Source organism: Scomber scombrus, chromosome 17, assembly GCF_963691925.1.
Source record: "Scomber scombrus chromosome 17, fScoSco1.1, whole genome shotgun sequence".
NCBI classification, from domain to species: Eukaryota; Metazoa; Chordata; class Actinopteri; order Scombriformes; family Scombridae; genus Scomber; species Scomber scombrus.
The window spans coordinates 12,874,717-12,925,519 of NC_084986.1; the positions used below are offsets into that span (position 1 = coordinate 12,874,717).

At 39.8% G+C, this 50,803-nt stretch overlaps 1 protein-coding gene across 3 annotated transcripts; it reads left to right on the forward strand.

Annotated features, from left to right (window-relative positions):
• The first annotated feature begins 23,996 nt into the window (after nucleotides 1-23,996).
• Nucleotides 23,997-39,621, forward strand: vegfab (vascular endothelial growth factor Ab). Of its 3 annotated transcripts, XM_062436779.1 has the most exons (8): nucleotides 23,997-24,641; nucleotides 26,697-26,739; nucleotides 27,670-27,866; nucleotides 28,544-28,620; nucleotides 31,619-31,651; nucleotides 33,714-33,788; nucleotides 35,368-35,511; nucleotides 37,153-39,621. In XM_062436779.1, exons 1-8 carry the CDS (start codon nucleotides 24,588-24,590, stop codon nucleotides 37,172-37,174), a joined length of 645 nt encoding a protein of 214 aa, XP_062292763.1. In that variant the 5' UTR covers nucleotides 23,997-24,587; the 3' UTR covers nucleotides 37,175-39,621. The 3 variants fall into 3 exon arrangements, with proteins under 3 accessions (XP_062292763.1, XP_062292765.1, XP_062292764.1); XM_062436781.1 differs by lacking the exon at nucleotides 33,714-33,788; XM_062436780.1 differs by lacking the exon at nucleotides 37,153-39,621 and having other exon boundaries at nucleotides 33,714-35,505.
• The last annotated feature ends 11,182 nt before the right edge of the window (nucleotides 39,622-50,803 follow it).

Genomic DNA, 50,803 nt, shown 5'->3' on the forward strand with positions numbered 1-50,803 from the left:
CACATGCCCACAAACACTCATCCATTGTAGTCTTGTAGTCTTGTAGTCTTGTAGTCTTTGTAGCGGGTTAGTTGCTAAGGTTGTTTCTGGGGTCGCTCATAGTGTCCACTCTCGTATTTCAGATCAGATTCCAGCTCTAACATGTGTTGATGTATTTGAGAGGTTTACATTTTGAGTACAGAACAAGAAAAACAAACTAAATCCTACCATAGGATCAACAAATGTTCGTTTACATAGCCTTGAGAACTGCTGCAAGAGGGCCAATAAGAACAGAGTGTGGTCATCGGGAGGGGGGCTTAAAGAGACAGGAGATGAAACAGCCTGTTTCAGACAGAGGCTGAATGCATAAAGGTCCAGTATAAGATAAATAAGGAGTTCTTTGAACTGTAAATCATGTAAAGAGCCCCAGAATCTAAATATAGACCTAGAAATGTGCATGTTATGTCCTTTTTAAGATGAGAAGCAGACAAAATGCAGAGAGAGAGAGAGAGAGAGAGAGAGAGAGAGAGAGAGAGAGAGAGCTTCATCCACTTTGCTCAGCTTTGATCTCCTTAATGGGGTGCTGGCTTTGCTCCAGGTGGGATGTGTCACCAGGGGCAACAGGACAAGAGGAGGCTGATAAGGCAGGCCAGCTCCGGGCTTTGGGGCTGCTCAGACAAAACACACTCCACACTGGCCTCCTTACTGTACAGCTCTTATTGTGTATGTGTGTGTGTTTGTGTGTGACTGGAGAAGCTAGAAAAAACGCCAGTTTGAATTAAGGGAAATAGTTTTGTTCTCTGGAAATGCAACAAATCAAAGAGGCAGGTTGAATAATTCCAGGCGTTGGACTAAAATGGCCTTTAAGACTATGAGAAGCACGGTAAACCTGAGGTTTATGCAGCATTATCTTATTTAAGAGATCTAGCAAACAATGGCAAACCAGTGGTTGGTCACTGATCGAGCAGCAGATTACCAAGGGTTTTATTCTCTTTAATTTTACACTTGAACTCTCTTAACTCTCTCCTATAGACCCTCCCTCACCCCTTCTCTTTTTATCCATCTCTTCTTTTCTCTCTCTTCCAGCACCTCTTTGAACTCCCCTGCCTATTTCCTGACCTCTCCCTCATATGTCTGTCTTTTTTTCCTGCGGTCACTCCCTCCATCTCTCTAAGGAGTCTGGGCTTTCTTTGATATTCTGCAGGATTAGCTCCGAGCTGTCTGTCTGGGTGTTTGGGTGTGTCTGATAGAGGGGCTTTCCACTGAATCCCGTCACTGCCCATTACCTGAACCCGCACACACACACACACACACACACACACACACACACACACACACACACACACACACACACACACACACACACACACACACACACACACACAAACACACACACAAACACACACACATTCACATCTCATCGAATCACAAAGTGATTTTGTGCACATGGACTGCAGTATAGTCATCACTTTCCTACACCTCTCTGAAGGGAAGATTAGCAGACAAAGAGCATTTTTAGTTTTTCACATCAGTTATGAGACAATATTATTAGGTTCTGTCTTAGTCGAATAGTTCTGAGATATTAAGTGCCAGATTTGTAACAATCCCCCTGACTTTTGTTAGTTTTATTTACATTCTGTTTTAAAAAATAGTTAATCGCAAAGGATTCTTTTTTTAACATGATGACCACAAAAACAATAATTCAAAGAGTATAATGATCTAGATTAATAAATTATAATGATAACAGATTGACCCCTTATAAATACACCTTCACAGATTGTTACACCTCATTTAGCCATACTGTATGCTCATCAACAGCTTTATAACAAGTAAGAAGACAAAGAGTCATGTGGCAGCTACCACGGCTTGAAACTGAAATCCCATAGATGTGCTGGTGGTCATTTTGGAAATTATTTCTCCATTAATAAGATCTCTCCCTGGCTATAGGTCTTGCACTAAATTGGTGACAGTATTTTGGTAATTTCAGTGTTACTTGATTACGGTATTTTCCCAGTCAGCACAATTTAGTTTAAGCAGCAACTTTCAGCTCAAGAGTGCAATGCTCAGTGTTCCCGGTAATCTAGTGTTCTCTTCAAAATGAGATCATGGGATGTGAAAGGCAATAACCCACACTCCTCATTTGGAAGGGCCTGGCTCCAAACTGCTGACCGTAAGCAACAACTCTGGGCTACACATCAGCTCCAATGCAGGCCAATGGGTGACGTCACACACCTTGCTATATTCATCTTTTTATACAGACTTTGGTCTGTAGGCTGTAATGCTGCTATGGAGTAAATTTCCGACATGTAGTGGTGGGAGGTTTTCATGCTCAAAATGGCAGTCGCTGTATCCAAAATCACACACTATATATACATATTGATTATGTGTACTATCATTTAACATAGTTTTGTGTGAATAAACAATAAGTATGTATCTTTTCAGGTGCACTGAGCTGTAATGATCACATTACATTCTGAGAGCCTTTTTGACTGTTGGAGACATGTAACCATGGTAACCAGTGCCAACCATAAAGTCTTAACTGATTTTAAAAATACATTATACCTTGTGAAACCTTAAATTTACACTTTAATCATTTTTGATGTCATGCCAGACCTGCCCTGGTCATTGTCCACCACTTTCTGTTATGTTGTTGCTGTCACTAATCCATTGCATTGTGGTGTATTTATTGTATGCCAGTGTAATGTCCAGTGCTTGCATAGTGTAATATTTCCCTGTAAATAGTAAACAATTCACATACTTTAGGTTTCATACTAAGGTTTTGGACATTTCAGACTAAACTATAAGCATATTAAAATAGCATTTTAGTATGGAATTTCGGATGCAGCCAGTATAAACCTGCTGATGTTTGGTTATATTTAGCTTTTTAGCATGGTAGCATTTGCCGACGTGCAAATTAGCCTCCATCAAATGGAGATGATTTACTCTGGACCAAAGTGATGGACAGTCCTACAAACCAATCCTAAAAGTTTACCAGTGTCATCATTATTGCATTAATCATCATCATCCTCCCCACAGCTATGAATGCCTCTTCTATCATTTTATCAACTGTAGATCACCCTCACCACCACTAAAATGTTATTCTGTGCTCGGCAAAATATTATTTTGTTTTTCATAAAGATTCCTCAGAACACAGAATAATAACAGCCCTGTTACAGAGAAGGGTTAATGGACCGCATGTTAAAGCTCATGGGAAACGTATCGCCAGCACGCCAGGAGGCTTTCCTCACATTGATGGAGAGGGGGATGAGAAGAGGAGGGGTAAAGGGGTAGAGTAAGGTTCACTGGTTCCCAAACTCCTGCAGAGCTTCAGTAGCCTTCACTGCCACCCTGAAACTCCTCTCACCCCTCCTGTCTCCCCTTTTTCTTCCCCTTCACTGCCCTCTCAAGCTTTTTGCCTTTCTTTTGTCTGTCCCCCACTAAACGCTCTCACCTACTGGCCACAGCCTTTAACACCTCCTCCAGGCCTCTCCTAGCCTTCTTCTCATCTCTGTAGAAACTTCCCTCCCTCCTCCCTTCCCTCAAGTCTTTCCCATTTCACATTTGTCGTAAGATAACATAGCAGAGACATTACATTAGATCCAAGACCATGCCTCCTGACTGAAAGTCAATATTGACTTTCTACAAAACTACAGCCAGAGAGAGAGAGATGTCATTGTCTCAAAGGGCTTTCTGCTTGATTTTTCGATTGGTTGCCCCTCGCCTTAACATTGCTGGCATCTGCACAAAGTCAACACTGTTAAAGATTTTCCTTCTGTCAGAATATTTTTTTTGCCATTTGTTTACATTCAGAAAAAAACTGATCTGACAACTAGATCATCCATTACATGAACCATGAAGCCTAAACATAAAGGCGTACAAGTTCAGAGACCTCCCATTAGTCTGGAGAACATCTGAGGATGAATGAGTCAGGTTGCAGGTTCTTTGCTTCTCAACCAGCACGTCATGAAGCTTTACTGAGATGTCTTCTTATCTTATGAAATATTTAAATATCTAACTACATATGGCACAGATTGCAAACTGATTGATGGGTAATGTAAACTAGAAACAGGACAGTAACAAACAGCAAGAGAAGGGGAGCTAAGGTCTGAGAAAGAGAACTAATCAAACTGAGAAATCTGTCTCCTAAGGCCTGCTGCGCCTTGTGAATGTACAAATCACATGCACAAATACACACACAGACACACAGACACACACACACACACACACACACACACACACACACACACACACACACACACACACACGGGCCTAATGCTCTTGATGTTCTCAAGCCTATCATCTGTCTACAACGTATACGAGTTTTGGCATGCAGCCTTCCTCTGGGTGACAAAAAGCGCAGTCTTTGGAGTGTCAACAACTATTCCTCACATCCCTACCTGGCCCCAGCAGACCTGTTTAGAAGTGCAGGCAAGCAAAACCACACATACATGCGCACACAAACACACCTTTGTAGGTTTTCCCCGACTGTTCTTTTCATTCACATCTTCCTCCTTTTACTCTTATATTTTAATGTTATTCCTCTGTCATGATTAGTCAGACATTTCTCTGTAAAAAACATTCAAATCCTCCTTCGAATATAATTCACAGTGACTGCAAGATGTTAGTAATCAAATTGTCATGTGTACTTGTCCATAGAAAAATATGCATAGCAGATGCTTTATTTCTTTCACTGTCTTCTTATTCTCCAATTCCCACAATGTACAAATTTTACATAAAATATATTGACTCATGAATTAAACTTTGAAAAATTATTTGTGCTGATTATTTCTCTTTGTCCCTAAACCCTGGTTTAAAAGGAAATGCTTGTCCTGACTTATGTCTCTCAGGCAGTGCAGCTGCAAATGCAGTGTGTGTGGTGAACAAATTTAGTTGTTGATTATAGCATAGCATTTTTATTGAGCAATGACACGCCGAATAGGAATTTTAACATTTTTTTGTTATTACACCACATGATGCAGCTATTGTGAGTTTCAAAGGTTGCTATTTTAGCAAAATAAGCAATCGGGTACATTTTTGGTTGCTATCAGCAGCTATTTGCTGTTTTTTTTTTCTTCTTGTGGATAACATTGATTATCTCTCTGTGGTGGTTATAGTTTATGTAGCATTTTACAAGAAACCAAACTTAAACACTGCCTGGCATTTCACACACACTCGCATAGTTAAGCTTAAACGGGTCAAAAAGAGAGGAACTTCTGTGGTTTACCTCAGACGTCTACCATGATGGTATGAAATGACGTGTTTTTCTAAGCGTGTGTGTGCTGTTGGTGGTGGAGTTAACTGAACTACCTCAGGAGAAGAAAAACAGGCATCCATCAAGCTGCCTGGGATGCCTGTAGGTTTGGGTACTTCCTAGACCAATGGTGGTTTGCTGGAATATTTGAGGTCTGAGGTTAAGGTGACCGCTGTTTCCTTCCACATTGTTTACCTGCCCAAAAGATGTTTTCTTTCCCAAACAGGAAGATCTAATCATGGCAATAAGTGGAGCATTTTTTTAAGTATCGTTGGTGGAAATAGTCAAGCCAGAGGATGTTTTGTTGACACGGATGCTTCTTCGATAAAAGAGAGAGAGGGGATATCAGTTGGAATCAAGGTCAGATGATGTTGTTTGACCCTGGCTTTTAATTAAAAAACATTTCAAACCTAAAACATATGCGTTCTACCTTTGTTTGACACTTGCTTTGTTCATGAGCCACCTTTTTGATTAGTGAGCACTGACATCTTAATGGTCAGTGTTTTGGTTGATGCTGTTCACTGAAGGGATCCCTTCCTTACTTCAGCAGAGGTCCCCCAGAGGTCAGAGTAGTGTGGGGTCAGAAAGTGGTCCTTTCTCCTGCTGTGTCCTCAGCCATGTGTAGAATGTGGGTCATCTTCAAAGAAGCTCAAGTATTAGCCTTCGACATGAAACACTAGCAACTTCCATGGTAGGGTGAACTCAAAACTTCAATTGGAAAAGTAACGTGGGAAGCTGGGACTGAAAACAGTCAGTGGTTTATCACGACAACTTCTAAATGCAAGCATATTCTCTTAAAACCAGTCAGAAGCAGGATTTTATGTGAAGTAGACAGTGACTATGAATTCTGTGCATGTTTTTTTTCCCATTTAACCATAATTCAGTACCTCTTTTCTGCCTGGGAATCAACTAAAAAACATTGATTCTTGCCTGTAAGTACTTTACTGTACATTTTCCCATCATCTAAACGTATGAATGCATTTAATAGAGCAGTTAAATAACATTTTCATTGCCCTGTAGCACATGATGGCCATATGTGTGGGAAGTTGCAGGTGTTTAGAATCACTTCCCAGTCCAAATCTTATACATGCATTTTTACCCTAAAAATGGAGGATGGTGCTGTAAGTTTGCTTACAAACACTATTACTTATTGCTTATGGGAGTTCTTTCAAAATGTTGTTGGACTTCTGCCATTATTAGCTACAGTGACTTTTTCTCTATTTTGACTATGTGATTTAGTGTCAACACCAGGTGCAGCCAGAAAATGATTGTTGTTGCAATTCTTACTGCTTGTGAGGGAATGCTGATTATGAACTGTTAGCAGTAATGGGTGGATGTGTGAGCTGAATTACAGCAAAATTACATCATACATGCAGTTTTGGGTAAGTCGATTATTAGTTGGCAAGTGACCCATTACATATTACTCACTGAAAGCTACTATTGATTATCAACATTACTTTCTGTTACTCAGCCTAGTTAAATAATGTCTTTAAACAACTATCTTTATTTAACTTGTTGAAATAAAAACGGGCTTTTGATGGAGCAGTCAGCCTATGGTCTTGTCCTCAATATAGGTGCAGGAGTCACACACCCTCCTACTCCAAGCAAAGCCCTCCTTATTCCCGAATGCTCAAACTTAGCTATCAGCTAAAAAGACACAACATGTAAATAAGATAGCTTTTGGAGTGACTAGAAATGTGTATTCCTCCTCTTTCTCCAAGCGTAGGAGGGCCAAGCTTGCATATCTCAGACCGTTCGTCTATTTGCCTACTTGCAAACAAACTGATCCCCAAAATGTTGAAGTAATGTAGCGTTGTTGGGATTAGAAACTGTAATGTAATTACTGAATTTCGATAATTTTTTCATGTGTTACTGCCAAACACCAAAAAATGGGCAGACAGGCAACAATTCCTAGTTTCTCTGTTTCTGAAGTGATGTCATGCATAATCATATCCTTTAATAAAACCACAGTTTGGGTCATACATTTCTCACTGTCTCTGCATGGATGCTTTTGGCACGGACGCTTCTTTACTCTTTACTAGAGCTTGTCAAAGTTGTCAGTTAAGAAAGAGAAAAAGGTGTTTACATCAGCTTGCAAACCTTAATTCCTCAAGTTATCTTTCAACATGTGAGATTGAAACACTGACTGTTACATACATGTTAAAAAAAAAAAAAAAAGCTTTCCCCTCTTTCCAGTTCTGTAATAAGAGTGGGACCAACTCCAATGCATTCACTTGTTTCTGCTGCTGTATATGACATCGTGTTATAACACAGGCTCTGTTAGCATCCCTTCCAAACTGTCTCCCCGACGCTGCAGATAGCTGTTCACATGGCCTCCTGAGGTTTATAGTGTGTAGCGTTCAATCGTTAAGTCTGTGAGCAGACCACACAGGGCCAGTGAGGGTGTCTGTGTCCTCATTAAAACTCTGCCTGGGCAAACCAGAGTCTGCCAATATACACAGCAGATAAGACAGTTAGCAGTGCGCTCAGATTTATAGCCACCGCCTCTGGGAGTGAGAGGACGAGGGGTGAGAGAGAACATTAGTTCATATATTATTTAATGTCTGGCAACCAGATGAACAGACTGAGAACAATTGTGATTTAAAGGGGATAGAGAGAAATAATTGGTGTGTAGACAAAGGGGAAGGAGGAGGACATTGAGAAAAGGAAATTTTGTTGATAGGCAGCACTGATAAATACTGACGCGCCTGATGATTTGTTACGCAGAACCATCTGTGAAGTTGTCCTTGGAAACTGTTTGGAAAAGGGCAGGCACTTGGCAAGTGATTGGTTGAACAATACATCTAATACCGTCTATCACTGTCTCACCTTGTGAGGCAGCTGGTTACACAAGTGCATAACTTGAAGTCTGACAAGATGTATTCACGGTTATCATGTGACGTTGTGATCTTGCAAATCCAGCTGCTTTGCAAGGAAGACACTGATACTGGTTGGTGAAAGAGAGAGTGAAAACTAGAGGCGAAAGGGAGGCTGGTAAAGAAGATGGATAGGGTGTAGGAGGTGTAGATTGAAAAGTTAGGACTGTATAATATTTTTTATTCAAGGAGATGTTATATCTTAAAAATGTCATATTATTGTGTTGCTACTGTTGAAAAATGCATGGCAGTAGAGTTTCCACATCGTCAATCAGTTGAACACAACACCAGAGCAACTAAAAATGCACTTGGGAATCCACAGCTTTCTGAAATACGACAACTCTCAGTCACAAGCAAACTGCAGTTTTACTCCGACTGTCAAAGTTTCTTGTCAACACCAGAAATCAACCTCCCCATAACCCCAACTTGATCTCTCACCTTGTTCACATAAATAACCCTCCCTCAAGAGCAGAGGTCAACTTCATCTGATCCACTCCACTTTCACTCTCTCTCTCTCGTTTCTCTCCCTTTGATTTACATCTACACAATTAAAACCCGAGCGTCCTGTTCTGGAAAAACACAGCGTCTTAATTTCTTTGAGTAAATTTTAAGTGGCGTGGGCTCGTTTGGCGTGTTCAGTGTCAGGTTTTGCAGACTCCCCAGTGTGCAGGCCCACCTAGTGTGACACTGCACCTCGTAAAGAAATCACACAGGAGTTTTGGGAAGGGCTTTTCTCCCCAAGTGAGTGTTGGGTTTCACTACCAGTCTGTGGATTCAGTCATAGTGAAACTAGCAGTGCTAACAAAGACAATTTAGCCATCTGAAAGGATACATACACACACACACACACACACACACACACACACACACACACACACACACACACACACACACACCAACACGGCACGGTTCTTGTGCTTCTAATAACATATGTATATTCTCTCTCCCATTTTGTTTTCTTTATATTAACATCTGCCCCCATCAAACTGTTTGAGGGATTGGTTGTTTTCACAATTGAGTTTCATTGTGATCATGAAATTTTTCAACCTTTTCTTGGATTTTAAATATAATCTTCTTGGAACTCTTTCAGCCTATTATATGGACTAGGGTCATATTTGGATTGATCTTTTACTTAACAATATGTACACAAATATATTGACACACATTTGTTTACACTCAGGTTGTCCCAGGATACTTTTCTGCAAAAATTTACTGCCTCTGGTGAAAAATACAAATGTAAGAAGTATTTCAAGAACTTTGCCAACCTCTGAGTGGAGACACCGAAAGACATAGGTGGTGTTTCATTTTGTCAGGTTGAATGAATGTTCTAGCAATGCAAAATGTACTTTTTTTCCACCAGTAGTAAACTGACTCACATGTTTCTCCTTTATCAAAAGGTTGGAAAAACAAGTGAGCAATATTTCTCCCGATGTGTCCTGTCCTCAGGGCACCAGTACCTGTGAGTACTCAATGTTTCTTCAGTTTCCTCTCTCAGCAGGTATCTGCTCCACCAAAGTGGCCTTGAGCAATGCCTTCCAGCTCCAGCGTCACTTTTCAGTAGGTGATCCTGACCTCTGGCCTGATGAAGGCCACAGGCCAAAACATATTGACTTCCATAATAAAGATGTTCTCTACAATGCTGTTTCTGACATGTTTTGCCTTATCTCCCTTTTTTCCAAAACCTTGCAAGTAGGTCAGTACATTTAGCATGATTGCTATTAATTTAACAATTAACTTATCAGATTTTAATAAGGCAAGTCTTAACATGCAGCATGTTGCTGACTGGACCAACATGGAACAGATTTCAACTTATACCAGGGGCACAAATGTTGGTAAAACATGGAATATTAGTTTAGTTCAGTTTAGTTTAGTTTAGTTAAGTTTAGTTTAGTTTAGTTTATTTTGGTCATTGAATACTCAAATACACATGTAAATAAAAAAAGTAAATAATCATGTGTCCTTGTTTTCTTAATTTCCCTTAGAAACAGTGTCAAACAAAAAAAAAGGGTGAAAAAGCAGAAAAAGCAATATTAGCCTGTAAACAAGACAGCACAGCTAAGACCAAACTATACCTGAGTATATTTATAGAGTTTATTATATACATGTGTTGTAATGTTCATACATTGTTAAAATAGTGAGGGTATCTAGGTGGCACAGGTGGAACAGGGGTGAAAATCAATCCCTGATATACCACATGGAATGGCCTATTCTGGAGAGACAGTTCACTTATTGTTTTAATACCTGCATTTTTTGAGTTATATATTAGCTTGTTGTGTTACATACCATACCTGCCATGCTTTAAGGAGACAAAAGGAGGAGCCTCAAACCACTTCCTGTATTCATACACTGGGTGAAATAATCAGTGATGTCACTGGGTTAGCCCAAGTACAATGGAAATAGTAAATAGTTAAATGCTTCATTTAGTCTTTATATGAATTCTTCTTAAGTTGGCTTATAAAAGACTATGAGGTATTAGACACTGACATAATATGTCAATGTCCTATACCTCATATTATGACATCGTCATACACCAGTTGTTGGTATAATGGAAGGGACACCTGCAAGGAATATGGTTCTGCCTAAATAGATTGAATGGCCTATTTAAGTCAAGTCAAGTCAAGTCAAACTTTATTTATAAAGCACATTTAAAAACAACCTCAGTTGAACCAAATTGCTGTACAGTTATTAAAATACAATATAATCAGACACAAATATAATAATAAATAAAACAGTAAAGGAATAATAAGAGCTCAATTTAAAAAAGAGTAAAAGTAAAGATAAAAATACAATAAAATAAAATAAGAGCCAAGGATTCTCGCCTAGCTGTGGCTGAACACCAAGGAGAAAAGATGGGTTTTCAGCAGTGTTTTAAAGTGCTCAACAGACTGTGCAGCTCTGACCTGGATAGGTAGGCTGTTCCACAGCTTTGGGGCCGCCACTGAGAAGGCTCTGTCCCCACGGGTACAGAGTCTGGACCGAGGTACTGCCAGGAGCAGCTGGTTTGCCGACCTAAGTGCTCTGGACGTACTGTGAGGCTGTACAAGCTCTGCTAAATAAGATGGTGCCAGACCATTTAAACACTTAAAAACAATTAATAAAACCTTGAACTGGATCCTAAAATTAACAGGCAACCAGTGCAAAGATGCAAGGACGGGACTGATATGATCACGCCGTTTCTTTCCAGTCAGCAGGCGGGCAGCTGCATTCTGGACAACCTGTAACCGACGCAGTGCTGACTGGTCGAGACCAACAAGTAAAGAGTTACAGTAGTCTAGGCGTGATGTAATAAAGGTGTGGATAACTTTCTCAAGATCCTTTCTAGGGAGATAAGCCTTTACTTTAGCTACTAGTCTTAGCTGGAAGAAGCTCGTTTTAACAATAGAGCTTATCTGTTTATCGAACCTAAAGTCACTGTCCAAGATAACACCAAGGTTCCTTGCAAAAGGGTGACAGTGAGACTTCAGGGTGCCAATGGCGCTGTCATAACCATCTAGGAGATTTTGTTGGCCGAATAAAATAATCTCAGTTTTATTTTTGTTCATGGAGAGAAAGTTCACTTCCATCCAAGATCTAATGTCATTGAGGCAGTCTAATAAGACCTGGACAGAGGCTTGCTCATTTGTTTTTAAGGGTATATAGATTTGTACATCGTCAGCAAAGCAATGAAATGAGACATTGTGCTTTCTGAATATGGATCCCAATGGCAACATATATATTGAAAAGAGGAGGGGGCCCAAAATAGAGCCCTGAGGCACCCCACAGCTCAGCGGCGAAGTGGCCGAGGAATACTGGCCCAGCTGGACAGAGAAGCTCCTGTCTGAGAGATATGACTGAAACCACTTAAGAACGGTACCCTTAATGCCCACACAGGTGTTTAAGCGAGACAGGAGGATGTTGTGATCCACTGTGTCAAAGGCAGCTGTCAGATCCAGAAGGACCAGGACAGCAGATTTACCAGAGTCAACTGTTAAAAGAAGGTCATTTAAAATTCTTAAAAGTGCTGTTTCAGTGCTATGGCGTGACTTAAAACCAGACTGGAACTTCTCTGAAATGCCATTTAGATCAATAAAAGACTGCAGTTGTTCATTAACCACCTTCTCCAAGACCTTAGAAAGAAAAGGAAGCTTGGAGATAGGCCTAAAGTTGGATAAAACTGTGGGGTCAAGATTATGTTTTTTGATGAGGGGCTGGACCACAGCATGTTTAAAGGCAGCTGGGACACATCCAGACATCAAAGATGAATTTATCAGATCCATAACACAGGGCCCAATAATATGGAAAACGTCCTTAAAAAGACGGGGTGGGATGCTGTCAAGAGGACAGTGAGAAGGCCTGAGGTGCTGGACAATATCAGTTAAAGCTGAAAGAGACACTTGCTCAAATGTGTCAAAAACATCAGGGCAAATGGGAGAGAAGGCAGGATCCAATGCAGACGGCAAAAGAGAGGACCTAATATCTGAGATCTTGTCAATGAAAAACCTTAGGAAATCTTCACACAGCTTAAGTGAAGGAACAACACCATTGTGGTTACAGGGGTTTAAAAGAGTATTTAAGGTGTTGAAAAGGAACTGAGGTTTATGGCTATTAGCAGACACAAGATTGGATAAGAACAGACTCTTGGCAGTTTTAACAGCTTTCTGATACTGCAATAGACTGTTTTTTAAAATGTCCAAAGAAACGTGTAGATGATCTTTCTTCCACTTCCTCTCGGCGCGTCTACATAAACGTCTTAAAGTGCGAGTGGTGTCATTAAGCCATGGCTCTGTTACTGGCTTGGGGCGTTTACACCTAAAAGGCGCCACCAAATCCAATATGTCAATGCAAGTACAATTAAAAGTGTCTAAAAGTTCATCAGGAGTAAGAGTACCATACTGATCCTCAGTATGTAGCACAGAATGATTAAAAGCTTCAGAAAAATCAGAAGCAGTCGAAGGGTTAATTGTGCGCACACGGCGGTTCGTGGCGCACCGTTTCACATGGGAGAGAGGCAGTGTAATATTAAATAAAACAGCGAAGTGATCGGACATAAGTGAGTCACAAATCTCACTGACATTTAACTGTAGACCAAAAGATAATATAAGGTCCAGTGTGTGACCTTTCTCATGTGTCGGATCAGACACAGACTGAGTAAGGTTAAAAGAGTCAATGAGATTCAGAAAGTCTTTCACCAAGGGACGGGATTCGCAGCAGACATGGATATTAAAGTCCCCAACAATTAAAAACCGATCATAGTTCACTGACACTCCTGCCACAAAGTCTGTGAAGACTTATTGAACTGAGGCGGACGATAGACTACAGCGCACAGGACGGGTGTAGTAAAGTCTACAATGAATGTCTGCAGCTCAAAGCTGGAGAAAGAGATCGACGGTGACAATCGACACTGAAAACTGGATTTAAATACAGATGCTACCCCTCCACCTCGGCCGGTGGTTCGGGGGGAGTTAAAAAAGAGACAGTTAGGGGGGAGCAGCTCGGAGAACTGAATAGACTCACCAACTTGAATCCACGTCTCTGTCAAAAACATGAAATCCAACTCACGTGAAGTGAAGAAGTTATTCAAGACAAAAGTCTTGTTTGCTAGCGATCTAGCATTTAAGAGAGCCAGGCTAAGAGTAATCTCCTCGCGGGCCTGGGTGAGAACGCGGCGCAGAGGCCGAAGATTCCTAAGATCCACACCGCCGCTGCGGGCCCGACATCTGGGAGGGGGGACCTCCGTCGGCAGGTGAAGGCATCCAGCGGCTTGGCGGGAAGGAACAACAGGCTGGATCCAACGAAGACACGAGGGCCGCACATGAGATCCTCTGACAAGAAGGCGAGGATCGGTCCAACAGGTGGATCGTCTGAGGATCTTGAGTTTCACCAAGACACCTGCCCTCTTTCCGCGTCTTCTGGAGCGCTTCCTCCGTAGGATGACAGCCGGTGAGTGCAGCAGGTAAGCTGGCACAGACGCCAGTGGAGGAGGAAGACCCGAGGTTTGATCACCTAAATCAAAGTTTGGCAGTGTTTTTTGACATGCTCTAATGTCAAGAAGTGCTTGGCGATCATACACAAACAGAGCAAAGGAATCTTGGCAGAGATCACAAAGTAATACAACAGCAAATATCAAACACAGCAGAGCTGGCAGACGGCAGGCCGCACATGCTGGCGCCATCTTGCAACCTTTAAATTTAAAGGGAGCATTGTTGGTTTGAGCGAGAGAGCGGAAAGGAAAGAGTTTGTGAATCTGTGGGTACATAATCTTGCTTAAATTTGAGTTTTCCTGAGTTAAGCCTGTTAAGATAAGTGTGATATTGTATTTTCATTTCATTCTTTTAAGAAGCTAGTTTTTGGTTTCACTGGTCAGAATAAATCACCTTTTTTAGTAATTGAATAAGCCTCTGAGTCTGCCCCTTATCATCTTCCTTTACGTTCTGACTAAGCGTCTTCAGAAGATGACTTTTCCAGTCACCCTATGAACACAAAATAGTGTTTGTTTGTTGGTGGGAAGCCAGTGAGGGATCATCAAATACAAGCAACTTGAGGGAGCACAATAATTTATCAGGTGGCCAAAATACTAATAATAAGTGATTGAAACTCAATTGCTCTATTTTACCAGAAATGACCACTGTTAGGATGGACGCCTGTTTTAATTTTCAGGTTGAAATAGATGTTTCAGACTTTCATCCTGATTAAAAGGTGACAAGAATAATCTTAACGTGGTGGAGGGGTTTGTGTGTCTCAGTGACCCAGGGAGCTGTGTTGTCGGGGGTAATAGCCGCGGGTAGGGTATCCCAAGGCAAGGCAACCGTCTGGCGGATTTTTCAAAAAGGGGACTGGAGGGTGTGTTCCAACTATTGGGAGATCACACTACTCCCGGGAAAAGCCTATGCCAGGGTGCTGGAAAGAGGCTCTGGCTGATTGTCAAACCGCTGGTTCAGGAGGAGCAATGCGGATTCCATCCTGGCCATGGAACAGTGGACCAGCTCTTCCCCCTTGCAAAGATACTGGAGGGGTCATGGGAATCTGCACATCCAGTCTACATGTGTTTTGTGGACTTGGAGAATTGAGAACTGTTTTCGCATTCTCGGCAAGTAAGTCAGACCAGTTCACGGTAGGTGTTGGGGGCCACCAGGGCTGCCCCTTGTGTCCGAACTTGTTTGTGATTATCATGGACAAGATCTCAAGGCACAGCTGGGGGGAGGAGAGTGTCTAGTTGGGGACCTTAGAATTGCTTCTCTGCTTTTTGCAGATGATGTGGTTCTGTTAGCCTCAACACATCAGGACCTCCTCAGGGTTGGGAGGGAGTTGCTGCCCCATGTGGAGGAGTTTAAGTATCTCGGGGTCTTATTCACGAATGAAGATAAGATGGAGAACGACAGGCGGATCGGTGCAGCATCAGCAGTAATGCAGGTGTTGCACCGGACTGTTTTGGTGAGGAAGGAGCTGATCCTGAAGGTGAAGCTCTCAATTTACCGGTTGATCTGCATCCCAACCCTGACCTATGGTCAAGAGCTTTGGGTAGTGACCAAAAGAATGAGATCATGGATACAAGCGGCTGAAATGAGTTTCCTCCAGAGAGTGTCTGGGCTTAGCCTTAGAGATAGGGTCAGGAGGAAGGGAGGCTAGGAGTAGAGCCGCTGCTCCTCTGCATTGATAGGAGCCAGCTGAGGTGTTTTGAGCATTTAGTCAGGATGCCTCCTGGACGCCTCCCTTTAGAGGTGTTCAGGCACATCCGACTGGGAGGAGACCCTGGGGTAGACCCAGAATACGCTGGGGAGATTATATATCTCTTATGGCCTGGGAACGTCTCAGGATCCCCCAGGAGGAGCTGACGAGGGTTACTTGGGAAAAGGATGTCTGGGTTCCACAGCTTAGCCTAATGCCATCGCGACCCGGCCCCAGATAAGTGGCAGATAATGGATGGATGGATGGACAAAAATTGTGTAATTCTCTTCCAGGATTTGGGCTTTATAGCTCAAACTATTTCCAGAAATTAGACAGTAAATTATCTTTACTACTCAATCATCTCTGGGGAAATCAGTACATTTTGGTGAATGAAATCACTTTTTAATTAGATTACAGAACACAGTCCTGTTCAAGTGCCTTGAGTATATTTATTACGTAGTAGAAGGCAAAGATTCCCAGGGATCAACTCAATGATTTTGAACAATGAAAGGGACTTTTCATAACCTCAAAGCTGTGGTTGCACCATAAAGTGAATGTTGAACTAGAAATGCTTCCATTTTCCCAACTTCATCATTTTCTCATCAGTGACCCACCTACTGGGTGGGTCCATTATTCCCTTAGGGGTCACAAGGTCAGACATGTCATCCATGAAAAGTGCGGGCTCCTGGAGAAGTGTGTGGGTGTTGATGGAAAAGTCTGATTAGAGATGGAGATAAATGTAGAAATGAAATCATTTTCACAACCCATTAAGAGTAGATGACTCTTAACTCTTGAACTGTGGTAATTTATTCTGAGTAGGAAAGAAAAATAGGAAAGAAAAAAAAACATTTGAATGATTCCCAGGTTACATATAGCCATGAAAGTAACTCTTTGTCAAAGGCTTATTGTTTAGGGCAGTGTGTGTGTGTGTGTGTGTGTGTGTGTGTGTGTGTGTGTGTGTGTGTGTGTGTGTGTGTGTGTGTGTGTGTGTGTGTGTGTGTGTGTCCTCCCATGATCACAAAGCCACCACACCAGTGAGTGTTAGTACCTGCCCCAATCAATCAGCTTGAATGTCACTTCACACCACTAAAAAGACTCACACAGTCATTACTTGCACTTTTACACTTATAAATACATGAAAGACGACCTGCCTCTTTTACCTCGTGGGTTAATTTCCATTCTTTTCATCATCAGGAATTCCACCTCATAACACACACCTATTGAAATTGCAGCAGAATACAGTGTAAACATGTTTCAACAACATACACAGCTTTACACCTCACAGAAATTCCACATCAATCCCACAATTGGTTAACAATCAAAGTCTTTTAAAGAGCTTTAGGTGGGGCATCATAACACTGAAGTTTACAGAGCCAGTTTATGATTTAAGACGTTTATGATGCAATTCTCGACCGTGTTGCATTTTATGGGTAAGGCCCTTTTGATGTCAAGGGAGTAAATACTTGCTGAATGAGTTCATCGAGGGCATGCCTTACAGTTTTTCTCCATGTGGTTTCAGCAACAGTCCAATATCATTTTAGGTATCATTACATGCTGAGTGGAAAATACCATTTGAATAAAATGCACATTTTCAGACCCAGCTCATAGCAAAAATGTGCTAAAGAACATGGCTCATGTTCAACTCATTTTGTAAATGAATCATTATATGTGAGACAAAATGAAGGGCTAGTGTGTTCATTTTTATCGGTGGTAACAATGATAAATTTACTTTTTCTATACAGCCATTACAGCAGTTCTGTGAGGCTGCACCAAAGAAAAGCAGTGCTTTGAGCTAATACTAATTTAAGTATAATAAACAGTATAGAAAGATGGATGCGACAAAGTGTAATGTCAACCACTGGTTAGCATTGGGGCAATTTTGAAGCCCAGAATTAAAGCCTATGGTCAGTGCCATCTTTTCTGTTTGGAGCCAGGACCTTCCAAAGCTTTTTGAATGGGAGTCATTTGGAGTTTCTAGTGGCCATCTGTGGCATTGCACCTTAAAGTTCTTCTGCTTACGGAACACGTTGAAGAGTAGCGAAAGGAAGCATCCTGCAGCGAGTTGCCATTCAATCTCTATGTAAACCTGCGGCAAAGTGCGGCCAAAAAAAAGTTGAGAATAGTTTAACATTTTGTGGCAAAGTGCAGCGAAAGATAACCTGCAGTCAATCAATATAGAGAGTGGTCTGATGTATCGACCTATGTTTCAAATAATTTCTTCCCACCCGAAACACATAGAAGCTAAACTTATTGTTGCTGTTTCTACACATCCCATACTGTACGACAACACATTGTACAACTATAGTTATGAGATCACCAAAGTCATAAGGATTCATCTTCTGGGCACTGTAGACAGCTGTACAAAATTTCAAGTTAATCCATTCAATATCTGTTGAGATATTTTGGTTTGAACCAAAGTGGTGGACTGGCCGACCAACTGACATTGCCATGCCTAAAGCCTTGGAGTAAGCACAGCTATAGAATCAAAAGCAACCTTTGTCAACAGTTTTCATTGGTGACCATTTATTTAAGGGAACTTAGATCAATTTAGAGTTTTAAACCAGCCTATGTGTATTTAGGTATACTCAGCTGGATTTATCTCAGCTTCACAATGCACCAATTAACCTGGGGTCATAGTGTTTGTTCCACTGTTTGCGAGGAGAAGTGCATCCTAATGAGGTAAGTGCTTGTGTGTTTGTGTTTGTAAAGATGCCTGTGTGGTCACCAACAGACCAGGACGGGAGAGTTGTGACAGGCACACAATGGAACGTACACACAGATAAGACAGATTGTGTGTGTGCGTAAGGAAAGTGACTTTAACTGAGAGTTCCCAAACACACCTGGGAGATGTTCTCACAAGAGATAAAAGCTATAAAAAACAACTTCAGCAAATACCATTCATTAAATGGATTGACATTTAGGATTGGATAAGGTTTGGTTTAGTCTTTCGGATGGAGAATTGTACTTCTGTGGGTACTATTTAGACAGAGGGAGTCAAACTCTTGGATGCAATTTGAAGATATGTTAAACAGTGAGATTAGCCTGGCTTAGCTCAACAAACAGAGACCAGGATTTGCTTCCTGTGTCTTACCAACAGTCAACATTGGTTTTCTTTATCCATGGCAGCAAATTTCCCCTAACTTTAAAGCTGCATTAATTAATATTTTTATGTTAACAATGGGGGGGTTGCTTGTAGGGATGATTTCACTCAACTGATCCATTCATAACAATGGAGTGTTTTATTGTCTTCAGCATATTGTTTTGGTTTTACAGCTAGAAACTCTGTTTTTATCAGTCTCACTGCTTTCATCAACTTCATTTCTAGCCGCAGCAGGCAGCTTTTTTCTACAAAAAAGCTCTGATAAGCAAACCGTAAAATACCTGCTCACCATCAAATAGCAGACAAACAAAGTTAGCAACTAGCTGGAAACATTGTGGAGGATTTAGCAGCTTAATAATCAGATAGTTCCTTCATGAGCAGGTGGAGACCATGCAGAGCTAAACAGAATTTGAATATTGTGTTTGTATATTCCAGGTTGGCCAAAAGTTATATTAACATTACAAAGTGATTATGTGTCACTTTCTTTAGCAGGCCAAGAAATAAATGCAGGTTTAACCCAGTATTTTTGTTGCCCAAACTTACAAAATATAACAAAAACATCATCCATTGGGCCATTAGATCAGAAAAAAACATTCTGACAAATTAACTTTATCATTTGAGTAGGAAACACTGTGCTACTATGCATTTTGGGAGAAATTTAAATATAACCGATCCTTAACATGAGTGACTGAGCTAGGATAAGCTAATTTCAATACACAGCATTAAACTGCAAACAGAGCATCAACATCAGCATCATCAGCATTGAAGCACATAAGTCATAGAGCCTTTAAGGTTTAAGCAGATCCGGATGCCTTTTGACATATGAAGACTGACCTTAGCCCATACTATGATGGTCCTCTACTCTTTAGCTCCACTGATGTAAGACAATTGGTAACAAAGCTGATGCACTGAAGTCCAGTTTGTGTAAATGCCTTTAAGGAGGCTCCCATATTTGTCTGTTTCTGCTGTGCAACTTCCTGAACGCTATGAGTCCCAACATATTGGAATATGATCAATGTTGACAGGACTAGCCTTTGGTCGGGTTAAAGTACTGTATATTTTCCTCTCTGTCTCTTTCCTTTAATTTTTCTTCTTTGCTGACCAAACAGGCTTATGAACTCTTTGAACTGTTTGACTGAGAGTACACAAAAACCAACTCACTTACCGGAACTTGCCCGAAGGAGATAAACTTAAGAGAGGAGATGAAGAAAAGTGATGAAGGGGTGGACTATACCGCTCTCTAAAGTAAAGGAACAATACGCAAGAGAAGAACAGGGGAAGCCATTTTTCTTGCTTGTTAAAGCACTTGAACTTTAGCTCTTACTTCTTCTAAAAGCTTCTACTTATCTACTCATCCTAATAAGAGAGCAGGATGGAGGAGGAGGCAGGAAGGGTAATGGAGGTCGGTTGGACGTACGCTGCCTCTGTGCGGCACACTCCTCACAGCTGGTCAAGGTCGACGGTCGCAACACTGATTGGCTGGTGATTTATACCGCTGCTATCAGGAGTGAGTCAAGTCATCTGTGCCGCATCACATCCAAACAGCCATCAGACATTTTCTGTGAGGAATGGAATGACATTTGGCAAGTGGTAACTAAAACAGAAAGAGTTGGTTTTTGTCCCTGGGATTTGATAAGACACAGACTCTCTTTTTTCTTTTGTACGAGATATAAGAAGTAGATTCTCGTGGGGGATGAGTACAACACTTCCGAGCATGTTCATTGTCAAATGAATCACCCATATCCTCATTCCTGACAGTTGTAGTAGATATGTTTTCTTTTGTTTTAAAACCCCAATCTCAAAGACAACACATTTGTACGTACATGATGACCGAACTTGTTCAGGCCAAAAACAACCTGCCTCACACACCTGAGTTTACCCATACACACACACACACACACACACACACACACACACACACACATACACACACACACACACACACACACACACACACATACACAGACATATACACCTCATTAATTTCTCGGGCATGCACCTATGTTTAAATGTGCACACACACGTATGCAGCTCAGTCACATGGTGTTCAACAGTGAATGTTATCAGAACACATTATCAGGGCATGCCGTGAAGGTTAATTCCTGTATAATTTATATAAGATTGGTGAAGAGGTTTACTCTGATAACCCGGTCAGAAGCACCTTGCTGTGCATGTCACTCCTTTCCACAGACTTACCAGCAGCGGCTGGTGCTCTCACGTACGCACAGAGAGGGTGAAGACACACTTCTTACAAGAAGGGAGTGTACAAGGCGGAAAGGAGGAGAGAGTATGAGAGGAAGAATGTGTAATTTGGTGCCAGGTGATAAAAGAGTGTGGCAGTCAGCCAATGGGCTTTTGGTAATAGAATGCCTCTGTTACATTACACATTTAAACAATGTGACTTTCATCCTCACACACAGACCCACACACTTGTGTTTCTGTAGAGGAAAGTCATTCACTGATCTCAATTAAACTGGTGTGCAAAAAAAAAATAAAGAAAAAATGTGATTACTAAGAAGTTGTATTTATAATGGAAAAATGATGGATTGGGAGTAACATTTGCTTATATGCACATGGCCAAATATTAGCTGTGGGGCCCCTAAGATTAAGATCCTAAAGCTAGATTTTGACACAATGGGCCCTACAAATTACCAAAAACAAGTGACATGAAGTGAATCTCGGGTCCAAAAGAATTTGTCTGGTTAGTTATCCAGCTCATACACCTCTATCCATTTCCTGCTTTCATTGATTACAAGACTGTGTCCAGAAATCAGTGCAGAGGAGGACCAGCACAGGCAAGAATCGTTCTGATAAAACGGTACCACAGTGACGTTTACAAATGTAAATGTGCAGATCGATGCAGAGGAGGCTGTTTATTGTACTTTTAGGAAAGGGGCATTTCATTAAAAGTGTGTGTTTATGTATGTGTGTGTAAGTAGTCAGCACAATCAGAGATACACACACACATGCACTGTATCTACTGTAACTGTGCCCACACACACATACACACTGAGTCAGCAGAAACAGGAGCTTGGTGACACCGCTAATGAACCCGAGTGTTATTCTTCAATTAAACTATGGATGGGTATCGAGCCAAGGAACTCCTCTCAGGGCTGCTCGAGTTACACCACAGCCCGATCCCTCTCTTCCTAAACGCTCCCTTTCTCCTTATTTATCACTCGCTCGGCCTCTCTGCTTTTTTGCTCCATCATGCCTCAATTCTCTCCACTGTAAAGTCTCATTGTCTCTCTCGCTGCCGCTTCTTTTTTTCTCCGTCCTTCCTTCATTCCATATACCCAGTGAGGTATGAGTTGTTGCAGGCAAACCTGAGATGTCAGACACATAGCTGCCAACAAATGTCATTACATACTTATCAGCTCTTTCTACTTCCTCTGTGTCTATCAATCTGTCAATGTGCTGGATGTAAACACATTAGTTGTCCTGCAGTGGCTTCCTGGCGTCAACAGAGGGCGTCACCACTATATGGAGATTTTACCAGCACAAATAAATGTCTCTACTCTATATTACAGACATAGCAATAGAACATTTGAAGAAGCAGGTTGTTAAAAAAATCCATTCAAATTAGATGTTTTTTTCAATATAATATACATTACTTATTTTGAATTTTATATCAGGGATCAGTAAAGTTCCATCATGTAAGATGCAGGTCTCACACAGATTTGACGTATGTGCCTTTAATCTTTATTCAGGTTTTCATTCAGTTTTTATTGTATTTAAGTCTGATGACAAAAGGAAACATTTAAACTAATTTAAGTGAATATCAGTTTCCACTTCAGAATATGTTTAATTATCATGTTGGAAATCATTTAATTGAAAAATGACTTTAGGCAACTAAGCAACAAAAGCAGCACAATAAAATATGTTGTTTTTTTCTCTCATTAACACAAAAGGTTCAAGTACATTTTCCCAAGTACTATACATAAGTGCAATTTTCAGATATTTGTACATTCATTTTTATGCAACTTTTAAACCATTATCAAACAATCAAGCAATTCAAATGTGTTCCACCTCAACCAGCAACAACATAAAAGTGTTTACAAGTACAACAATAATGATAATAATAATAATAATAATATAACACTGACGGGCCATTCTGCAAAATAAACAGGTCACTTTTGATACTTGAAGTACATATATATATATATATACTTCTCTTATTTTACTTAAAATGCTGGACTGTAGATGTAGTCTTGTAGCGCCCTTATAACCATCATTGTCATCATTATCATTATCATCACCATCATCAGTCGCTTCCTTCATTTATTAACATTTCCCATCACGACATCTTATCTTCTCTGACTCCTCTTTCTTTTCCTGCATTTCCTCTTCTTCCTCTCCGTGCTGTGTCATCTCAGCTCTTACTCGAAGGGGGGGAAAAGAGGCCGGTCAGGTGGCTTCTTCCGAGTCGGAATGACACAAAAAAATCCATTCTCCGACATTGTGGTCAGGCAAGTCGTCACGACGCGCATACTCCGACTTTCCAATGATTATTTGTGCGTCAGCTGGCGCTCGGTGACCGGCACCATGCGGCGACAGCCTGCTGAGGAAACGTTGCACTGCGCACGCACACGCACGCAGAGCTATAGGCTACGTGTCCAGACACACAGCTCTCCCTACTTCGGCAAGTTGGGTTTCTTCTGTCATGGAAACGCAGCATAGTTTGAGCTCAACCCCGAGTAGCCACGAGACTGGAAAGTATTTGCCCTAATATGACCAGGGCATCTGGAAGTGTGGCGCTCACCTTGTCTTAGCCTGAATAAGTCTCACCTTTTTTTTGGATAAATTTAATATTGCTTCAAATCACCCTGTTCCAGATCATATTGTCTATAAAATGTGTCCTATAAAATGTATTTATTAGTCATTTCCCCTGGAAGAATGAATGTGTAAGTGGCCCCATTATATTCATCTTTAGCTTTTTGTACGCAGTAGATGCAGAAACTAAGGGAAATAATTAAAAGCAGAAACTGACAGATATCCCAACGATATCAGGATACTTTTTAAAAAAGACTTCAGGAGAGCGCGCAGTGCTGTCAGCCCATAGAGGACACACCTACCGTCTTCTAATAATCCACCAATCATTTCCAAGTTATCGCCACCCCATAGCCACAGTATTGAGAGACGGAGACAGAGGTGGACGCGTTGTCTTTACGGAGAGAGCTGGCCTGCTTAGTGCGCACTGACAGTGCAAACGGAATGAAAAGCCAGAGCAAATAAAGCAGCAAGTTTTGTGGGACGAGAATCTCTCTGCCCGGTTTTCTTTTTCACTGAGCGTCATCCTGGTGCACGGGTTCAGGTTGCACATAGGAGTAGGCTACAAGTTTCCAATGGACAGATACTTGGAGACGGATGGCGCAACAAGCATGGGATTATTTTTGTAATGTGGATTGCTATTCCTTTGCAAGAAAATAAAGGTCCGCTGCGGAACAATGTGAGACGTTATGCGTCTTGGATTCTCGTGTTTCTGGATATCTTGAAAATCATTGGCAACAGTTGAGAAGGAAGAAGTTATGAGCAAAGGATCGTATGCTCCGACACTGGGACCAACATGGATTTGCCGTTAAAACCCCCTGCCCCTTATTTAGAGAATTTTTAGCCGGTCCACTTGTGTTATTGTTGTTGTACTTGTTGTTGTAAACTTCATGCTTGTGGACAAATCGCCACACTGGGCTCTTGGATTTTGAAACGTCGCCTGCCATTGGATTGGATTTCCAACACCATGAACTTTATTGACAGTTTGACACTATTATTTCTGACGCTGTCAGCTGTCAAGGTGAGTCGAGTCATCCAGAGAGCAAACTGCACTAAAAAGAACAAAAACATTGATGACCTCAATATGCGAAATGTAGCCACTGGTCATTAATGTGTAGCTCGTCCTTGCCTTCCCTCTGGGTAGGTCATTGCTCGTGTTTAAACAAGCCGAAATATTTAGTGGCTTGGAGAGATTCAAACAGCCATTACGCAAGGCTGACACTATATAAACCGAACCCACGCTCTCGTGGGTGGTGCGTTTTCGTGTAACAAATGTGGCATATGTGATGATTTTTAAAGTTTGTTGTGAAGTTTGACGCTGGGTGATTTCAGGCCTACTCTAAAACCACCCTGGAGATATTATTACGCTTTAAAGGCGCAGTGGCTCCATTCTGAATTAGGACATGTGAGCAGGTTCACTCCTGGCGCTTAGACTGGTCTCATATTTTTCCCACTTCAATAAGAAGAAGCACTGGCTTTTCACGCTGAAATTTAACATTCAGTTTCGGAATAAAACCAACAGTGCTTCATAAAGGAATAAAGATGACTCAGAATTTTAATGGCCGTTTGAGAGCGCGCTGTAAATCGCTTTCCATATAATCATTAATCAAGCGTTGTGAGTCCAGGAAGGCTTGAGCAAAGGTTTCAAGGTGAAAAAAATACAGCACTAGTACACAAACCACTTTAGTAGGAGGCTGCATATTTTCCAGCAACATGATTGGACTTTGAAGGATTACTTCTAATAGGAGTTTGCCGCCTAAAGGGAAGAGGACATATGTTAGGGTACACACTAGTTATTTTTTCGAGCATCTTTTCTTTAACCAGATGAGATATATCCCCCCGAGAATCTAGTAAAGTGTTTATTTAACTAACTACTGACAGCCTAATCCAACCAATCAACACCGTATACTATCCGGATGCCCCCTAACTGCTCATTATCAGTCATCACTCGGTTTAAAGGCCAGTGTTCGCAGCTTGACACCCAACCATTAATAATACAGTATATAGTGTTTTGGGGGCTGGGGTCTCTCAGCCCACAACGTCGGACCCTCTCACGCCACCAAAAAGGGGTGGAGACAGCTGCGCTCACTGTCTCTTTTTTTCTCTCTACATTTCATTAAGGAGTGGAATACGCGTTCCTGGAAACGCCACTGAAAAGCCGGTGCCACAGGAATGGGTCTCATGCAATATTGGCGAGATATTGCGCTACATGTGAGGGAAAAGAGAGGGAGTGAGAGAGAGAGAGGCGCGCGTGTATGTGTGAGACAGTGAGAGAAAGTTGTGCGTAATGCGCGCGCGCGCACTGATGGAAAGTTGCCAAAAGTTCTTTGTGGTCCGACTGGTGCGGTGACAACTACCCCCTGTGAGGGAAAGTAACAGGCTGAAATTCTTGCCAGTTTTAATGGCAACAGTTATTAATCCGCGTTGCCTGGAGGCGAGAGAATAAATGTTTGGTGAAACTGAAACAAAACCAACCAGCTCATTTACACGTTTATTTCCAGGTCATTACATTTAAGCTGATGTTGTCAGCTTTTTATGCTTGGCACATTGTACCTCTGCTCATATATATATAACCATAAACGTATTCACCACATAGTCTTCCTTATTATACAAGGAATACATGAGAATTACAGTTCCTTTAATATGAGTATATACAGTACAAGTCAAAAGTTTTGACACATGTTGAGAAGGTATTTCAAACCGTTTGACTGGTACTGTAAGTGTCTCTAAACGTTAAAACATACTGTATATTTCTAGCTTTTGTTTCAAAATATGACATTCATGAACATAGTCAAGAAATTATGTAGTATAGGAAAGATCATACTCTTGAAAACTATTTAACTTTTTAAAAGCCTGTAGAAGTTCTACACATTTAACTCTCATTGCCCTCATACACTGTGTATAGGCCAGTCCTAGATAAGATACATAGTGTGGTATTCATATTCTGGCAGTGGTCAACAGAAATGTCAAAATGTAAATATATATTTTTTGCGCAACTATGGATAAGTAGAGGGCACGTTTTCTGAGCTGTTGCTCAATCTACTGTAACTAACAAGTTTGTTTTTACTCCTTGCAGAGTGCCCACATACCGAAGGACGCAGAAAGAGGTCCACATGACGGTAGGTGTCCCACAGGGCACCGTGGGAATACAATCTGCCCTGGGCTCCCTGGCTGGCAGAAAGCCAAACAAAAACTGCTGGTTTGAGGTTCACCTTGATGATATGGGGGAAATTATCGCCTCCTGGTGGACATTTTTGTAGTTTATCCCCCCCTGCCCCTCTTGCCAGACTCCTTTCTAGTAAATGAGTGCAGTTTCACCCCTAAATTGAGACTATTGGATGCCTTCATTCTGTACAGCATTCCTTCTTGTTTGAGGTTAAGCTGGGGAAATGTTATGGTGGCCAGACTCATTTATAGAAAGGAATTTCACCCTCTTGGCCCACAATTTCATTTTGCACAATCCCACTGTTGCCCAATCTAATTTGGACAATCAGAAGCTGAACTTTATGATATTGTTCAGGCCCAGTATATTTGGTTTGGCCTCCCAGAGGGCTTTCAGGCAGGGGTTGTTTTAGGCCCACTACTGCTCTGAGTGATAGTTTGGAGGTGTTGTCTGTCTATGTCCTAATATATTTCTCAAGAACAGAACTCCTGCAAAGACTAAGTGAGGGGGGCAAGTAGACTGAAGGTGAAAAAACAGCCCTCGGGCTATTATTTTATAGCTGTAGGTGAGCTGAATCACAATGGGGCAGGAGCAGAGTTTGATATTGCAGGTATTAAATTTAAATTATGAGAGAATACAAAGGCAGAAGACGCAGAAAATACGCTTACAAACTGCATTTCAATGGAAAAATTGAAAGTATAATGTGTGTGTGCATGTATGTATCCACTCTTCTCCTGTGATCATGTCAGCGTCATGTCTCCTTTTAGGTGTGTGTTATTGTTACAGCAGCACAGTAGTACTTAAGAGTCAAACCTCACAGACAGCGGTTTAGTCTGGAGCTCTGCTGCCATTTTATAACCTGATCCTCTGTGAATGTGTCTCTCAGTGATCCCTTTAATGGAGGTGTACAACAAGAGTTTGTGTAAGCCTCGGGAGCTGCTGGTGGAGATTCTGCAGGAGTATCCGGAGGAGGTGGAGCACATTTTCATACCGTCCTGCGTGGTGTTGACGCGCTGCGCCGGCTGCTGCAATGATGAGATTATGCAGTGCACGCCGACATCGAGCTATAACATTACTATGGAGGTAAGCAGTGTCTTTTTTTATTGTTTTATTTCTTAAATACTGTGGGTGTTTTGTGCAGTGGTGTTCAGAGGGGTGAGGGAGAACAACTTTTTAAAATGTTATCCAACTGGGATGCACAAATGTCACAACAGAGGAACGCTTTGGCTGGTTAACTGCACTTCTGGCTCACCTAAGTGTCCCTCTGGTCAGTGCAAGTGCCGTTTTTGGCCCAAAATGAACCCTATCCTTGCATACATTCATTTTCCCTCTTTCCCATTAGTGAGTATGTGCACACTTCTGGATCAGCATTTTTGAGCAGTCTGAATCACTGAGAGGTGGAAAAAAAGGTGGAAAAATCAAAGAGGAAACCTGCTTCATACTGACCTGTCTGCTCTTGATTTAAATAAACATTTCTAGTGAGGAGTGAAGATCTTTTTGAACATCCCATCGCCTCTTCCTGGTTGCTGTCCCTGATTATACTCAGACATTAAGCCCTGCTTTTCAGCTGTTGAAAGTTAGCCATTGCATTCTGTACAAGTTGAGACTTTAAGATGGTAATCCTTTCACCCCAAAACTCATCATCCTCTCGTATTAATATGAAAAACAGAATCTTGCATCAGAGTTTTCTGTCAGCTTTTGCTTATTTTACTTCAATATTTCATTCAATTCTCTGACAACCTCTCTCCTTTTTTTTGCAGATTAAAAGAATAAAACCCCAAAGGCAACAAAATGATATTTTCATGAGTTTTACAGAGCACAGTGCATGTGAGTGTAGGTAAGAAACCCTGAACACACACTCAAACACACACACTCATACACAAAGCACTGAAATGCTAACCACTGAGACAAGAGGTCAACAAACACGTAATATAAAGTTAGTGTTTTCAGTTTGCCTCTGACACATTTAACAGATTCATATCAGGTTGATTCATACTGTATCTTATCTTTGTTTCTATTACTTCAGTGATCTTAAAAAGACTTGAGCAGGCTGAAGCAGATCCCAGCCCCCGTTCTCCATATTGTTTTAGCTTATCCTCATTTCATCACATTGCTCAAGTAAAGGAGATACATTTGTGCGAGTGCCTAATCTTTTGTTTTCCCTCTGTGGCATGTAGAGGTCATTCTTGGAACCACATAGGTGTGATAGCTTTAGTTATTGATCTCCGAGATAAGCAGTGTGTGTCCTTTCTGTACCCTCTAGTCACAGTAAGATGACTTACTCTAATTAGGCCTGAGGCGGAGTGACTTCAGATTTATACATGTTTTTACTGTCTCTGTTTTTGTCATGTTGATAGGTAGTGTTAAATCCTGTAAATAAAAAAAATCAGAGATAAGTGTCATGTTGCTGGCATTTGAGCTTGACTGGCATAACAGAAAAAGATATTATACAAATATTATCTTCTACAAATGAATCCATCCCTGTCTGGGGTAATCATCTGTTATTTTAAAGTCACCTTTCCATTTCTCCCTATGGGCATTGTTTTCGTCATCTTTTGTCAAATCATGGTGACTGGGCTTTGAGCTGTGCATCATGAAATAGCAAACTGTGACACAGCAACACAATGAGGACAGGCCTCATCCTCCTACGCTTCTGGAAAATCTAACAAGCAAATAAACATTGTAGACAGGATTGTTGGCAGAGCATTGAGCAATGTTGTCATTTTTAGTCTGTTTTCTGAGCTACTGGATGTAATGTTAGAAACCCAAGTCTGTCTCTAGCACCACTGGCTTGAAAGAAATGTCAATTTGAATTTATTTCTGTGCTGCTTTCTGCTGATGTATATGTGATGAGTCACTCTAAAACTATTTATTGTATAGGTAGCCATCAAGTTTTACGATACCTTTAAAGTCAAAGACACTGTGGTCAATCTATTTAGTGTTGTTCTAAATTTGTGATTTTACTATACTGCACAGATTGAATATAACAGGACATATAACCAGTGGTGGAAAGTAAACTGTACTTAAGTAAAATTTTGATATATGCTACTTAACAGTTCTACTCACCAAGATAATGCAAATATTATACTTTTCTCTCCAATCCATTATATTATTATTTTTGGATTTTTCATATTAAATATATGATTACTATCAGTTAAACTACTCAACAGTATTTAAATGAGTAAAAATTAGTTCCACCTCACCCATCGACAAAATTGAAATACATTCTTACTTTAAATAATTCAGGCAGCTGTAATCAATAATTTCATATTAACAATGGATGTCATGACTACTTGTTTGTAAAAAGTGGTCACTTGGAATCAACCTACAGAGGTGTCTTTCAGCTTATTGTTTTGGTTTTCTGGGTCACAATTTTACCATTTTGTTTCAGTCTCACAGCACTGAAAAACAACTATATTCTACCTACCCAGAACTGAACAAAGTATGCAACTAGCTGCTGAACAGTTAGATGAGTGGAGCATTTAGCCAATAAAGAGCCTGAGATTTTTTCTTATGAGTTTGGCAGAGACCAAAAACTAAAATGAGATTGAATATTGGGCTTAAAGTCCCACCTCTTCTGATGTGCAGAGTTTGACACTAGAAGGCTGGTTTAGCAATCATCTGCTGAAAGTGGAAAGTTTCTCTGAGCTCTCCGAAAATCTGAGTTTAAGGCCACCAAGGAGGATTTGTTACATCACAACTAGCCAATCGTGGTCCGTTGTGCAGCTTACACAATTGTGATTTGGAAACTTGAAGTCTCCAGTAGAGTAGGGCACATCTTGTGTCCATTAGCTAAAATGTTGAAATGAAAAATATTTGCATATTCATCAATCTGGATTTTTGAATGAGGGAGAAGGAGTAAATGTTTTTTTTTTTAAGGATTTTGACATGGTAATGGATTTTTTTTGGTGTGTGCATTAAAAAGGAATATTACACACAAATTATTATTCAAAGCAGAATATTTTCAGGAGTGGATCTTTAAATTCATCAATTAGCAGGGAGCAAAAATGAATGCTAATATCTTCTAACAAGTTTGAAATATTAGAACTTAATACAATGATAATTTGTCGATGTTGTGGTCACTTGTGTTCACTTGTGCCCCCCAAAAAAGTAAGAGGACAAAAAAATATTTTGTTGATTTTATACTTTAAATGCAGTTGTTTTTCTTCTAATTGTTTGTACATAAGTAAATTATTTGAATACATCTTGCACCCCTACATATAACTGAGTAGATTTCAGTGCAGTTGATATAAAAAAAGTACACACATACACATATGCATTTACATGCCTTATTCAGCATACTGATGTAGAGTTAGGGTACCGATCTGTCAGATGGAAACTTGGCTGGTTGTCCATGACCTTTTTGAATGAAACACTGTTTCCTAACACTTTTGGCTAACTGTTGGCTCTGGAGTGTGCCAGCACATTTGTTGCTTCACACTCCGTTATCGGCAAGAGTTGTCACTTGGAAGAGAAGTGAAACAAATCTGACAACCTGCTATTGTAGTGGTGTTTGAATGTGTGTGTTTCCATCAATGAACACACCCATTTGAATGTCTGTCCAAGAGTACATGTCGTGAGTGAACGCTAAATGATTTCCCAAGAAGTCTGGTTCATTTAGTGAGCCAGGCATTTGAAAGTGAAAGGCAAATCCATCACAGTTTCTGGTAAAAGATGATGATGTAACATGATTTGAAGAGATTGATGCAAGCCACCCATGCTGATAATGAGCCTCTGGGTCCCTTTGTTGTCACTGATCTTGATATATATCTGTTTACCAGAAAACAACAGCATGCTGTGATCTAATATCATGTTGTTTTGTTCCTGCCTTTCAGGTTAAAGAAAGAAGTGAAAGAACAGAGAGAAAAGTGAGTACAGGGGGGAACAATGGGGACTTGAGATTTGATCTTTTTCCTGTTTTTTCCTTCAAACAAACACTCACTCTCTGTCGTTGGCAACTCTCAGCCTTTCTTATCCCATATGCTCTTACTTGCTTAACTTTAACCTCCCTTTAATTCCATCTATCCAGCTTTCCATTTTCTTTCACTGTAATACACTATGGGGATACACAAAACACCTCACACAATGATAATATTTCATTAAAACAAGCTGACTTGCAGCTCTCAGGTGATAAACACGGGGAATACCAGCATAATCCATGCAGGTGAATGAGTGACATTTGATGAGTTCATTGCCCTCTCCGTACCTGTCCTTTACACCTTCCCTCCCTCCTCTATCTCATCTTTACATTCCTCTCTTCTCATCTTTACTGTTTACATCCCAATTGACGTATGTTTCTCCTGTTCCTGGCTGCTCTGATATAGATAAGTGTTTCTGAAGACCTGTTAAACTTTTGTGTTTATGGTCCTTGCTCAATTTTTCTTCCCTTTCCGTGCAACAGAAGTCAGTGTACTAAGGGTCATTAAAACTCTTTAATCCTCCTTCTTCGAACAGTCGTTAATATCTTTCTATTGCAGGGTGGTTGTTGGTTGTATTTTGGTTTTATGTCAGGTCAAATGTCGTAGAGATAACAGTTGATTTTGAGACCTCCTCTTTGACCTTGTCTTAACTGTTTACGAGTCTGACTTTGTTGGCACGCTGTTATAAAGTGATGGTCTTAGGGTCATTCAACTCCTTCTTCTGATGCTTTCATACTTTAGTGTTAGTTTTAGCGTTGGCCCCCTGCTACTGAGAGGTCTACTAGCATGACTCAGCCTCCTGTGGTTGTGAAACTAGTTAACTTTGGTCGTCCAGACTGAATACGGACATGATTTCGTAACGGTTAAAAGAGGAAATTTTTGAATTGACAACACATCAGCTTCAGCCTGTTCCATGGATATTTGGTCATCATATTTGTCATCTAATGTGGGCTGGCTCTGAGCAAATGATATGTTGTGCAAATATAATTATTACTAAGCTTTATTCAGCTTTTTAAGTCCCCTCCATTAAAAAAATGCATTTTGCTTATTAATACTTTCCTTGAATGTTTGACCTGCAGAAGTAGACTTTGACACTAGAAGGCTGTTTTCACATGGGTTTGCTTAAGTCTCTCTGTGCTCACCGTAAATCTGAATGAAAGGCATCTACCAACAAGCATATCTTGTGACCTTAGCTAAAAAGCTTCTGCAAGCTAAATCAGCACAGCTTGCTTTTGATGGGTATTAATACGTGTTTAAATCAGGGCTTGCACCTGTGAAGCACCAGGTGTATGCTTTATAAGCCCTGTATGCTTTTATAAGCTGGTTTTCATTGTGCTGTGGTCTGAAACAAATTGAATCAGCCCTCAAGAGTTGACCCAGATAGGCTGAAAGATGTAGTTTTGGTGAAGTCCAAGTTTATTGTGCTCAATTCATCTGGGAAATTTTAGTACAGCCGGTCGAGCCAAACCTCAAACTACACACTCTGCCGTCATTGTGCTGTTTTACAAAAAAAAGGATTATCTTTCTAGCCCAAGTTGGACAATAAAGTGATTTTCTCATAGTACATTTGATATTCATCATATTCACAAACTTTAGGACACATTTCAGATTGTTTCAGCTTGTAAAAATGTAATTTTTTCTAGTTATTTTTCAACACATGGTTGCATTTTTTTCTTGCACTCTTGATGTTTTTAGGACCTGGTCCACATTAAACATATCACAGACACTCATGTGAACACTGCCTGATACCTTTCTTATATTATGATATTATGTTATCATCCAAACAAGTAAATCGGTAACAAAAATCAAGTTAAATAATAACCTGTTATGAATGAATTATTTGTATAATTGATTCACACAAATTTAAAAAAAAAATTCTATTAATCACTGTTGGTTTTAGCAACCATCAGTTTAAGCTTTCTGTATAAACATCAATTTACACAGCAGTCTATTCACTCTCTCTTCAGTCACTCAGGTATCTCTCTGCGTTGTTGTCCTCTTTCTCTTCCAGAAAACCCCGGAAAGGCAAGGGCAAAGGCCAAAAGAGAAAACGAAAGAAAAACCGTGACAAAACAATTCACGATGCGTATGTCAGCTCCGCCTTCTCCACCTACCTACACCTGAGTGTTGCACTTCTCATAATTAAGCTCATTTGGGAGGAGCTCATTTGCCCCTTTTAATTTGCACCATTTAATTTGCCCACGTCAACTAGCATGTTGCTACTGTTGCTCTTGTCCTAACATTGTCTCGCCCACTCATGTTCTACATCATCAGATTGCTACATGTGTGCTAACGTGTTTTGCTAGTGTAGCTTCAGCAAAACTTTACATAACAGCGGTAACCAGGGAAGTGCGGCAGGCTTGCTCACCATAACCCATTGCCCTCAAAATCCCATTTAATCTCCTCCCAACCTTACCAGCTTCGTGTTCACAAGACTTTCACTCCCTATGACTGAGACTGGAACCATGGTTGGGATGAGGTCCAGCTGTGTATCATGAAAAACAGTAGAAACACGAGGTACAAGGTGCTCCTAACATTTTGTCAGATAGTCGGCTTCATGACTGATAAAGGACATGTTTAAAGAAGATGGAATAAACAGATCTTAGATCAGCTGTTAACTGTAACTTGAACCATCTACTGAAACAGATCCACCAGCATGGCTTTACAGAGCGGCTTGTACTGTTCTAGTATCTGTGCTGGGATCACCAGGGTTGTAATCATGGTCCTCTGTTCAGTGTTGAGTCTGTGCTGCTTTGCTGTGTCTCGTACCCGTCTCCTCCTCTGTTCCTTTCATCTTTCCAAACAGGTTTTACCAAGCCATGCATAATGCTGGTCCTTTTTATGTAACGTGTGGATATGAGTTATGGCTATCTATTGGTTTGTTGTTGTTTTTTTTCTCTTTTTTTGCTGTAGGGGCGATTTGTAAACCAGTAAATTGTTTTACAAGTACTGTTTGTGTCTTTGCATGCTTTTGTCTCTGAAACAATGCAAAAGCACCCATATTATATTCAAAAACCATGAAAAAGTGATCTCATGTTCCTTCAGTGGTCTTACTATGAATTAATACATGTCTGTTCATTTGTAATTTGTATATTAGGGTATCAATGGAGTATCTGAGCCTTCATCTGTCCATTTCAGCCTCTGTTATCTACATCTTCTGAATCTAATGTCTCTCTGTGGGAAAAGTAGTCTTCAGTTTTCATTCAATAAAATGAAACCTTTCTTAACGGAACTCCAAGCAGGCCCTTGAGTCTTCTTTATCAAGAGCTGATCACTTGTAAGAGTGAGAAGTGTGCTATCGTTCACCTGCGGTTCAAAGCCGTGTTGTTTTGTGTTGCATGAACTGGTCCAGAGCTTTGCTTTTCGCATGTCTAACACATACAAGGCATTTGTGAGCAGTCCAATCAACGAGGGCGGTTTGGGGGGCGTGAGGACGGGTAATTTTACTGCTTGAATATTTGCCTGCTCTGTGGGAACCTGTTTGCAATACTACCCAACTGTCACATGCAGTGCAACTTGTCGGGCTGTGCCTTGGAAGAGCAAAGTGGAGCATATGAAAGACTTGACTTGAGGGTGACAATTTTTATGGATGGTAACACTACACTGTTATAATCAACATCTTTCCCTCTTCCTCTCCATCTCTGTCTGTGTCTTTTTCTGTCCAGTGTCTGTGAGCCATGTTGTGATCACTGCTCAGATAGGAGAAAGCGTTTGTTCGTGCAGGACCCTGTGACCTGTCGGTGCTCCTGCAAACACTCAACAGAATACTGTAAAGATCGCCAACTAGAGCTCAATGAGAGGACCTGCAAGTAAGTGTTGGTTTAGAGAGCAAGCAGGTTTCTTTATTGAGTATTACACATTAATTATCTATAGTCAGATGTGTATTTTCTTCTGTATCAGCGTTTCTAAACTACTGGTACTGCAAAATTCAAATAAATTAGATATTTGAGCAATAAGTTGAATAAACAATGTCAATTATAATAGTAAATATAATGACTCCCTTTTATCAGTATTTCATGAATGGCTTGACAATGTCAAAATAATTAAATATTGCAAATAATATTGCACAACTTCAAGGCTTCATTGGGCTGTAATTTTAAAGGGGACATTTCATGCACATTTTGAGGTCTATATTTTTATTCTGGAATTCTGACCATAAACTGTATATAAGAAATGGACATAACATCAGTGACGTCACCCATTGGTTTGTGGACTGCTGCTTGGAAGCCAATAGTTTCGGATCTGGGAAGCGCCATCTTGATCATTTCCGGTGCATGCCAGGAAAAATAAAAACACGGATTCTACTTATATGGGCATCAGGAGGAGCAATAGGACGGAGCGGGGGAGGTTGCGAGGGCTGCATCTACCACAGTCTACACCGGCAACCTGGTGATGCTAACCAAGTTAGCTGTTACGACTAACTATAACCACAAAACTCCGGAGAAAACTGTTGGTGTGAAACAAGTTCACGGCTATTTCCTGCAGTCAATCTGTCCGCGCTCCTGAACCTGTAAATCAATCAACCTGTCAATCACGACGTAGCCACACCCCAATACATACCCTGTTTTATTGTCAAATATAAAATCAAGGAGGCCAAAATTTCACAAATGAACGTCATACTGCATTGAAGAAGGCTTTAAACTAGCGATTGAGACCATAAACACATTTTGAAAACGTTTACTGAGGTTAGAAATCAAGTGAGAAATTGGTGAATTCTCCATTGACTTGTTTAGAGACGGAAGTCCTTTTGACACCAAAACGGTCGCCCCCTGGTGGCCTTTTGATAGAATGCAGTTTTAAGTTACTTCTGCGTTTGCCTCATTTCAGAGGACCGGAACTCCCCGCCCAATTATGACACTGGCTCTTTATGCAGCCCCTAGGTTCAACCTCTGTCTGAAACAGGCTGTTTTAGCTCCCGTCTCTTTAAGCCCCCCCCCCACCCACTCTTCTAATTGGTTACCTCCCAGGAAGTCTGCTCCTCGGCAGACTTCCAGGTACCACAGGCTACGTAAACGAAGAATAATTGTAGGATTTCACATCTTTTTCTCATTCCTTACTCAAAAATGGAATTCTCAAATACACCTGTACATGTTCGAGCCTGAATCTGAATCGAAATATGTGAGCGGACAATGTGAACAACCTTAGCAACAAAGGCTATGTTCACATGCATGAATAATCTGTCATCATAACCAGGAGGTAGTGGAAGTGTTAATGTTGCAAAATGAAGCGTTCAGGGCATGATTAAACCCTGGCTTTTGACTTACTTTATATTGCCGGAGTCATCGACACGTACCGACTCATTCAGGGGAGTTAGCTAGCCAGCGAGGCGCAATTATTTGTCATCTATGTGATGCTGTGACGTCAGCTGTCTGTGTGTTTAAGTGTGTGTTCATGTCTGGGCAAAATAGCAAAGCTAATAACTCTCTTTTTTTTCTTTTCTTCTTGTTCAGATGTGACAAGCCAAGAAGATGAGAGAGGTGGTAGCACCAGATGTACAAGATGAAGGAATATTCTAGAGATATTTCATAGCACAGCACTTTGACCTTTAAACCGTAAGCTCTTTTCTGTGGAAAGCATTCCCCTTGGACTGACTGACAGAACAAAAAGAAAAACTGAACTGTTTCCTCCCACTGTATATCTGTGTGTATATATACCATGATATAAAAAAAACTACAGAATTGTTATGCTGCTACAAATCAAAACACTAAACCCATCATTTGATGAAAAAGCAAAATAGTCGCCATGTGGTTTTGTATTCTAACAGGCTTGCAATATAGGTGTAGTTGTGTTGTCAATTCATTGTATGCAATTACTTCACTGGATATGAATCTACTGTGGTTTTGTGTCAGTCATAAAGTACAAAACCTCTTGATCTAAGATACAGTGCATCTGGAAAGTATTCACACCCCTTCACTTTCCCCACATTTTGTTATGTTACAGCCTTATTCCAAAATTGATTAAATTCCTTTTTTTTCTCATCAATGCCCCATAATGACAAAGCAAAAAAAGTTTTTTTTTAGAAATTCTTGCAAATGTATTAAAAATAAAAACTGCAATATCGGCAGACGTGGGGATGTTTTTCAGCGGCAGGAACTGGGAGACTAGTCAGAATCGAGGGAAAGATGAACGGAGCAAAGTACAGAGAGATACTTGATGAAAACCTGCTCCAGAGCCCTCAGGACCTCAGACTGGGGCGAAGGTTTACCTTCCAACAGGACAACGACCCTAATCACACAGCCAAGACAACGAAGGAGTGGCTTCGGGACAAGTCTGTGAATGTCCTTGAGTGGCCCAGCCAGAGTCTAGACTTGAACCTGATTGAACATCTCTGGAAAGACCTGAAAATAGCTGTGCAGCGATGCTCCCCACCTAACCTGACAGAGTTTGAGAGGATCTGCAGAGAAGAATGGGAGAAATACCCCAAAAACAGGTGTGCCAAGCTTGTAGCTTCATACCCAAGAAGACGTGAGGCTGTAATTGCTGCCAAGGGTGCCTCAACAAAGTACTGACTAAAAGGTGTGAATACTTAAGTACATGCGATATTTCAGTTTTTTAATTCTTAATAAATTTGCAAAAATTTCAGGGAAAAAACGTTCTCTTTGTCATTATGGCGTATTGTGTGTAGATTGATGAGGGGAAAAAAGGAATTCAATCCATTTTGGAATAAGGCTGTAACATAACAAAATGTGGGGAAAGTGAAGGGGTGTGAATACTTTCCGGATGCACTGTATATTTAACTGCTAAAACAGTGGGTGGGGCTGAAGAGGACACGGGAGAGCTCTCCTTTCAAAAAAGGTGGATGACTTTTACTTTTGGACTATAGCAGCTGGAGAACCGATGGAAATCTCGAATCTGTGTCTTCAAGAAATTGCTACTTTTCCTCCAAGGACATGGACAATGCTTTCACAATTGTGATCAGCTTGCAGGAGAAGATACATTACAGTGCCATATACTTTTAAAGGGATACTGGTCATCAATGGTAGCATCTAATGTTTTGCTATGTCCTACATGAAAACCACTGAAAACATCCTATACTGTAGTTTGATTCCATTTGAAAAACTGTGCCTCACTACATGTACTGAGAAATCTTTCGAGTGCTTTTTAAATTATTTTTTGTTTCCTTTTTCAGGAGAGAATATTCAAAGTAGTTTGGTTAGTTGTTAAAGTCAATACAGAATCTATTGATTGCATATCTTCTTCTCTGAACTTGTACATACTTAATATACCTTTATGCCATAGTCCATCCTAGATAATTTATAATGTTATAGAGTATTTTTCAGTATTCAGTCTTCTTCCCATATTTAATTTGGTCTATTTATATATGCAGTGTTATGTACCTGTGGCTGTCCTATCTCTCCCCCATGTGTAACGTCACTGATGGCTACTCTCAGCATGGAGACTCTGTGCTTTTTCAAGAAACAAAAAACAACAAAAAAATCAAAAATGATTTGTTAACATTCCCTAAAATGGATCATGTGTACTGATGACAACTCCTCCGGATTTTTCAACCCCACTTATGTACCAGTGTGGGTGCTGTGTAGAACTTTAACTTGTGTATCTGTGTGTTTGTGTTTGTGTATGTGTGTGTGTATGAGTGTGTGTTCACATGCATTTTGCCGATGTGCGCATCTGTCTGTAGGTTAGTTAATAAGTTGTATTTAAGTGAGTAGTGGATCAGTATTGTCGGTCCTGCAAAATGCAAATACAAAATGAACTACTGCTAGCAGCTGAGCGTACACTACAACACCATCACAATTTTAAATTTGGATAACAATCTGCATAATTTCTGCCATCAGTCTTAGAGCCTTCATTATTAGTTCTCTGTCTCTTCTTCACTATTACCATGTTTTTTTGTCTATGTAAAACAGTAAAGCATATTTATTTTCAAATTATATTGTTTTTATATAAAATAAGGAAAAGGTTGCTGTGTTGTGAATGCTGTGTTTTAAGAGATTTAATTAGGCACGTGAGCTTTCGATGTTTGTGTTCAGCAAGTTGATACTCGCACATCTAAACCCTGAAGAATGCAATCAGAAAGACAACTGAACTGAGAAATAAGAAATTCTTGAAAGACAGACAGATATTCAGCCTTACGAATAAAATGGCACTTTGAAGCAGTGTGCAGTAATTTCATCTGTTAAATCTAACTGTAGACAACCATTTAGGGATGCTGGATGAAATAACACAACATTTTGTGAGAATGGTTGGGATCACTAATAAATGTGAAGAACATTTCTCCAGTGCAAAAAAATGGCGAATGTATCATGTGAAACACTCAACAGGTTAGGAAGAAATTCGGCTTTTTCCTCAATAGATTGATAAGATAGATAGAAAGAAATAAGGTATATCAGGTTTTAGATACACACACAATACTTGTATATCAATTGGATCAGCACATAAGACTTGACAGTAAGAAAAAGACTAGCCGTATCCTTTAAAGATTGGGCAAAACTGTAAGGAGGAGTGCTCTACCCAGAATCGTGGTAGGATACATAAGAACACAGAACTGTATCACTGAAAACTATATATAATGCAGTCAAATCCAGATAATTGGTCAGTGAAATACATGCAAACACACATTCCAAGCACATTCATTTGTAACCTGAACAGGCTTATTCTAATGTCAACCTCACAATTGTCGAGATGGAGCATTGCTGTGACGACTTTCCAGAACTATAGCTACTGTAAAATTCTCCCTCATAGTTTTGCATACCACTGTACAGTGTCTTCCATCTAACTCGCTTGAAAGTAATCAGTGTATCACTCTAACCAGCCTTCCCGGATCGTATTTCATTGTCTTACAGGTACCGGAAATAACACAGAATTCTTCCAACTATGTAAATGCATTTGTTAAAAATTAAACAAACCCTGACAATAACCAATACTTCCAGAACAAGGGTTAAATCTCCCGTGTATATAAAATCATCATCGAGTCATTTTGCAGTTGACCAGCTTGACTAACTCTGTGTGATTCGAATGACGCTACTTGCATCAAGAAAAGACGCATCTTGCCTCTCGTCAAGACGAATGGAGTGAAAATTCTTGGTTGATTGCAGCGTTAAGCTACAACCTCTGCTTCCACCTCAAGAACTTTTTCAGGAGCTAGGATTGCATAAATAATCACCTGAAATCAGAGTCTCAGGAACATGTTTTCAATTTAATTACAATCAGTGTAACTCCTCCAGTCGTTCCTTCCTTGGCAAATAATTTTTTGGGCATGCAGGGGGCATTTTCAGACTTTGTGCATGTATTTTACAAACTTTTGACCAAGCTCGCTGATATCTGTAATCTCCCAATGAAAACAGACTTTTCCATCGCCTTTCCCAGATTATCATGTCACCCCCCCCCCCCCCCCCCCACCCTCCACTCCTCCACCCCCCCCCCCCCCCCCCCCCCCCCACCCCCACCTTAATACACCAGGGAGGACAAAGAGTAGTTTTTGCTTCGAGGGAGCATGGGATTAGTGATTTGTTCATTGACACTTTAGCAGTAGCTGAGCTCTAGGCCCCTGGACCAAATCTAACCCCTATGAATGTAGATTAAGTTGAGGTTTTTGGATCTTTGGCCATGTTTGTTTTGAAACTCGCTCAGTCTTAGCCCCATTGCTTGCTGCTTCCTGCGGATTAGCTCCTGCATGGCACTAATGCGGTCGTGCAAAAGCTCTGCTCTCCCTGACTCATGCTCTTTATGTGCATACCTAAATATAAAGCACACCATATTATCCCTGTAAATTGTGGGGCCCCTTCCATTGGCCAAAACACTCCAAAGAATGTCATAAACCGTAATCTGTGATTTACCAGGAACCCAGAACCAAGGAAGCTAGCTAGCTGCCATTGGTTTAATTGCACTGGTTGATTGTCAGTCTGGGCTGTTTATTTAATAGGATATTTTAATGACAAAGCAAAGAGGAGGAGGAATTATTGTAAGTCTAATTATATATGGCCCAATAAACACTGAGTAGAGAGAGAAAATCTTTCATATCAGCAATATCGATTCAACAGTGGCTGTTGCTTTTCCAATATAAAGAGGTCTTATCTTTCCTACTCCCATTTGGACGTTAGACAGTTTCTTGTCACATGTGACAGTTGTTAAAAAGGTTAATAAATAAGGTGATTCAGTATTTATCAGTACATGTGTTCTTACCTGGCAAAGGTTCAAATGAAAATGTTGAATGTAATCTGCAGTCATACCAAATGTGGTTTACTGATAATGCAACTTTGCTTTCTTGAAATTTGACCAGTCACTGCTAAGTAAGAGTGCCAACACAAGTTAAAAACCACTTGAGTTGTTTTTGATCTTGTTATAATGTCAACACAGCAAACATGTTTTTGTCTTGAAGGAAAATGTATGACCTTATTAGATTTGGTCATATTTTATCTATAGATTAGCATAATATTTCACTCAGCAGCTGTTACTACAAAAAAATAATCATTGTGCTGGGAATGGCTACTAAGACACAACTTCTTTTTTCAATATAAAGTATAGCTTAGCTTTATTTAGACTATCATGTCTGCTGATTCGAGGTCTCAAGTTGCACTAGCTATGTACCATCTCAAGTCAAGAACACAGTGTAGTGCAAGTCAGAGTAAGTAGGTTATCGGGCCAATTTAGAAAGCTGAACCTGGAGGAAGTTCAGCAGTTTATCATTTATTTTTGGTGAAAACCCTTAAACATTCACCTTGAACATGACCTCCAGATACTGTAGATGGTTACTGTAGGACACTTCAAAAGTTGCCTGAACTCTACTGGAGGAACAACATTCTTACAAAAGATATTCCCTTATTTGGTGTTTTGATAGTGGTGGTGAAGAGCACTGCCCAACATGTCAGCCCAAAATCTGTCATAGGTGCTCAATTGGGTTGAGATCTGGTGACTGTGAAGGCCTTAGCCTATGATTCACATTATTTTCTTACTCATCACACATTTGAGTGAACCAGTCATTGTCATCCTGGAAGGGACCATTCCCATCAGGATAGAAATGTTTCTTCATAGGATAAAGGTGATCACTCAGAACAACTTTGTATTGACTTACACTGACACAAAATGCCGCCCACAGCATAACAGAGCCATCAGATCCCCTCACTGTAAGGGTCAAGTATTCAGGCCTGTAAAGTTCTCATGGTGCACTCAGCCACTTGTTGAGAATATGCTGAAGGATGACTAACTATAATCATCTAACTATATCACTTTTTTCCACGTCTGTAGGGCAGTGCCTATGGCTTTTGCGCCACTGAACTCTTAAATATGCATTCATTTTTGTAATGAGGGGTTTATACACAGCAACCCTACTATAACATCCCTCCCTATGTAATTGTCTACGGACTTCTGGCTGACACAGCCTTATCACACCCTGCATTGACATTCTCAGTCACCTGAGAAAGACAAGCCTCTTTTCATCAAATCGACACTGTCGACCACAATTTCCAAACATACTGATGTCTTTCCCATAGATCTAAATGCAGACGTCACTTTCGTCATTGTTCGTATTTAAACACTAGCCAACTGAGCCGTCTTTGTGACTAAAAATTGGAAAGAATTTCTAACTTTGGCCACTTGAGGGAAGCAGAAACAAGCTGCAAAAACAACACTGACATATTACCACCTAACAAAGCTGATGTGGCAAACTTTTTAGCATACACCCATATTTACACACCTAACAGATACAGGAAAACATTAACGTTTATTTGCTCATCATGCTTCTGGAGGGAAATATTTAGTTCTTTAACTGCTAAATGCTTTTTTTTAGCTTTTCAGCTAAAAACACAGTGAATCAAAACATGAAAGTTGGGTGTCATAAAAACAAAATGAGTTACTAAAGTGTCTCTACAAGCAACAACTTTCACATCACATGTAATCACTTGATTCATTGTTAAAATAAAAATAGTACAGCATCTTTAAAAACACACAAAAATTCCATACCATACCATGGGGGGAAAGGTGTTGTTTTTTTATTATAGTCAAGTCACAAGTCACAAATTCAAGTCACAATGCAAAATTCAAGGCAATTTACTTCATGTTCATATCCTGACATGTGAAGAATTGACACAATGTCTCTCTGACTGACAAATGGACTTCAGGTCCAAAGTTACAGGGGACAGAGATCAGATTTAAAAGCAAGAAAGGATGAAGTGAAAATGTAGAACAATGAAAGCGTGTGTAAGTAAAGATCCTGCCAGCCCTAAGAACTGAGGCATGCAACGTGCTCCCAAGCAGGTAAATTAACCCGACGCTGCTGATGTAAAAGGAGAAGAAACCAGGACGCGGCAAAAACCCCTCCCTCTCTGAGGCGTGTCCACAGGATAGTCAGGCGTGATATGTGCTCACTCACACGTACTACGTCTTTAAGGCTTCGGATCTATATTTACCCACATTTCCAACTGATTGTGACACTGAAAATTACCCTCTATGAGTCATGAGGCTGGGAACTGGAGAGGGAGGGAATAGGAATAAGAGTGAAATCAGTTTAAAGAGGGATCAGTGGAGCGGGTTGGAAAAGAGACTAATTGATCTAAAGGGGGTAGGGAAGGGGAGAAAAGAGGATAACAATTGGATGGAGGAGAGCATGATAATGAAGAAATAAGGTGGAGGACAGTAGAGAGGTGGAGAGTTGAGGGTGAATCTCCTCCTTAATCTGTTTATGTATAGAAGCAGTGATATAAAAAATTATACCGTTTCCCACTCACGTTCAAAGCTGCTTTAAAACTAAATGTACACATCACAGAAGTTTTAAACTTTCTACATTCTGTGTCTGTACAACATTTCTGTAGCAAACACTCAGCTGGTCAAGATGATGACTGTGGCTTTGCCGTTCTGGCTGCACCCACTCACCCCTCACATGGGCATAGTCCAGCTTACACTCATTACCACAGCATTACCATTCACCAGGCATATCTGAGAGTGTGTCTGCATGTGCTTTTCTCCGTGTGTGTGCATTTATGTGTTAATGTGTGCATAGTAGACTTTAGTAATTAGTTTGAAAATCTTCTTTTTGTCTTTTTCACCTTAATTTTGTCTCTTTCTCTTTCTTTCCATCATATATACAATCTCTTGAAAAGTTTCTCTCTCTGACAAACATGATGAAAAAAATTTTTTTTTTACTGACTGAATATTACCAAAACTATGAAATGTATGTGCACTAGGCCTTTTTTTTAAATCAATGCACAAGTGTTTGTTTAAAGGAAATATTTGACTTTTTGGGAAATGTGCAAACTCACTTTCTTTTAAGAGCTACAAGAGAAGATCAATGCCACTGTCAGTGGTATCAATCCTCTCAGCAAGAAACAAAATAAGCGTATGTCCCAAAATGTCGAACTATTCCAGTAAGATTTGGGAACACAGAAGAGACTCCAACAATTGGGATATTTTCTTAGTCTCCTTGTGGATTTCTATTTTCATTTTTCCCCTGTTCAAATAATTCAAACACAGGATCAACACAGGGATTATTTGTCTTTCTCAAGAATACAGCAGCACAACTGCTTGCTAGCCCAGTTTGCCTGTATCCAGATCATCTAATTGTGGGTTCACCCTAAAATGCCACTTTTCAACTGTTTTAATATTCGGATGGTACTGCAGTTAAAAATACTTTCACTGTACAGTATGTCTGCTGAATCTGCAAATGAGGAAGTGATGTGAGCTAAGGGAATTACAGCAGATCAAGCAGGAAAGAGCTGGATTTATGTTGTGTTCTTGTATTAGACAGGCCCAGCCTTGTTAGAGAACCCACAAGGGCTCAGTGTTAAAATTTGGCTCAACCATCCAACTCCTGATCAACTACAAATCACTCAGAAAACAGGCAAGGAAGCTGACTTGAAAAGGCATGAAATTTTAGGATTAAGATTAAGAACAACACTGATTTACTCTTTCATTCACCAAAAAGAAAATCAGTGATTAAAGGGACAGAAACAATACTAAATTTGGATTCTTTTGTTCAAGATGGCTGCTTGAATTATCTCCTCCTGAAGCGTGATTTATAATCCTAATGTCCAAAAGGGAGGTCTGACTGTGCATGTGCCTGCATGCAAGTATTATTTGACTTCTTATAATTAAAGTTGCAAGAGGCATATAAAAATCATTTATTGACAGCCTCCTAGTGCCATGTATGTTTAGTAATAGACGTTTCATAGAATGATTCATGTTATAGTCCTAAAATACAAAACAAAATGCATTTCAGATCCTAGACAGTTTAAGTATTATCAATCAAATTTAGAACTTCTCTTATTGCGTGACTGTGGCTGATTCATTTTTCTCTTAACTTTGCATTTTTGTCAAATATTGCAATGTTTTATCTCTATGGCCCTAAAACAATTCTTGATTTGGTGGTACACATGTGTTATTTTTACTTGAATTCAAGAAAATTGAAGAGGAATCCTCATTTGTCGAGAAACAACAACACAGCAAAAAGAAAAACAATATTAGATCAAATAAAATTTAAATTAAAGAATAAAGAAATAAAAGAAAAAGACAAACAGCCACAAGTACACACAGGGGTTACAAGCCAAACGTTTGGCAACTTAATATTTAACAATCTTTTGTATTTCATGAGCTTATTATATATTATTTTATGTTTTAAAAAAATCCAAAAAGTTATTCTTTTAAATAAAAATACAGGAATAAAAAATACAATATTTCCCTCTGGATTGTAGTGGAGCATAAGTGCAAAATAGCATAAAATGGAAAAACTTTAATAATTAAGTACTTCAAAATTGTACTTAAGTACAGTGGTTGACTCAATGTATTTAGTTACATTACACTACTACTTATATATTCTTCTGTTTAATTGTGTTTTCTCTTTTTTGAAGTATGAAGATTATTCTACTATAAATAACAGTTTGCTTGACTTAGTTTTAAATAAGAAAATGTACATAACAGCCTGTATAAATACACCCCCAGTTCTACAGTACAGACTCCTCCACACTGTAAACATTTTGCTCTGTCTCCCACTTACACTAAATCTTATATTCCCTCTGTAACATTTGAACTAGATGTCAAACCCTTCACATGGTGATTTATTGAAGCATAGAAATGATAAATGATGTAATGTGTGTCTTGTCTTCCGTTTAGCTTATGCTCTCCCTATTAACTATAGTCATCTGTTCTAAAGGTAACTCTTAAAAAAATCTCTAGATTTTTTGTTTGTTTTAAAGTGTTGTCTTGTGAAATGAGATTGTGGTAAGGCCACGTCACAAGAGTGGAGATTTTCTTTTTTTATATTGAGTCATTGGGCCAAAGTTGATGCCTTCTCTTTGTCAACCTCTCCCTCCTTTTATATATATTTTTTTCACCACACATCTCATTTTTTTCCCCTCCCTCCTCTATGACTTACTCCTCTGATTTCACTCCCTGAAGGCGGACACAGGGATAACTTTTTTCTGTTCTGAATGACCACAACAAACTTTGACCAGAACATTTCACTGGCATCAGCTGCCCAAGACAATAAACATGCTGTGTAGCGTCTTCTTGACTTTTCCCATAATGAACCTAACTCTGGCCATCTGACCGCATACTGTTGTAACATTTCAGCAACAGCTCAGTAGTAAAGATTGTACAGTGACTCTTCTAACTTTTAAATAAAAATAAAAAAACAACCCATATTTGTGTTAAGCCAAAAAATAAACAACCAAATTTGATTACAAATTATTGTGATTACAGTAAACTTCCAGCCACTATGGCAATGATTAATCTGTTAGCATTGAGAGTGAAACCTGGTCAGCAAGTGAGCAGAGAAGTTAAAAGTTTACAAAAATGGATAAATTGTTGAATACGTTAGCTAAAAGTAACTTATTAACAGCTGAAATAGCTAAAAGTAAAGCATAAATGGTTGAAATCATTAACTAAAAGTAATAGTAATAGTTCACTAAAAGTATGAGTAAGTAGTTGAAATGGCAAAAAGTAATGGCTAAATAGTCAAAATATTTAGCCAACAGTTGAAATCATTAGCTAAAAGTAATTGATCAAAAATCTAAATTGCTTGGTAAAAGTTATGGACTAACAGTTAAAATTGTGTCTTAAAATTACAGAGGGACAGTTGAAATAAAGTTAAGTGGATGGAAAGTTGAAATAGTACACAGTTGAATTTTTTTAGCTTAAAGTTGTGGACAAAAAAAATTAAATACTGTGGAAGCCGTTCGGGCTTCGGTTAGATTTGTTGTCTTTTTCAACATACACAGTGTAAAGCAAACTTCCTACTACCCCTCTACAAGGTCACTTCGATACATTGTGTGTGTGTTACCCTTTGATGTATGTCATGGAAAATCTAATAAAAAAGATTTAAAATAAAAAAAATTAAATACTACGGATAAAGCGTTGAAATCGTTAGTTTAAAGTTGTGGACAAAAAAATAAAATACAATTGATAAAGAGTTGAAGTTCTTAGCTTAAAGTAAACAGGTCAGCTAAAGTGATGATTAAACATTTAAACTAACAGTTAAATGCAAACCAAAAGGTTTTATTAATTGTAATAAAAAATATAGATTTTTACCATATCCACTTCTGTATAATTTCGTCAAAACAATAAATGAACACATTTAGAACATGACAGATATGAGGTAACATCTGATACAAAAAGGTTGGGAACCACTGGGCAAACAAATTAGAAAATTACATTTAGTTTAAGTTAACTTAAGTTTAGTTTAAGTTAAATTTATTCAGAGTGAGATGATTGATTTTGATGAATGGCATTGGACTATTTTGATCAACCTACTATGATGGTATTCTGTTTCTTGTGATTAGAAATATATAGCCTACACGGCACCATGGAGAGGAGCCTACCCCTCTGTGTGATACACACATCTATGCACATAAAGGTATTTGCAAAATGATATGAGCCATAAAGTCAGGCTCCAGTTTTAGAGAAGTACAGCTACGCTAGTTATCCATGATTAATGGCTGCTTTTAAAAATGTTAGACGTTATAATGTGTGCAACAGGTAGAAGCAATGTAAGCCATGCCTCAATGTTTTATTGTTCAGGCTGGCTGGTGGTCCCGCTAATTAGCTGTAGCTAATTGTTAGTAACCAGAGACACTATGTCCATGAGCAGCAGATATTTCTGAGAGATTAGCAGTTTGAGGGGCCACTAAAAAGTGAGATTAAGACATTCCCTGCATGTTCTCTGTGAAATCGGCCTATGTCTGACCACTTAAATCATTTACATGTGATTACTTTTGCTTCTCTGAGCCGTACTAGTCTATCAAACTGCACGTTAAGGGATGAGGAATGGGGATTTTAATATATGTGGTCAAGTGTCTCATAGAAGTGATTACACTGTCTAATGAAATACGGCATTCTCGTTAATGTCCAAATGTAACATCTGGTCTGAGGGTATTTTTAGTGTGACCCCAATAGTCAGTAATTTGATGCCAGTGTGTGTGTGTGTGTGTGTGTGTGTGTGTGTGTGTGTGTGTGTGTGTGTGTGTGTGTGTGTGTGTGTGTGTGTGTGTGTGTGTGTGTGTGTGTGTTCTGTAATAGGCTACATTCGGGGACAGATTTCAGACTCAAGACCTATTGGCTAGGGAAGGCTGGTCCAATTGGGTGCAAAAACCATGTCCCCAATTGGGAAAACGCAGATTTTTGGGTCAGTAAGTGTAAGGATAAGGGTCAGGGTTAGGCAAATTAGTGGTAATGATTAGTGTTAGGGTAGATTTCCACTAAATTAATTAAGTCTATGTAATGTCCCCGAAAGTGACCTAGGGCAAAGCATATGTGCGTGCTAAACTTCATTGGTGTTTTCTTGTCAACGTGTTGGACATGTACCTAAGTGTTGAAATGAAATGTTGATATGCTCACTATGGTGTATGTATGACTTAACTGTCCTTGTTTGGCATGTCAGGTTATAGTCACTTATTTACTTTGTATGACCCCACAGAACACACAAAGTTACCACAATGTGATAGCTTGCATCCTTTAACATGCATTAAACAGAAGATGAAAACCACTCTAAGTGTAATGAACACAAGATTTCTTGATTCGTAATTCGACTCACATGTGTGACCTTGTCGCATTATGCTCCATGTTGTGATCATACAGTATATTGCCTATACATTAGGGTAATAATCTAAAACCCTAAGTGGATTAGGTGTAATCTTCTTACTGTGCCATGTTTAAGGATTTTCACGTACATTGATTGATAGTTACAGCCAAATCCATGAGGAAATCTAGCCGCCTGTCAATCAAAGCTGTACGAACGTGTAAGCTTACAGCTGCGTCAGAAGGCCCTCTGCTGCTTCCCAATATGAAGTGCGTCACAATACAAGGTACATCAATCTGCAACAATCACAGCAAAAACTGAAGTGCACAGTATGAACTGCTGCATCATGGGACAAACAACTGTGCTGCGTTGCTGAATGAACAGTTGCAGCATGGGAACAATGTTACATCACAGAGTGAACTGTTGCATCACAGATTGGACTGAGTTTAACCCACAGTTACGTCTGTTTTACCGCAGAGTGTTCACTGAATACCTGTCATGCAGCACGTGCTCTGTTGCCAGGGTAACCTGCAAATTAATAGACCTGATTTAAACAGTAAAATTCATTGTTTTTATTGTAGTGTACCAAAGACAAATCTGTTCATGACATTGATTTGTTTATTTTTGTCCAAATTAATTAGAAACCATATGGATCACGTCAACATATTAATCTGTCTGCATGTATAATCTATACAGGCGGGTGAAAAATTAAAGGAAAAGTCTGAATTAATAAGTGGAGAAACATAATGAATACTGATGCTTCCACACAGGTGCACTGTATGGTACAATTAAGCAATTAAGGCAAGGCAAGTTTTTTCATTTCAACAACAAGGCAATTCAAAGTTCTTTACATAAATCATTAAATGCATTAAGACAAAGTGCAAAAGATACACATTATAAAAGGGCATTTAAATGCAATTAAAAAGTTATTAAAATAATAAAATGAAAAAATAGCAAATTAAAATATACTAAAATAGAATAAGACATGTTACAGTGCAGCACAAGACATAAATCAAAAGCCTCACATTTTATTTAATTAAAGGCAGCATGAAACATAAATGTCTTCAGTCTTGATTTAAAAGAAAAAGGAGAGTTGCAGCAGACCTACACTTTTCTGGGAGTTTGTTCCAGATGAAACT

Excerpts from the sequence above, each read along its gene's own strand:
- vegfab (XM_062436779.1), top strand. The coding sequence starts at position 24,588 with ATGAACTTTATTGACAGTTTGACACTATTATTTCTGACGCTGTCAGCT. Across the intron at positions 28,621-31,618 it reads CACAGTGCATGTGAGTGTAG|GTTAAAGAAAGAAGTGAAAG; the intron begins GTAAGAAACCCT and ends CCTGCCTTTCAG. Across the intron at positions 33,789-35,367 it reads GACAAAACAATTCACGATGC|TGTCTGTGAGCCATGTTGTG; the intron begins GTATGTCAGCTC and ends TTTTCTGTCCAG.